The sequence below is a fragment of the Rhipicephalus microplus genome, chromosome 10 (genome assembly GCF_043290135.1).
Source record: "Rhipicephalus microplus isolate Deutch F79 chromosome 10, USDA_Rmic, whole genome shotgun sequence".
Taxonomy (NCBI): domain Eukaryota; kingdom Metazoa; phylum Arthropoda; class Arachnida; order Ixodida; family Ixodidae; genus Rhipicephalus; species Rhipicephalus microplus.
Window position 1 is genome coordinate 109,011,881 of NC_134709.1, and position 72,089 is coordinate 109,083,969.

At 46.0% G+C, this 72,089-nt stretch overlaps 1 protein-coding gene across 1 annotated transcript; it reads right to left on the reverse strand.

Moving 5' to 3' along the window:
- Positions 1-27,994: 27,994 nt before the first annotated feature.
- LOC142774503 (uncharacterized) lies at positions 27,995-49,190 on the reverse strand. The gene is made up of 6 exons (XM_075874833.1): positions 49,081-49,190; positions 44,415-44,569; positions 40,928-41,111; positions 37,877-38,061; positions 31,454-31,595; positions 27,995-28,521 (listed from the first exon to the last, which is right to left on the reverse strand). Exons 1-6 carry the CDS (start codon positions 49,179-49,181, stop codon positions 28,302-28,304), a joined length of 987 nt encoding a protein of 328 aa, XP_075730948.1. The 5' UTR covers positions 49,182-49,190; the 3' UTR covers positions 27,995-28,301.
- Between the last annotated feature and the right edge of the window lie 22,899 nt (positions 49,191-72,089).

Genomic DNA, 72,089 nt, shown 5'->3' on the forward strand with positions numbered 1-72,089 from the left:
AGAGAAAAAATCCCTTGTACAGAAATTGGTAGAGGCAAAAATTAAAGGTGAAAGTGAACGCTGGATGACAGAGATACACGAAAAAAAGGAGGCCGCGCCTAGGATTTTTTGGAGCCACATAAAGGCGCTAGGTAGGAAGTCTGTCACAACGCAACAACATATTCTAGATGAAGGAGGAAATCAATTGGAAGGGTACGAAGCGCTAGGTTACATCCAAAAGGTAACAGCCGACTCGTTTCAAAAGAGCGTCCAGGGGATCTCCCCGGTGAGTAAAAGTGTGGCGGAGAAAGCAACAGAGGAAGAGCTAGTACTTGATAATTTCAACTGGAAAAAGGCCGAAGGAAAAATTCCAAAGTGCACTGCCGCGGGTTTAGATGGGATTCCCGTTAGCCTCATTAACGAACTAGGACATAACACTAAAGAAGCATTGTTAAAAGCAGTAGAAAAAAGCTTAAAGGACGGACAAATACCGGACAGTTGGCGACAAAGTAGAATGAACTTAATCTATAAAGGCAAGGGAGAAAAGGACAAGATTCGCTCGTATAGACCACTAACCATTACATCGGTACTATACAGGTTGGCGATGCAAGCAGTAAAAATGAAAATAGAAACATGGGCCGAACATAACGATATTTTGGGAGAACTTCAGAACGAATTTCGAGTCGACAGGCGGTTAGACGATAACCTGTTTGTTCTCACTCAGTGTATAGAAATATCTAAAATAGAGAATAGGCCCTTGTACGTGGCTTTTCTAGACATCACTGGGGCATACGACAACGTTAATCAGGAAATTTTGTGGGATATATTGAAAGGAATGGGCATGGGCGACGACTGTATACAGCTTTTGAGGGAGATATACCGAGAAAATACAGTTTGCATAGAGTGGGAAGGAATGCGTAGCAAAGAGAACGTTGAGGTTAGCAAGGGTCTGAGACAGGGATGTCCTTTGTCCCCGCTGTTATTCATGCTGTACATGGTGAGTATGGAAAAAGCGCTAGAAGGTAGCAACATTAGTTTTAATCTGTCACACAAACAGGGCGGCATGATGATTGAGCAGAAGCTTCCAGGTTTATTTTATGCGGACGATATCGTCTTATTTGCGGACAGTCGAGATGATATACAGCAGCTGGCGAATATATGCGGAAGGGAAGGTGAAGCTCTTGGACTAGGATTCAGTGTAACGAAGTGTGGATTGATGGTATTCAATGATCCCTGTGATCAGACGGTGTCCATACAAGGCCAAGAAATACCGAGGGTAAGTGAATACAAGTACCTTGGAGTATGGGTAAATGAGAGTGATAGATACATGGAGGTACAGGAAAAAGCCTCGGCAGCAAAAGGAAAGAGGAATGCGGCAATAATGAAGCACAGAGCGTTGTGGGGATACAATAGGTATGAGGTGCTTCGAGGTCTGTGGAAGGGTGTAATGGTTCCAGGGCTTACTTTTGGGAACTCAGTGGTGTGCATGAGGGCAGAGGTGCAATCGGGAATGGATGTAAATCAAAGGACTGTGGGACGCCTCGCGTTGGGTGCTCACGGGAAGACGACAAACGAGGCTGTAAAGGGCGATATGGGGTGGGCAGGTTTTGAGGCGAGGGAAGCGCAGAGCAAAATAAGGTTCGAAGAAAGGCTAAGAAATATGAAGGAGAGGAGATGGGCAGAGAAGGTGTTCCGTTATTTGTATAGGAAGAGCGTGGACACACAGTGGAGAAAAAGAACTAGAAGACTCACTAGTAAATATACGGCTGGTATTGTAAGCCATATGTCAACAAAGAGCGTTAAGGGAAAAGTCAGGGAGGCGGAGAGGATTTACTGGATGGCAGCTATGGAGAAAAAACCGGCTTTGAGTAACTACCGAAAGGGCAAAAATGAAATAAGGAGGGAGGCATTTTACGATAATTCAAGGGGAAGCGCTTTACTGTTTGAAGCGAGATCGGGTTGCCTTAGAACGCGTAGTTATAAAGCAAGATTCAGTAAAGAAGAAGAACAATGCACATGCTGCGGGAAAGATAAGGAAACGGCGGAGCATGTTCTGATTGAATGTGGAGATATCCACCCAGGTGTACGTTTGGGCACGAGCCTACAGGAAGCCTTGGGTTTTAGGGACAACAATGGAAAGCTGAACACACCCGCGATTCAAGTAAGTAAGAGACGGTTAGAGTATTGGTGGCAGAAAATTAGAGAGAAAGGACAAAAATAAATATTGGAAAAATAAAATATGGACAGTGTGCCGTAAATGGCAGAGAACTTAAGCTGAAAATTTACCTTTTTTTCCATTAAGATAGAATTTATCGAAGTAGAGGCATTAGGCCAACATAAAAAAAAGAAAAAAAGGTTTTTTTTTTTGTCGAGCCTGGTGGCATACTTGTCACCACCCCGTTATAAAGGGGACGCTCATAGCATCCATCCATCCATCCTGAACATAATATCACTAGATGGCGTTAGTGGTTTTCGTATACAATTGCAAAGCATATCCACGGATTGAATGATGACGATTGGGAGAAAGCGTAAGTCTGTCCATCACAGACAGACAGACAGATGAACGGACGGATGAACAGACAGACAGACAGACAGACAGACAGACAGACAGACAGACAGACAGACAGACAGACAGACAGACAGACAGACAGACAGACAGACAGACAGATGGACGGACGGACGGACGGACGGACGGACGGACGGAGGGGCACATGAGCGGACACTTCACCCCACTCATCTTAATCCACTCAGTGGATATGTTGAGAATATATTTTTTGAGGCTGCATGGCTTGTCACGACATTTCAATACGTGTGTTCTTTCTATAACGTCTTCTAGCCCCCCCCCCCTTTTTTTTTGAAGCAGCCAATTTTCAAACTGGATTTCAAACAGGCGCCAAAATATTGCACCGATGTTAACGGCACTTCCAGTGAAAGCGGCGATTCATTTAGTCGTGCACAGAAACGTGCTCGATAGGAGCGAGCTTTACTTCCACAAGTACAAGGTTTGGGTGCGTGGTGTTTGTGATGACCGATGACGTTCCTAACCATCTTGTGCCTGAATGTTCACCTGCTTGTTTGCAATGTTTATCACTTTGGCATAACTTCACTCGTTGGATGAAACCCGCAATTTTCATTCTCTGCGACTCTTATCTCGAAAAAGACGCCAGACAACATAGCTTGTCAACATTGACTGGCTGGCACCCTTCGCTTAGAGGCTCCGAGCTGGGTCAAATGTCATTGTACCGAGTATTCAGAGGATGAATAAAACTCATATTTGGAAAACAACTCGATTAGTTCTATTCAAATTTCTCATTGCCGATCTCGCTTATGGGGCTTGACAGCTTTACGTTGACTACAACGGTACTGGGAGCACAACCTAAAAAAAAAAAAATGAAGTACAACCTATCATTTAAGTATTAGATCGGCTATAACACGCTCAGTGACCAGTATTTCGCCATTTTGTAGAATATTTCCCCATCTAACAATTCATAATGACCTCATACTACGACTTCTGTTCATCTATCATCGTAACAAGGTGGCACGACGTCATATGTCACATGAAGCCATTCCTTCGGTCGTTCATTCCCCATACATCTCAGGAATGAAAGCACATTTGTCTAAGTATCTCCTCCATCATTGACTTGAATATTTTGCCATAGAACATAGCATTGTCTAACCAAGCCATTCATTTGTTACCTCTAGTCGCAGCGCCTGTAGATTTTTTTCGTTCTTCAATAAACAGTACTAGAAGTAACAATTACGCGAAAACTGGCATTGATGGAGCATATCGATAATTTCTGCATGGAAGCCTATCAAAATGTATACATACTCAAGAAAAACCTGAAACATGCATCGCGTGACGTAAATATACTGCGTACAGTACTAAACTATTCAACCGTTGTTAGGAATCCCCATCGAGTGATGCCTTAGAAAAATCTGGAAAGAATACAAAAACTACCGGCGCGTTTTATTTGTTCAACGTACCGAAGTAACGAATCGGTCACGCTGATGTTGCGGAGTGGCACCTTGGGTTCTCTTGAAATATGTAGAAATGAATATAGGCTGAAGGTATGCTTTCAAATATTGCACGATCAATATGAAATCGATAAGCTCAAGTATATACATGCACCAGGAAATAATAATCCCCGAACTAACCCCGAGTTGATCATAAAACCACATCAAACAAATACTGACACGTTTCAATATTCTTTCTTCCCAGATGTAACTTAAACGTGGAATAAATAAACTATGAGGCGCTATTGTTTCTTTTTTTGCGTTACAGACTTGGAAAATGCTGTAGAGGCGCACTTAAGAGATTGTTTAACTTAACTTTTTTGTTTGTAAATTCATGTAAGCTACTTCATATCCATGGTAAATATTTAGAAAATTGGCAGTGAATATTGTGTTGTTTTTGAATTGTTATTCTAAATTGTTGTTCTGTAGCTGAATTCCTATTTAAAGGAATGCCTCTTTTTATTGAGAATTGCTAAATATTATGTGATTTAATGCAAGTAATTGTGCTTATATTTTATTATGTAGTTGTAAGTGTAGTTACATTGTATTATGTCATTGCATTGCCCTCTTTGTTATGACCCTCCATGAGGATTGCGAGCATTCCTAAATAAAAACAAAATGTATATTCTGAAGAAACGCTGGATTACATGAATTCATTGCATTTGTATATTCGATATGCTTCGTGTAACGTCACCACTTCACTCTTGAATGACATTCAACACTGACGACATTAATAGGTAAATAAATAATCAAATGACGCTGCAACGACCCCCACATCTGTTGTTGCTCGACCCCAGATGGAATGTTTAGAACCCGTACAATCCCAACGCACTCTAATGTGGTAATCACTTCCACAATTCCTTTGGTATGAACAGATCACGCACATCAATCTCTCCACATTTACAGTAGGGAGCACACAAACTTACGCGGCGTTTCATCGGCGGTTGTCACGACGTTCTGGGCGTAGGCGCCCAGCGTGACTGCCACAAGACCGAAGAGGGTCCTCTTCATAGCCGGATATATCATGCCCAAGGGCCAGTCCTGTAGCGCATTGAGTAAGTGATCGAAATGACTGAATTGCATAAGCCAAGTGTAGAGCATAAAGTTAAAGAGACGTGGCATGCAAACATGGGCACAAGAGGGAAGTGAAGGCACCAGAAACACGGACTAGCGACTGCATAGCCTCAAAAAAGAAAAAAACAAACAAAGAAGGCACAAAAACTTATCGGCGCATGTCCATGCTATACGCACCGCACAGTGTTGTTAAGCATTGTGACTGCACCGGCAGAACGCACAGCCTAGCGGATGAAAAAAAAAAAACAATATTGAGATGGCGCGAATGAGATGGCACGAATGTTTTAAGCGTGTGCTTTTGTCTTTTTTGAATCGACAATTGGTTGATAAGCTATGATACAAAAACTTGCAGGTATACGAGGGCTTCTCCAAATACAAGAATAATTATTTCATGATTATGACTTTGAGCTGACTGAACGCATAATCAAATTGCAAATTTCTGTCAAACTTATTGACATTCGATCGTGGGCTATAGTTAGAGCCCGTACTTAAGCGACGTTTTATATAGGAAAGCAGTATTACCGCACTTGGAAATGTAGTGTAACAACATGCGTGGATATATTTGTGAACATGCAGGAAGGGTGGATATTACCCGATTTGGTGGATGCAGTGATTACAAGGCTCGGCTGCTGACCTACAGGTCACGGGAGCTAATCTCGGCCGCGATGGTCGCATTTGCGATGGAGGCAATAACACTTGAGACCAGTGTGCTTAAACTTAGGTGCACTCTAATGACGTACAAGTATTATAAAATTTGGCAACCCTCTACTACAGCACGCGAAATAATCATATCGGGGTTTCGCTACCCGAAACCCCGGTAGTTATTATGAATGAATAGAGAGCATGCCTCGAATATCAATGCAAAGCAACGAGTAATTTGTGTAATAGTATTGGAGGGAAACAGCACGAAAGACAAGCGACCAGGCACAGAACGATACATACAAGAGCGACGCCTTAAAACAAAAGTTAATTCCATAAAATCTCCGTTCAAGTGAACAGGAGAAAAAAAGTGATAGTGAGATATAAATGAAATATCAATATCATCATTAAAAAGATGCTCATTGCACGTGGAGTCAACCTGATAAAACAACAACCTCCTTTTCAGAAGGGCAACATGATAATGTTGATTTTTCAATTATTTTAGACTGTCACTTTTGTGTGTTGTTTTCGTGCCAACTGCGCAGGTCTATAATGCGTGCTCATATAACGCGTGGGTAATGCAAGCAGAACTATACTGCTTCCTACGGTGACGCCTAGCCGCCTTGGGAGCGCGTCGGGGTGTACATCTTTCATCACGACGGAGCAAAATACTTTTTTCTCGTCTACTAGAAGTACCCCGAAGTGCTGTTCTTGCTCGACGACGTCTGCGGCGGTAATCTCTATCATCAAAAGTGTCTTGGCCAGCCACGGGATCCCCGATACACTCTTCAGCGACAACAGGCCACAATTTTAGTCGGCAGAGTTCCGCGCCTTCTCCCGCGCTTGCAGCAGTACCAGGTACCCTCAGTCCAACGGTGAAGTCGAGCACACAGTCAAGGAACTTTTCAAGATGTATCCAGACTGGCCCTGGGCCTTCATGTCGGACCGCGAAGCAGAGGGCATCACTGGCTAAAGCCTGGCTCAGCTCCTGATGGGACGCAGCCTCCAAGCTGATGGGACTTATCTTCCTGTGCCAACAGCTACAATGCTTCCCAAGTCTCCTTCCGCTGCCGACTTCAACAGGTGCGACATGGCCCAATGTCGCCGCGAGTGTAAATATTTCGACCGTCGGCACGATGCGAAGGACTTTCGGCTCCTGGAGAAGGGAGAGCGTAGATCCGTGACGCAGAGTGTGCGGGCACAGTGCTTATCTCCACGCAGCGTCTAAGCTCCTATGCGGTACAGACGGATGCAAGCACTCTCGTTCGCAACCAGAGACATCTGGTTCCCCAGCAGTCTCAGGCATCAGGCGATGGTGGACATGTGGTTCCACAGGAGACCACCTATCCTTGAGCGTCTGTCATGCACCTGTTTTTGTTTTTTCCAGTCCGTGTTTTCTACCACACTGTATACATCGATAATTTATCACCAGCTGGCCCACTCGTTCACTCCACAGCAGAGTCAGCCGTCGGTTGGTGGTGGCTACAGCAGCACCAGCGCATTGTCAGGAGTACCCCCACAACTGCCGACCACTGCAGACTCCCACTCACCCAATGCCTGGGTGTATCAGTCCTCCACCACCAGCTGATGTCATTACTCTGCCACCAGCTGCGTCGTCATACGTTGCCCCAGCTACTCTTTCGGCACCGCCAGCGTAGGGTGTGCGCGCCACGTGAGACCTTTGTGTTAGGCCACTTGTGCGGCTGAACTTGCGGTGTGTCGTGCAGACATCACTTTTAACTTTAATACCTAGTAGTTAGGTATTGTTTTTTAGTTTTTTTGTTTATCACAAAAGGAGAGATGTAGAGGGAACGTGATATACATCCCTCCTGCTGTGCTGGTTCGGCGCCCTCTAATGGAATGTCTAGAAAAATGATATTCTGCTAATAAACGGGGTCACTAGTGTTGGGAACGTGGAGTGTGGGTCTCGTCAGTGCGGCCCTTGGACTTCGGCCTGCGTCCCTGGCCACATCGGCTCAAACGTGCCCACAAGAACCACTCCGGCTGAAATCTCGGCGTCTCATTAGAGCTCGTGCGCTCTATCACTCCTGTAGATCTTGCTACTGCAACTTGGCGAAATAGCGCTAGCAAAAGCGTTGGTTTCGCTCTCACCTTAAGCTACTCACTCAGTTCGTGGTTCGGCAGGACCCAATCTCAGACGAACCACGAGGTAAGCCTACCAGGTGCAGCCATTTTCTTCAGTCAGCAAGATGCCACCCGTCGTCGTAGCCGCCAGACTCAGAGCGCCTACACGACGACAGCATATGTTCAGCTTGTTCTTGTTCACCTATTGTCCGTGGCGCATGCCCACTATGGGGGATTGACCAAGAATCGAGTGGTTTTAAAAGTTATTGTTCAGATTTAGAATAATGGAGATATAATAAAATGATTAACGATGACCTAGGAAAGTGTGGTGCTTGATAAAATGCATACAAGTCTTTAAATAAAGAAACGATTTTATTCTTTGAATAGAGCATTAATCTGATTTTCATACGTATATAATTTGTAGGGACGTTTTAATAATGAAACAAAATAGTTAGTCTACCTATTAGTTATATCAATATTGTCCCGGACGGCCGCGCATACAGTCGCATTAGAGAGCTTAGAAATGGAGGCTCCAAAAGATATATAGACAAGCACAGATAAGTCGATACCAATACCACGTAAAGGTATTTCTAAGAGGATTTTTCGTAACTTGTTAAACCACCTGCAGGTAGAAAAGAAATGATCTATTGTTTCAAGTTCAGCACAGAACGCGCACAGTGGCGAAGGTGCCTGAGCAGACCTGTGTTATAGAAATTTAGATTAGGCACCCGGAAACGCAGCCTTGTGATAGCTACTTCTTCTTTGCGAGTGTGGCAAAGGTGCCTTCACCAGGCATATAATAAATGGCGACGTCGAAGATTTACCTGCTTGCATCACACTACATGGCTTGTACCCACTACAGGGTACTTATGGGTTCTTGAAAGCACCTCAAGTATTCATCGGTTCAAAAAGAAGTTAGAGATCGGGGCCTGTGGCATAGAGTTTCTCACAAATTTACTGAGAAACTCCCTGCCCTGTGGTAAAGACAGAGCTGCAGCCTGACCGGAGGGTCTCGTGCTGCTGTCGTGTTCCTCGACCACTGTGCTGTTATTGGCTAAGTATTGAGTGGTCTTAGCTATAAGTTTTTGTTTTATAGCGTGCAGTTGATTATTTGTTTTTGAATTTACCCCAATATGTTGTGATTAGAGGTGCGGAATTCCCGGGAATTTCGAGGAATTGAAAAAAAAACAGTCTTTTACGTTCATTCAAGATTTCGGAAAAATAAAAAATAACAAATGTTCTTTGGCATATGGCAATAGTTCATTGCCACATGTTATCAGTTTAGTGCCAGGTGTCAAAACCAACAACTTTCAGTATGTAAATAATAGAAAGAAATGCTTTTTACTTCTTCAAAAACGAATACAGCATCTAACAGATAATTAGGAGGCCAAAAGCATCCCCTCGAACTCATTTAGCGCCCTGTGGATGGGTGCGGCTTTCAAGAATTGTTACGGCAGATAAAACTAAGAACTCAGAAATGTCTATTTTGTCTTCACTTCAACTATGGAAACAATAAGATGACGTTTAAGCTCTTAGTCCAAGCCAGTATCACTGGCTTCATCTGTAGCTTTTCTTCATCGTGTCGCATTAAGAAAAACCTGGCTGCTGGTACAGTGCTTACAGACAGTGAATCCCCGTCTCCCACCACTGGTGTCTTTGATCATGAAGCACATTCACACCAGACACTAGCCCGACCACGGCAGAATCTGCTTGCACACGGCTTTGTAAGCAGACGTCCGCCGCATGTCACAGAAGTGCATAAAGAAAACCTAAAACTGAACAATAACGGGCACCAAAACATCTTAAACGGCCCTCATGACCACACCCGAACGACGAAGCTACGTGAAGACAAGTTAAGCTAACCCTGAAGCTGACTTTAGGTGATGTCGATTGTGAGCAATCAGCCGTCGTTTGCTGGTTTGGTATTATTTGTAATGTTTGGTTTTACGTTCAACTCTGGGTGTTGCCTAAGCTTAATTTCTTTACGCTTTACCCCATCAAATTTTAGGCCAATTTTGGCCACTTCACGAAACACAAAACAAAAAAATCACGGCATATTCATGAAGTGAATGATGATGACGGTGGCACATACCCGCTCTAGAGCGGGTATGTGCCACCCCTGACAAGCGCGTATGTGCCACGTATGACAACAACGGAGGGAGGACCGACTCACACTCTAAGGAGCTTCGACCCTCGAAAACTGTTACATTCGGAATTTTCCCGTTTTTTTCACACTTTGCATCTCTAGTTGTGATGATGGCCATTTCTCCTGGCCAGGCGCGATCCTCCTGGTTGGCGTCATGGTCACCAAATGAATTGCCGTTAGAGTCATTCTTGTACATTTATTTTTAGGGGCGAAGCTCCTAAAATCATGAGTCTGTACATTCCTCACATGTACGTGACCGCCTATAGTTCTACTTTTGCGAACTGCCCACTACTTCATCCTCGCAAACATCCCACTACGCCCCATCACCGATCCACCACTTCGCCGACAATAAGCAAATACTGCTGAGAAGTAGCCAATGTAAAATGCAAGATGGTCGTGTACTTGTATTCATTTGCACGTCAAAGAACCATAGATTTTCCCACTGTGTCCATCCCTTCTTTGTACGTCACCACCTATAGTTACACCTTTTCAAACTGCCCACTACTTCGTCCTTGCAAATATCCCAGTACGCCCTATCACTGATCTACCACTTCACCGATTATAAAGCCATTTAATGAAGAGAAACGGAAGCGTCGCATAGCTAAAAATGATGCTGATGCTGATGACCTCAGATGGGTGGCGCTCACCCACAGAGGGGGATAAGCCAAGAACCAGATGGCAGGGACTTAAATGAAACTAAAATGAAGTTAAAGCCAATCTGAAAATTAGTTTAGAGATAAAACTGCCAATAAACGAAAATGGTTGCTGTGCAAGCGGTTGAACCATATCTTGTTTCTGACAGACATAGCTATGAATTATAAACTAAAGATCTGAAAAGGTTATATGGTTCACTAGCAAGGTAATCTTTTAGTTGCATTGATGTAGTCAAACACAGTGAAGCATATATTTCTGTGGCAGTAACCAAATGAAGTGCCGCCAAGTGATAAAAGTACTGGTGCATTTACTTATATTCCTAACTTCTGTAATGGGGCTTCTGAAAATTCTTTTTTCTCTGATAAAAGTAATGACTACAGAATGTTCCCCGATCGTTCACAGTTTAGCGATGAAGCCCTCTAGTGCTTCGCCCAACTCATCATGCACTCCGTGAATATGCTGCGATATTTTTATGCGTATCTCAAGCTCAAACGCTCTAAATAATATTGCATACCATAATGTAACTACTAACATTTTTTACGCATATTCACGCTTATTTTGCGCGATTCTGCTTTTGTTTTTTATTTTCTTTGTGTATTCCATCACAAGAGGTCGCTCCAGCTTCCATCGAGATACGTTCTTCCGCAGTGGGTTCAGCAACATTCCTGTTATACTGGTGCCTACAAATGGACGTTTAATCAGGCTCACGAACCTCCAAGCTGCCCGAAAAGAACTGAAAGCCACATCTAACCACTTTCAGACTAGCACTGACGTGCACTGATTCAGACGAGGTGGCATAGCACCTAACCAGACCTGTGTGCGGGATCCACTTAAGTGTACTCCGTTCGCGTCAACCCTGGTTAGTGCTTCCTGTCGGCCTCACATTGCATGTACTAAAAGCATCGTAAGAGGTAGCGATTCCAAAATAATTCCAGAAGAGGCCCAAGACAGGCTTTCCGCAGCAGGCACAATTTCCGTTTACCATTGCAGTCGTCTGATCAGTAAAGAGGGGATACCAATACAATCTGTCATCGCTACATTGGTGGGCACAACTTGCCCCGTCAGAAATAAGGCCATGGCCTCTGGTATATCGTGTCGAGCCCCTCGCTTCCCGTCCAGTATAATGTAAAAATTGCTGGAGATTCGTCCAAAGTGCGGGAGGATGCAAGTAAAAGCTTTGTTGCCGTGCCTGTGACGAAAGCCACTCCTTAAGTAAGCGAATACGCTGCAACACCAGGAGAGCGCTGCCTTTGCTAGGGAATCACTCCGCCGACGATTCGGAATGATCTGCTCCCTCCCAGGAAATGAATATCCTAGGGATTATAAACCGCCGCCGCTGTTTTCGCAGGAAAGCTCTTGAGATGGTTAAAGACTGGGGCTTCAGGTGTTTAGGTGCACCGGCACGACGCATTTCCAGTATAGACTCCATCCAGCACATGACAGGTCATTGAATCTAATGTTGAAAAGGCAATGACTTAGGCAATGAATAAATTAATATCTAACCTAAATGACTATATAACGCAAATCATTTCAACTTGGATGACGGAAGGAGTGCAAGCTCAGGCTCCCACAGTTCTCCAGCAATCATAAATCATCATTGACGCCACTTAACTAGGTAGTGTGGTGCTGTACGAACTATCTTCATGTGTAGATAAGGCTAAGCAGCATGTTTCACAGGTGCAGTCAAGACCGTTATATGCATCACCCAAGCACAAAGGATGCTGCAGATATGTGAATTGAGATCTGAGCTCATAAACGTATAAGATCGCCTATCTTTGCAGGCCTAAAGTATGATAATGATATATGGTGTTCTTGGCGCAAGGGCCATTTGATGGCCAAAGAGCGCCAGTTCATGGGACAAGGAATGTGGACGATGATTGTGATTAGCGGCTGTATAAGGGCCATAAAATTCCTCCCGGTAAGGCTGGTAAAAACATACAAGTAATAAAAACATGACATGCCGTGAAAGGTGTGTGTGATGCGCATAGATGAACAAAGTTGGTGATAATAAAAGACGATGGTGGATATGTATGGCATTAGCACAAGTGCCTCACTCGTTCATACCCTTGCGTCCAAGGGCCGTGAGGCAAGTGCTTTCTTGTGTAGCCACCGCAGCGAAAACCTCTCAGGAGAGGTCGTGCTATGGAATGCCCGGGTATATGATATGAAAACTATGAATTTCTTTTAAAAACGCTAGCAATGATTTATAACTAAAAATTGGGTCCCTACCGACGAACATTGCAGGGTGTAAAGGTATATGTTGTCGGTAGGGTAATGGAAAGTGTTGTTTTCTTATAGTGTCCAACTGTTTACATTGAATTAAAATGTGAAGAACTGTTAGTGCTTCACCACATCTGTCACACAATGGTGGGTCACCACCGGACAAAAGATATGAGTGTGTCGTGTACGTGTGTCCTATCCTGAGTCTCGTTTGTATTACCTCTGTATGACGCGATTTTGATACTGGCAGCCAATGACCAAGGTGTGACTTAATAATGTGTAGTTTGTTTTGTGTGTGTGTATCCCACTTGCTCTGCCAGTAGTCCCTGAGGTTTCGTTTGAGAGTCGGCTTAAGATCAAGGGCCGGGATTAATATGGGTGTAGGGGCAGTGCTTTTGTGGATGGATGCAGCGAGCTGATCCGCCCTCACGTTGCCTTCGATCTCACGGTGCCCTGGCACCCAGCACACTACAACATGTTGTTTGAGTGTGTAGAGTGTGCACAAAATGGAGTAGAGTGAGACAAGGACCGGTTTTTGTTTTGTTTTTTAAGACTGTGCATGCAGAGCCGTTACCACACTGAGGGAGTCTGTATAAATCACTGCTTTTGTATTTGTAATTGTTTGATGTGTTTAGCTGCCACAAGTATCGCGTAAGCTTCCGCTGTGAAGATACTTGTGCCTGGATGTAGAGGGCCAGCATCCGAAAAGGATGGGCCGACAGCAGCGTAGGACACAGAGGAGTTGGACTTGGAGGCAACTGTAAAGAACTCAGGACATGTGTATTTGTGTTGAAGTTCCAGGAAGTATGTTCGAACATGGGCAATAGGCGCATGTTTTGTAACTTCTAGAAAGGACACATCGCAGTCTATAGTCTGCCATTTCCACGGTGGCGGATATGCTACAGGAGCCATTAAACTGTGTTCAAGTGAGACTACAGTTTCCTCAGCTAGACTTTTCAGGCAAACTGAGAAGGGCTGCCTCATCGAAGGCCTGTTTTGAAACAGAATTGAGCTCGACAAATCATTAAGAGTAGAGTATGAGGGGTGGTTCTTATCCGCTTTCACCTTAAGGAAATAAACAAAGGACATGTAAGTTCTCTGCAGATGAAGCGACCACTCATTTGACTCAACATAAAGACTTTCTACGGGGCTGCTGCGAAAAGCACCCGTAGAAAGGCGGATGCCCAAATGGTGCACAGGGTCCAGCATCTTCAAAGCACTTTGAGTTGCAGACTGATAAACAAAGGCCCCATAATCTAAGCGGGTGCCAACGAGGCTTCGATACAGATTCATGAGGCATTGCCTGTCACTACCCCAAGTAGTACGTGACAACACTTTTATAACATTCATGGCTTTTAAACATTTTGTTTTTAAATACTTTATGTGTGGTACGAAGGTCAACTTGTTGTCCAAGATTAAGCCTAAGAATTTATGCTCGGCTTTGACGGACAGACGTTGCCCGTTCAGTCGAATGTCAGGTTCCGAGTGCATGCCTCTCTTTCGAGAGAACAGGACACACGTGCTTTTGTGTGGGTTAAGCCAAAAATCGTTTTCATCTGCCAATTTGGAGACCTTGTTTAAACCCAGCTGAACCTGCCGCTCACACAATGCCAAGTTGCATGACTTGAAGCCAAGCTGAACGTCGTCGACATATGTACAATAGAACATATTGCGGGGGATGGACAAGTGCAAGGAATTCATTTTGATAATAAAAAGTGTGCAACTAAGCACACCACCTTGTGGCACGCCTGTTTCCTGGACAAATGTTTGTGAGAGAACACTGCCCACACGGACACGGAATGTCCGGTTTGACAGGTAACTTTCGATTATGTGAAACATTCTTCCGCGCACACCAAGGTGGGACAGGTCTCTGAATTCCAAAACACCATGTTGTATCATAAGCCTTTTCTATATCGAGGAACACAGAGAGAAAATATTGTTTATGGACGAAGGCGTCTCTGATCTGTGCCTCGATACGCACAAGATGGTGTGTGGTGGATCTTCTTTCTCGAAACCCGCACTGAAATGAGTCGAGCAAATTGTTTGTCTCAAGGATATGTACAAGTCGGCAGTTTATCATTTTTTCGAAGACTTTGCACAAGCAGCTTGTAAGTGCAATAGGCCTATAACTTGAAGCTAAAGAAGGGTCCTTGCCCTCTTTCAAAATGGGAATAATAATAGCCTCTTTCCAGGAGGTAAGGATAGTGCCAGAAAACCAGATAGCATTGTACAAACAGAGTAAGGTTTTTCGTGTTTCTGCTGGTAGGTTCTTTAACATTTCATACACCACACGGTCAGAACTGGGGCAGAAGTGCTGCAGGAGCTTAGAGATGTGCGGAGCTCAGCTAGACTGAAAGCTTCGTTATATGCTTCGTATCTAGTGGATTTGTGTTCGAGTTTCTGCTTTTCTATTCTTGTTCTGTATTTTCGGAAAGCGTCAGTATAGTGGGATGAGCCGGATACCCGTTCAAAGTGTGCACCGAGGAAGTTTGCCTGATCTTCCAAGGTATCACCCTGAGTGTTTACGAGTGGGAGTGAGTGTACTTTTCTTCCTGCTACCCTACGAACCATGTTCCAGACTTTGGCCTCTTGTGTATACGAATTTATCCCCGATAAAAACTTGTGCCAACTTTCTCTTCTGGTCTGCCGACGCGTTCTCCTGCCTCGAGATTTTATTTTCTTAAAGCTCTCAAGGTTTTCCGCTGTCGGCGAGTTCCGCAGCAACCTCCATGCCCTGTTCTGTTCCTTTCGCGCATTACGACACTCTGTGTTCCACCATGGGACGTGTCGTTTGCCGGGCATTCCAAATGTTGGCGGTATGCACTTGGCTGCTGCGTCAGTTAGAAAAGCTGTGAAATACTGCACAGCTTCATCTATGTTTAACCTACATATGTCTGTCCAACTCAAACGTGTAGTGTTATGGAACTGTTCCTAGTCTGCTTTGTTTATCAGCCATTTGGGAACATGTAGAGGACCTTCATTTGTTTGTGAACTCTACACTACTAAAAAATAGTCACTGCCATAGAGATTATTTATGATTTTCCATTTGAGTATGGGCAGGAGTGAAGGTGATACGATGCTAAGATCGATAGACGAGTAAGTTTTGTTGGCAACGTTATAGTATGTTGGCTCTTTCCTATTCAACAAACAGGCACCGGAAGAAAAGAGAAATGGTTCAATGAGACGACCTCGTGCATCACAGCAAGAATCGCCCCACAGTCCACTATGTGCATTTAAGTCCCCAAGAAGCAAATAAGGTTCTGGCAGTTCGTCTATTAAAGACTGAAATTCACGTCTTTAAAGACGGTGGTGGGTAGGTACATACAAAGAGCAGATGGTGACGAGTTTGTTTAAAATTACCGCTCGAACAGCCACCGCCTCAAGAGATGTCTGGAGTGGTAAATGCGTACACGCTACTCCTTGGTTAATAATAATGGCTACGCCCCCGGATGACGCCACAGCATCATCTCGGTCCTTTCGGTATATGACGTAAGCACGTAAGAAATTTGTATTGGAGGATTTTAGGTGTGTTTCCTGTACACACAGCACTTGAGGTGAGTATTTGTATAAAAGCTCTTGTACGTCGTCGAGGTTCTTAAGCAGTCCTCTGACGTTCCAATGTTTAATTTGTGTGTCCATATTGGAAGTAAAGTAGTGCTGTGTGTACGTTAAGGGAGTGACTTGTTTAAGCTGAAAGGTCGAGCTCAAGTACCAGGGCCATTGTCAGGCCCTGTTATGAGCTTTTTAGTTCTCTTGGCGCGCTCCACAGAGCCGCGCCGTTCTTTTGGCACCAGGGGTGCCGCCGTATCGATTGCCTCCTCGGAGGCACTGGATGCCCGCTCATGCGAGCTGGTTTTTCGAAGCTTGGGCCTCGCCTGGCGAGGTGAGGCCTTGAGACCCGAGGACCCTGGAGTATCTGGTCTCTGTTCAATAGTAGGTGGAGTAGACTCAACTACTGCCGCCTTGGGGGCAGGCGCCACAGCCAATGGCTCGCTCTGCACAGGCCGAAGGAGTGGCGAGGGCTGGTGTGACACTGCCCCCTGGCGCGCCGCATCAGCATATGTGGGGCCATAAAATGGCGAGACTCTTTTTCTTGCTTCTTTAAATGTAATGTTTTCTTTTATCTTTAAAGTGATGATCTCTTTTTCTTTTTTCCAGAAAGAACATGAACGTGAGTACGCAGCATGATTTCCACCACAGTTCACACAGTGTGATGGTTCTTCGCAATTGTCAGAATTGTGGCCTGACACTCCACATTGTGCACAAGCTTGGTGACCACGACAGCTTTGTGAGCCGTTGCCATACTTCTGGCATTTAAAACAACGACGCGGGTTAGGTATGTATAGTCTGATCGACGTCTTTGTGTACCCTGTTTGAATACTTTCTGGCAGATTACTGGAAGCGAACGTCAGTATCAGGTGTTTCGTTGGTGTTACCTTGTTGTCTCTTCTAATGGTGATCCTGTGTACATTGGTCACATTCTGACTCTTCCACCCCTCCAGAAGTTCCTCTTCAGTCAAGCCGAGCAAATCAGCATCAGATACTACTCCACGGGTTGTGTTCATCGATCTGTGCGGCGTTACAGTGATGGAAGTGTCACCAAAAGTTGATAGATTCTGTAGCTTTTACAACTGTTCTTTTTCTCGAAATTCAAGGAGGAGGTCTCCGCTGGCCATTTTGGTAACTTTGTACCCGGCTCCAAGAGTTTCTGTGAGACATCTGGCTACTACAAAGGGGGATACAGTTCTGGCTTGCTTGCTGCTTATCTCACTATGTATAACATGGAAATTGGGGAAGTTTTCACTTGACCGGTGAAAAAGCTTAAGTCTTCGGTGCGTACACGCTTTAAGGTGGTACGATCACTTAATATAGGAAATGCTCTATGCATGCCAGTTTAATTTTCTTCAGAAGCGTTGGCGGCCACCCACCACGGAGCCCAACGAGGGGACGCTACAAGTTTGTGGATGCTAAAACCTGCAGACGCCAGCCGTACAACGCAACTATAACCCAATGCGCCTAGACCAAGGTAAACTATTTGCACCGGGTTAACCCTAGCCGCCAGGAAGTTTGGAAGTAAACGGAAGAGAGTAGAAGACAGGACAGATAAATAGTAAGAGATAAAGACGAAGATGAAGGAAGAGGGAGATAGGAAAAGGCGACTGCCGATTTTCCCTGGGTGGGTCAGCCCAGGGGTGCCGTCTACGTGAAGCAGGGGCCAAAGGGGTGTGTAGCCTCTGCCGGGGGGCCTTAAAGGTCCAATCACCCCGCGTCGGCTCAACCCCCAGGATCCCCTTTTCCCCGGACACGGCAAAGCCACGCACGGCTAGGCGTGGGAGGGAGTAGAAACTCCCCCGTTAGCTCGGGTCCGTGGTGTCGCTACACACCAAACGCCTACTCTCGCAGGCGCCCCTACGGGCCAGGCCTAAAGTAGAAAATTAAAAAGAACGATTCGATGCTTGCAAGAAAAGATACCAAGAAGGATGCGGCATGTGCTTCTGCGGTGCGCTCCGCTACACTGGTGAATTAAAAGTACTTCAGCGGAACTGTCGTTCTATATTCTACGCGTGTCAACCGATTGAAATTACCTTTTTAATCAACTTAACCGTGATATTATAATCTCCAAGAAAGTTTGCTCACACCTTATAAAAACATTCATTTTACCGTGAGCATTTCGTTGTTTTTTCGCACTGATGTACAAAATACGAATCACCTTAGCAGCACTTTGGCAGCCTCTATAAAAGAAATGATGATCACAGGTGACATTGATTCCCATCATTTGTTTTGTGAAAGAAAGACGGACATGTGGTAGACTGCTGTAAGGGTTGACCACTGACGAAAATTTCACGTGCATGAATAAAGGGCACGAAACATTTGTTCGATGTCAGACTCACAGGATGTTATATTTGACGTTTCGTAACAATGCGATTAATGTTTCATCATGGTCCGCGGCTGAGTGCAACTTACAGTGACCACCTTCCAGTAGTTTTTCGCACTGTATGTCCAATAACAACTCTAGAGCAGCAACCGCGTGTATATGTCAACCATCACAAATTTCAAAGTAGTCTGCGTTCTGCCATTGCGAAACTTTAGAATGACGCTGGTCGGGAAGTTGCGTCCAAGATAGATCAAAGTGCATATAAGATACAAACTAGAGAGATGTAGAAAAAATTCCCGATTTTGCTATTGCACCGAGTAAACGGCCCTCCTCTCGTTGGTGGTATACTGAATGCACACGCGATTGCAGAAGATGGGGTGGGGGAGGAGTGAAAGAAGAGAAAATTGAGCCCCGTAACTGTCTCTCTAGGGAAGGACACCTCAACAGTAGCTCACTTGGGGTGGGGTTAGAGAAGGAATTGATAGGATAGGATTAAAATGTAAAGAGATAGAGAGAGAAGAAGGAAAAAGTGAGGCGCAGGGACAGCGAACGACGGGTGAGGAGAATACAGGAAAGATGGACACGGTTGGAGGAGTCCGAGGACGGGGCACCACAGGCGAGAGCTCTTGTCAGCTTCAGGAGATGGCGTAGGGCAAGTCCAGTAGGTCAGAGCTACGCTGTCGTCAAAGATCGGCGTCAGGAGATGACGTAGGGCCAGCCCAGCCAGCCAGAGCTACGTTGACGTCGGAGATTGCGAGGGCACGACTGGTCGGCACGGAATAGAGTGAGCGAGTTCATTGCAGAAGATGGAAAGCCGCTTCAAAGAAGCTTCTCTATTATCCAGGCTCAACAAATTGAAAAGACTATCAGTATTTTGCCGGCATATTTAAGCGCAACGCGAATCGCGTGAAAGAAGATTATGACAGTGGTCATTTCGATTCAAACAATAAGCATGCTTTGTTTGTATATCTACGGTCAAAAAAGTACTGCCAACACTTTAAACATTCGAATAATGTTTCTTAGTGCCACAAGAAATGAACGCCTTAGTTGAAGAGACAGCCCAAGGCTTAGAACGTCGCTTTAGTGTAAATATTCCGGCTACTGGCAAAATGCAGGTATCTTCACAGGAATTTACAGAAGTTTCTTTGTCTGAATTGACTCAAACTGTACTATGTTTACCAGCGACAGCCCCTCGGCCAGACACAATTACGAATTCCATGGTAAAAGCCTTGCATCAAGAATCGCCAAACGTTCTTTCCGTTATTGTAAAATATTCGTTAAAGAACGTTGCGTAACTTACACCACTAGAATGTAAGCTTGGTAAATTTATACTGTTCTAGAAGAAACAAGATGCAGGGTACGTATTAGATAACATAAGGTCAATTGCCTTGACCTCAAATCTAGTGAAATCGATTGAGAGAGTTTTCAATACTCGAACAAATAAATTTATTGAGAGGCCCATTCTCAACCCCTGACAAATCAGGTTCAGGTACAGGTGCCCAATATGGAATGCTCATGTTGATTCAGAAAGTCATATACATGTAGCACGACCGCACAACAAATATGCGGCTGTACAGTTACATTGAATATCGCTAATGCATAGGACACCTCATGGCATGGTATGCTTATCGATTGGACTCCCCTTATTTTTTCCGCGTACATTGCATCGTAAATTCACAAATTCCTTATGGACCGAAAGTTTCACTGTATTGAAGGCGACTTTTCATCGATTATTCAAACACAAACGAGAGGAGCACCGCAAGACTCAGTGCTGTCTCCGGTGCTACTTAACATGCGGAGCCCGATTCCATGCAACCACGACATAACAACTTAATTTAATGCAGACGATATCACCTTTCTTGCAACAGCAGACACCATTCAAACCTTATAGAATAACGTCAGCAATGTTTGCACAGCGGTGAGGTAACGTGCCAAAAACGGCCGGTTGTTGAAGAATGCTTGCTCCATTAAGCACAAAAATATGTTTGTACAATGTGCCAATGAAGTTGTACAAAGCATACCCTTCCCGTGCGCATGCGTTTATACAAATTATACGGGTCAGTGTGTAAACTCGTGACTGAGAAACCACGGAAATTCCCTTTGGGATATTGTACCCTTCGCCATGCACTGCGGCCTTGCAGGTGCGCTGCAGATTTTTTGAGAACGAGGGTTCCTTTTTGCTACCGCGACCAGCTGACGAGACAAATATTCGAAGTCCATAAAATTCAAAAAGCAGGGCGAAACTGTATCAGTGAATCGTCACTGCCTCTCCATTATCACAATCTGCACACGCCTATGCTAACGATAAGAAACAGTAGTGGAATGCGGGACATTTTCACTCGAGCATTCAACGACATGGGCACGCTGGTTTCGTGTAGTGACTACATTGGCTGTATAAGTGCCCACAGATTACTCCACTGTGAACCAGTTCACGGTAGTGATGTGTAAATTGAATAAACCTGTAAACACAATCGAGAGAAAAAAAGTCACTTGACCTTTTTTTTTAGATTTTTTCGCTTGCCACGTGTATCACTGTTAAAAGAGGGGAAGAAGTATAAACATAACGGATCGTTTGTCTTGTTCGAGCCAATATTAGTAAGAACAGAAAAAGATGCCGAGTGAAGATGCGAAGGAAAGTTGCAGAAACTCTTAGACGAGGCTCGTCGACTGTCTTGACAGTCGTGAGATCCACGAAAGAGATAATAATAATCAGTGGGCACGGCGAGACGACAGCGACCATGTTGCTGACCACGAAGTTCTTTTTCGTTGTACAGGTTTCGCTGCTGACGGTCACAGGATTACCGAGCACGAATGACACGTGCGCGCTGCCGGTTGACACCATCTACCTTTCCGTGGCAGATCTGCATGTGCGGACGCCGATACTGACCTTCTCTATGGATGCTCCGACGCAGCGACAGTTGCGCATGTCCGTGACATCAGCGACCGAGGCTATAAAGCATCCACTGCAGCATTTCTTCGACCGTGGGCACAGCGAGACGACAGCGACCATGTTGCTGACCACGAAGTTCTTCTTCGTTGTACAGGTTTCGCTGCTGACGGTCACAGGATTACCGAGCACGAATGACACGTGCGCGCCGCCGGTTGACACCATCTACCTTTCCGTGGCAGATCTGCATGTGCGGACGCCGATACTGACCTTCTGTATGGACGCTCCGACGCAGCGACAGTTGCGCATGTTCGTGACATCAGCGACCGAGGCTCTAAAGCATCCACTGCAGCATTTCTTCGACAGTGGGCACAGCGAGACGACAGCGACCATGTTGCTGACCACGAAGTTCTTCTTCGTTGTACAGGTTTCGCTGCCGACGGTCACAGGATTACCGAGCACGAATGACACGTGCGTGCCGCCGGTTGACACCATCTACCTTTCCGTGGCAGATCTGCATGTGCGGACGCCGATACTGACCTTCTGTATGGACGCTCCGATGCAGTGACAGTTGCGCATGTCCATGACATCAGCGACCGAGGCTATAAAGCATCCACTGCAGCATTTCTTCGACCGTGGGCACAGCGAGACGACAGCGACCATATTGCTGACCACGAATTTCTTCTTCGTTGTACAGGTTTCGCTGCTGACGGTCACAGGATTACCGAGCACGAATGACACGTTCGCGCCGCCGGTTGACACCATCTACCTTTCCGTGGCAGATCTGCATGTGCAGACGCCGATACTGACCTTCTGTATGGACGCTCCGACGCAGCGACAGTTGCGCATGTCCGTGACATCAGCGACCGAGGCTATAAAGCATCCACTGCAGCACTTCTTCGACAGTGGGCACAGCGAGACGACAGCGACCATGTTGCTGACCACGGAATTCTTCTTCGATTTACAGGTTTCGCTGCTGACGGTCACAGGATTACCGAGCACGAATGACACGTGCGCGCCGCCGGTTGACACCATCTACCTTTCCGTGGCAGATCTGCATGTGCGGACGCCGATACTGACCTTCTGTATGGACGCTCCGACGCAGCGACAGTTGCGCATGTCCGTGACATCAGCGACCGAGGCTATAAAGCATCCACTGCAGCATTTCTTCGACAGTGGGCACAGCGAGACGACAGCGACCATGTTGCTGACCACAAAGTTCTTCTTCGTTGTACAGGTTTCGCTGCTGACGGTCACAGGAGAACCGAGCACGAATGACACGTGCGCGCCGCCGGTTGACATCATCTACCTTTCCGTGGCAGATCTGCATGTGCAGACGCCGATACTGACCTTCTGTATGGACGCTCCGACGCAGCGACAGTTGCGCATGTCCGTGACATCAGCGACCGAGGCTATAAAGCATCCACTGCAGCACTTCTTCGACAGTGGGCACAGCGAGACGACAGCGACCATGTTGCTGACCACGGAATTCTTCTTCGATTTACAGGTTTCGCTGCTGACGGTCACAGGATTACCGAGCACGAATGACACGTGCGCGCCGCCGGTTGACACCATCTACCTTTCCGTGGCAGATCTGCATGTGCGGACGCCGATACTGACCTTCTGTATGGACGCTCCGACGCAGCGACAGTTGCGCATGTCCGTGACATCAGCGACCGAGGCTATAAAGCATCCACTGCAGCATTTCTTCGACAGTGGGCACAGCGAGACGACAGCGACCATGTTGCTGACCACAAAGTTCTTCTTCGTTGTACAGGTTTCGCTGCTGACGGTCACAGGAGAACCGAGCACGAATGACACGTGCGCGCCGCCGGTTGACATCATCTACCTTTCCGTGGCAGATCTGCATGTGCAGACGCCGATACTGACCTTCTGTATGGACGCTCCGACGCAGCGACAGTTGCGCATGTCCGTGACATCAGCGACCGAGGCTATAAAGCATCCACTGCAGCATTTCTTCGACAGTGGGCACAGCGAGACGACAGCGACCATGTTGCTGACCACGAAGTTCTTCTTCGTTGTACAGGTTAGCTACTCTGCTTCCAACATAAAAACTAGTGATGAAGTCATGTTAGTAGTTGTGCCGTGCCCAAGAACCTGTTTAAGTATTGCATATGAGTGCTATTGTGCATGCAAAATGTTACTCTGTGGTGACGTTGAGACAAACCCAGGACCCACGAACGCTGATTTATTACGCAGTATTCTTCAGGGCCAAGCAGATATGAAGGCTGAAATACTGCTATTAAAATCGATGAACGAACAAATAATGTGCGACATGGACTTGCGATTTCGAGCAATTGAAGCCAAACTACAGGAATTTAAAGATAAATCAACGGAAGTTGCAGCTCTTGAATCCACTGCAACTTCCTTTAAAACTGTGCTGTCATGGCAGAGCTCCAAATTAACTGATCTCAAAGACCGAAGCCGTCGGGCAAACCGTATCATTCACGGTGTTCTCGAAAACACAAATGAAAATGACACCTGTCTTCGAACTGCTGTTGTAACTGATATATTCGAGAAAACATTGGGAGTGAAGTGCAAGTCCATAGCCCGCATTCACCGTCTTGGCCGCCAAGGTAGTCGTAGGCCTGTCATAGCTTACTTTCAAGATTATCTGGAGAAACAAGAAGTCTTAAAGAATTTAAATAAATTGAAGGGCTCCAATATTTATGTGCAAAATGATTATAGCCAGCGCACGCTGCGCAAGCGCCGCCTGCTTTGGGAAAGTGCAAAAGCTGAACGCGACAGGAGGAAACGGGTTACTCTTATTCACGACAAGATCAAAATTGATGGCAAACTATTTGGCTGGGATGAAGCCAAAAATGTGCGTGTAGCTCTTAATCCGCCAGCTACAGGTTCTGATTGACCCGCTCGACAGTGTGTGTCCAAAAGTTTGAGAGTGCTTAACGTAAACGCGCAAAGCCTGTCAAATAAAGTTGACAAGCTCGAGTACCTTCCACTCACCTACGACCCTCACACTACAATAATCACAGAAACCTGGCTGCGCGAAGGTGTAAATGATTCAGTACTAATTCCTCCGAGATATCAAATCTTCAGACTCAGACGTGACAGGCCAACAAGAGGTGGTGGTGTAGCAATAGTTCTCAAAGATTGTATTAGTGCTCGGCCCCTTCAACAAATTCATGAGCACGGAAGTTTATTCCTTAAGGTAAGCTGCTGGGGCCATTACTTCACTGTATGTGCCATCTACAGACCACCCTCTTCAACACACGAATATCTGTCTAGACTATATGACCACGTGTGCACGTTTAAAAATGATCGTCTGATTCTTGCAGGTGATTTTAACTTGCCCAATGTTGACTGGCGCGTTCCATGCTCTGGCTCTGATGTAACGATGTTAAATCCTCTCGCTGACATTGCCTTGATGTGCGATCTTGTGCAGATTGTTAATGAGTGCACCAGAGAGGCTGGAAACACCCGCTCTACACTCGACCTAGTCTTTTTAAATTCCGATGTATGCAAATACACGGTCTCTATTGGAGATGGCATTTCCGACCATAAAGCAGTATTTTTATCCTTCGGTATTGGTGAAAACAAAGCACACCGACAAGAGACCACACATGTTCTTAAGGATTACTCGAAGGCGGATGACCAGGCCATTTTGGATTATCTGTGATTTTTATGTGATAATCTTTCTGATGATGTGTCAATCGCCTGGAACGAAATAAAAACTGCGATACATTACTGCACTGATAAGTTTGTGCAAAGCAAACGGGTTAGGAAAAACCAAAATAACCCATGGATTACTAGCGATATCATACATTTGCACCGCAAGCTAAAACGAGCTAGAAAAAAGAAAAAAATACCCTGCAGACTTATCCCGTTGAAGGCCCAGCTTGCAACTCGGCTAAGCGAAGCTAAGGCAAGATACTTCTACCACTCGCTTCCTAACTTTTTCGAAACTAACCCGGATAGATTCTGGCGGTACTTGAGCGATGCGCACAAAACACCGACCGAGATATCAGTAAATGGCTGTATTGTTAACGATCCAGTCAAAATTGCAAACCAATTCAATCAGTATTTTCACTCAGTATTCACTCAGGGAGATCATGCTGACACAAAGATTTTTCTCTGTCTACCATATCTGCCGATTTCATGACTGTCGAAGGTGTCCTTTCACTGTTACTGAAAGTTAAGACTAAATCTTCCGATGGTCCCGACGGCATACCTAATGCATTTTTGCAACGTTACGCCGAACCTATCGCGCATGTCTTCACCCATATTTTTCGTCTTTCGTTTCATAATTCAATTCTTCCCGATGATTGGCGTACGACACGTGTTATTCCCGTGTTTAAAAAAGGGGATCGCCTAAATGTTGAAAACTACCGGCCAATATCATTAACTTCCGGTCCTTGTAAACTTCTTGAGCATATCATCACGCATTACATAATGTCATTTCTTGAAAAAAAAAACAATATTCTGACTCCTTCCCAGCATGGTTTTAGGAAGGGCCTCTCGACTACCACTCAACTTGTCACCACAATTCACGACTTCGCAATGGCACTTAATAAGGGCGACCAAATAGACGCCATCTTCTCAGATTTTAGAAAAGCTTTCGACTGTGTTTGCCATAGTAAATTACTCAGCAAACTTTCAAACATTGGCCTACCCATTACTGTAATTAATTGGATCCGCTCCTACCTTACCAGCCGCAAACAGTTTGTCCAGGTCGAGGGCTGCTGCTCTGGGGTTCTACCTGTAACCTCGGGAGTTCCACAAGGCAGTGTCCTTGGCCCTGTCTTGTTTCTCATCTTTATCAATGACGTAGTTTCATCTGTTGACCCCTCCGCCATAAGCCTAAAGCTTTTTGCAGATGACTGCACTCTTTACAAGCCAATTAAAAGTTAAAGGGACCAAGAGTGCTTGCAGAACAACCTAAATTCTCTCTCCAATTGGTGCCATACCTGGTCGATGGAGTTAAACATTAGTAAATCGGTCTATATGCGTATCTCAAATAAAATTACCCCTTTTGCATCACGCTACACCTTAAATAATTCGTTGATCGAAGTGAGCAATTTTAAATACTTGGGAGTCAATATTACCAATCGACTGTCGTCGAGTAACCACATTGACGACGCTTGTTCCTCCGCCTCTAGAAAGCTAGGGTTTCTTAGGCACAAACTAAAAAACGCGCCAACTCAGATCAAACTTCTTTCATATAATACATTTATTGGACCCCGTCTATAGTACGCATGCGTAGCCTGGGACCCGTATTTTAAAAAAGATGTTTATAAACTTGAAATGGTCCAGAAGAGAGCGCTAAGATTCATCTGTAATGCCTATCACAATCTTGATTCACCATCATCACTTATGGCTATCAACAACATTCCGCTCTTGAAACAGCGTAGAACTATCGCCAGACTCAAGTTTCTTTTCCTGCTTCGTAATCATCAGTTTAATATCGATCCCAGTAAATACATCTCTCCCTCTTCTTCCAGGAAAACCAGGCATGCTCACAATCATGATCTGACACCTTACTTTGCACGTACTAACCTTTTCAAACATTCTTTCTTTCCGAGAACCATTAGCGAATGGAATGCACTGCCTTGAAATGTTTTTCCTGAGCGTGGCATTCCCGACTTTGAAAACTACATGCATCTTTTGTGTAATCAACACTGTTGATATTTCAATGCTAGATTACCTCATCTTATTATTTCAACTGTGTAGCTTTACTTTTTTGTGCTTGAAACTGTTTCTAGAAGTTTGTTCGCTTTTTTTCTAGATATGTATAACTAAGCATCCTATTTAGTATGACTTGTTTTTCAGTAGCCTTGTGTATTCTAACTTGCTGTATAACTTGTTCGTTTTTTTTTTTCGCTCTGCTCCCTTTTTGTGCCCCTCCTGCTTGGTCTACGGACTGCAGTATGTAAAAAATAAATAAAAATAAATAAATATGTCCTTTCAGAGTCATATAAGTGGAAAGTCGGGACTATACGAAAAGAGTCACATATACTCTTTTTTTCTTCTTAGAGCGCAGTATATCTGATGTTGAGACGATAAGAGAGAAAGTGGCTGCGTCATTGGAATATTTATTGAGCTGTACCAGCTTTTTGGAATTTGGCACTGGCCATTTCAGCTATACAGAAAGAGCTTGAGAGTGGTTGTTTGTGTTTCACCACCTGCTCGGGGGTTCGGTGGGGGAAGGCGGTGATGCAGGCTACGACGTCGCGAACACAAACTGGTTCGCATTCAAACGCGTGGTTCAGGATCTCGCTACACATCTATATTGAAGCAACGTCGATTGAACATTATATTGAGATCGGGGACCATCATAGAACCACGATTCGCGCGTCGTATTCAGACCACGTTTTAGCCATGAATCTAGCAATGTAAAGCATACGGATTACCTTTGCGGTCCCAAACAGCAGCCTAAAAAAAGAAATTTACAAACTCTAACTACACTCTACTCAAACTTGCAAATAAATGGTATTTATAACAATTGATAAAGTATACTCTGTTGAAACTTGGGAATCAATGGGTAATCATAGCAATACAGCGAAAGCTGTTAAAAAAGCTACAATCAGTGTTTTTCGTGGATGCTGGAGGTCATCTGGAAAACATTGGGCCAAGTTGTTACTTAGCATCTAACTAAGCCAACAATTTTATAACGGGTCCCTCAGTTTTCCTCGATGTCACGTATCGTAGGTACCGCGCATTTTTTATTTGTAACAGCCGGTCTGTCTACCCTACTGCCAGGGTGCCGGATGGAGGGCTACGGCATGCGCTGCACCAGCGAGCGCCAACAGAGTCCAGCTGCTTCCCAACAGTGGGGAGGAGGAACATGTCAAGAACCCAAGCCGCCGGAACCATTCTTCGTTGCCGGTGTTCGGGTGGCCCGGAGCGAGAGCCGGACAGTGGTGCCTGCCGGCCGAATCGCGCAGGCACTGCAGGTAGCCGGAAATGTCGCTGAAAAAGAGGGCCATTAAACTTTAAAATGGCTCCCGCGTGGGAGTGGCTTGTAGGGTTCGCATTAGGACTACTGGTATTTCGCATAATACGTGAAACAGGAAAGGACACAGTGATGATGATGATGACTGATGACGATTGTTGTTGCCCTGCTGTTTGCAACGGGCAATCTAACGGGAAATCTGGATCTGCCACAGACGATGGTATAGACAGACAAAGTAGCCTGTCGTTTTTATGAAAAGGGGATTTGGGCTTTATTTTTTGCCGAGTTGCTTGTAGAATTTTTTATAAGATTTCTTAATTTGTATGCTTGCTTTATTTTTCTTGGCATATATTGTTTAGGTTAAGTTAGGTTAGGTCAGTCAGTCAGTTAGTCTGTCAGCCTTGAAGGCAAATAATTGTGGGGGAATCGACTAGTAACGTTCATAACACACTGGCAAACGTACGTTCTACCAAGTCAAGATTACGCGGCAGAGACTGTTACAAAAAATTTATGGCATCTTCATGTCAGAAAGGTCAAGCTTTATGAAATCAGGAGCAGGGTTGGGTAACCTTCTACGTTTCCTTTTAGTTATGTGACACTTTCCTCGTCTGTTTCTTTTTGTATTTTTACGTCTGTTTTCCTGTCTTCTTTCTCTCCTTACTGCTATTCCTTTCTTCATTCCATATTGCATACTCGTTTCTCTCTTTTTTGCCCTTTCTATTTTTCTACCTATTTTTCGCTTTCTATACAACAACTTAAGGCTGTCAAGAAGGCGCACAATGTCGTGGTGAGGCTAGGCCTCTCCGTTCTTACGTGGCAGTGTCCCGCGATCCTACCCCTATAAAACGGGGATCGAATTCTTCACGACCCCAATTAGGTTTTCATCATTCTAGTTTTCGCGCTTGGTTCCTCTTTCCTTGGTAGTTTTCACATCGTTATGCATTCTTTATTCCAGGCGACGACAGCATAAGATCGTAGCAGACGGCAGTGCTCCGCACGTGATCCACTTCAAGTATGCATTCATTCATAGTCGCACATATTTTCTTTGTACAAAATTTTTTAGATGGTTTTTTCAACCTCATTTCGTAATTGGCTGCCACTTTTTTTACTATACGCAAAACAAATATTTTCTAGAATGAAATCATATACTAAGAATGAAATCATATACTAGAATGAAATCATATACTAAATCATATACTAAAAGAGCTGCGGGCTTTTGCAAAGCCCGCAGCTCTTTTGGGGACCTCTTTTGTGATGGTTATTTGCTTGTCGGTTCAGTAAGATCTAAGCACTCTTCACATAGCACGTATTTAACTATTACTGCGAATAACATTAATCGTCTCTGTGATAGTTTATATTTTCTATTATTTTGTCATCTTTCCCCTACCAGAGCAGCTGGGCGCCATCTGATTAAAGCGGACAAAAAGTAAAATATGCAGTCATATAGCCGCAATAGTACAAGTACAATCCCTCCTTCAAGACCTTCCTGTCTTTTTCAGTTAAATAAAGTGGTGGCACCGATCTGCGTGACTCTTGAAATTTTTATCTTTGGGCATTCATCAGCTCGCCAGTTGTAAGGGGCGGGGTGGTGTAGTGGTTTCTCTTTTCTCTTCATGACTGCTCACACTGCCCCGAGAAGTGTAGAAAAAACGAGTTGAAAAAGAAGACACACACAGGGTCCTTTCGTCCCACACTTGTCATTTCGTTAGTTTTCGGCAGCGCGAACAGTTATGAAGTCTCGCCAATTACAGGCCCTCCTAGCAACTTTACTCCGCTTCCCTCCCCTCCCCGTGAAATGCTAATTTGGGCCCGTCGCTGCATGTATATAAGTAACGAAGATACAACACGAAGATACAGCACGAAACGAAAGCTCTCAGTCCATCTGTGACCTTTTGTCCTGCGCTTCGCACTGTTTTTTTAACCTTCTAATTATATCTAACTTGTACTTCAATTGGACATTGTTGAAATTATTCGAAAGGGCAGCGTTTGATTATTCATGTTTTTGACGACAATGATCAGTGATGTTACATACGAATAACTATATTTACTTGCCACATTTGCCCACTGAAAGCTGGGGTCGATATCAGGCCATTGTGGGAAGCGCATCAACGCTTCATCTTCAGCTCTACATCCATCGCGAAGGTTCGTCTTTTTTCTGCCACAACCAATAAGGTCGGAGAGAGCTTCGGCGAGACTTCGCTCCCCCTAATGAAGAACTCATTGCACGTCTAAGGCCATACGAATAAACAAGCACTCGGCACTATGAACCTTTTTTCTGAAGGCTCCCTGGACGCCGCCATAGTCCTCTGTGGGCTGTTCTTAATATGCGTAGTCCTGGAATAACGCACTGCATGGCTTCGGATTTTGTGCTTCCGTGCAATAGCCCAGAAAGTAGGGTATCCTTCTCCCCGTTAAAAATATATATATATATGCGTGCGAACGGAAAAGGGGTAGTGGGCAGCGGTGACGGCCGCTCCTTCTAGTCACTTCAGATGCGGGGGGGGAGGGGGATGATGTAAAGTATGACACATACATGGAATTAATAAAGAGGGGGGTGCTGCAACGAACCTTTGCATGCATCCCCCCCCCCCCCCCCCCCTTGAAGAAGGAGTATGGACATGCTCGGCATCGATACATCTCTTTCACGAGGAACGTTTTGTGATAGTGTGACGCTTTGGTGACCGCAATACAGGAGAAGTTCTTCTCAACAATATTTTAAGTGTACCAGATAAAGTGATGACCTAAAACGTCAAGTATAGTCACAAATAAAACTGCTGGCACCTCATGCTGCGAGTGAAGAAGGGCTTGCTAAAGAAGGGCTCGGGAAACGGCTTCGGCACTATTGAAAAGTAGATCAAATTCGCCCGCATGTCGTCGGGTGAAAAAGACAGCGTTGATAAATCCTCAAATAACCCACTCTGTCTACGCGTAAAACTTCTAGTAGGTCACCTGCAAAACCTTTCTCGCTGACGGTCGGGAGCGGTAGCCTCGTCCTGTAGACCTGTACCATTCCGATACTTGAGGTGCACTTCGTGAGCTCTGTCCGCATCGCACGTCTCCCATTCCTGCGTGAACTCCTTGAGCTCGCAGCCTGCGGGTTTGTAGAATAACAACACTTGGCTTTCTCTTAAAGAATTACTGAGTGACGAATGGGGATTAACATTGCAACTTCAAGGAATGCAGCCTTCGGTTAAATTTCTTAACCACATATGTTTAAAAGACATCAGTTTAAGAAATACATACACAACGCCTCTTGTTCATATACCTTATTGTTAGTTAAAGTAGAGGCGTCGTCAATGCACTTTCATAACCTAGCTTAAGGATCACTTGATTGACAAATAACTCGTCATTACTTCCACGGCAGCCACTAAGAAAAACGTTGCTGTTCACTCTGTTTCACACTTAGGGGAAATCTCATTGCGCCTGGCCTCGCGATGCGGCCATGCTGCCGCCAGCGCACACCAGCAGCAGCTTGCCTATTTGCTTGAGGAGGGCATTGTGCTGAACGGTTGAACGACGTCGTCGGCTACGGCGGAGCACGCTGGCCGCATTGTCGAGGAGCCGACGAATTTCATCGTTGCTGCGGGTGCTGGGCCGATATTGCTTATCGCGTCGCAGTGCGCCTTACTGCCGTTCAAAATGAACGTCGTCATCGCTGCCCCTGGGGACATGACGGTGTATTAAGTGAAATTAGAAGCTTCACGCAAGGGGGCATTTCGGCGCCGGCTAGTGAGTGCTGTCTCAAGTAATGAAATGCCATCGAGAAGAGCAAGACGTTCAGGTCAGTATCTTAAACTGCTGCACACTAATTAACTCGTTTTTGTTTGTTTTGTTGCGTCGAACCCTCATAGCTGCACGGTAGTCGCTGTGAAGCTCTTCGTGTTTTTTTTCTTTAGCGCGAAATGAATACCCCGCAGAGTAAGCGCTGATTACGGCATTCCTCGTCGCAGCGCACTGTGGTTCACACATAAAGAAAAGAAATGTACGTGAACTCACTCAGTACCATGGCGTTTCGAAAGAGCAAACAACGTATGCTCTCAAATGCTGTTTCTAGAACCCCAATATCGCCAATGAAGGCTCAGAGGTTGGCATTGCACAACCTTTGGTACAGAATATAATTCCCGCAGCAACGATAAAATCAGCAGGCTGCCCGACAATGTGGCTAGCACGCACAGCCGTTGAAGACGATGCCGTTCAGTAACACGTTCCTCAAGCATCTGCGCATGCGCAAACTACTGCCAGTGCGCGACTGCTGCGCTGGCCGCATCGTGATGCCATGCGCTCCGAGATTCCCCGTAAGTGTGAAACAGACTGAATCTATAACTTGATGAAGGTCGCGAATAGTATGACGAAAGATATGCGTAAACAAAATGTGACGTCTTAATTCTACAACACTACTCGCGATGCTATGAAAAACTACCGACCTTCCCAAGATTATTCACAGGATGGGTCTGTTTCTCAGCCTATTAATCAGCGAGCTACCTCACTGCTTAAAATTACTTTCATAGTGTCTAGTTGGTGCATATATTGGCAATGTTATTAATTGCAAGAGAACTAAGGTTCTTTCAGCCCCCTCTCTCTCCGTAACGTGATCCAATTCTCAAAAATATCAACCTGCTTATGGGCTTGCATCCTAATACCGTGAGCACCAAGAACGGCCGAAACTTTACGGGGACAGACGAGCTCCAGAACTGACAATAACAGTAGTGTCTAATGGTCGTGCCAGGTGCCAAACCAGAAGGCGGTGTGTCTGAGGTGAAACTCTTTATTTGGCCGAACTAGTTGCCGCGAAAGGAAAACACAAGCTACAGCACGAAGCATTGTTCAATGTTAGCAGCGAACAGAGCGTCAGCCGTCGATAATCAGGTCATTGTCAAGGTGTACTGTCTTTAATACACAATGCGTTGATTCATATGTGGGCTTCAACGTTCCAAACCACCATATGATTATGGGAGATGCCGTAGTGGAGGGCTCCGGAAATTTCAACCACCTGTGATTCTTTAACCTGCACCAAAATCTGAGCAGCACACGGGCCTACAACATTTCCGCCTTCATCGGAAATGCAGCCGCCGCAGCCGAGATTCGACCCCACGACCTGCGGGTCAGCAGCCGCGTACCTTAGCCACTAGACCACCGCGGCAGGGCAACAGAATGCGTTGAGCTTATCAGCTCTATCACTGCTTACTAAAGCCCTGGAATAATCTTAAGTGTTCGCGTTCTTTGCGCGTTGCCCTGCCGTGGTGGTCTAGTGGCTAAGGTACTCGGCTGCTGACACGCAGGTTACGGGATCGAATCCCGGCTGCGGCGGCTGCATTTTCGCGATGGAGGTGGAAATGATGTAGGCCCATGTGCTCAGATTTGAGCGCACGTTAAAGAACCCCAGGTAGTCGAAATTTCCGGAGCCCTTCATTACGGTGTCTTTCATATTCATATGGTAATTTTGGAACGTTAAACCCCACACATATATATATATCTGTGCGCAATCTAAAGAAAATGATCTACTGCAAACGTGAAGCTTCTCGAACAGTGAGGCGCGACCTGAGCCGAATATTGCTCACAGTCTTGGCGGGTTTCAACCCAGCACACAAAAATAACACGCGTGGATATTGTATGGCTAATGTCACAAATGCAATGTAAAAAAGATTTGTCATAGGTAGAACAGCAGTAACCGCAGATTAGCAGGTCCGTAAACGCGCAGGCACGCATTCTCGCAGCGCGTGCAACACTGAAGCTAGCGTAAAATCAGCAATGGCCAGTCCCAAACACGAAGTGAATTCCCACGGCTAATGATGGCGAGCAGTAAAGCAAGAGGGAATAATTAGTTGTCCTTTTTATCGTTTACCGTAACTGACTCTCGCTTGAGCAATAAACATGCGCTTCGTCATTAGTGACTGGTGCCGAGCGTGAACCAAGTGCAGAGCTGGGCAGCGTTCTTTGTTCGGTTTTATCTACCCTTGCTCCCCTTTGTCTTTCTTGTTTTTTTTTCAGTTATCTATGGTTTTTTAAATTTCTATTTGTTTGTAGTTCCCTGCCTATTTATTTTCTTTATTGTTCTATTTCTCACTTGCTACTTGTTTCACTTTTTATGCGTGGTTCTCCTTGTGACGTCTCCCTAGCCTTATAGCAGTAATCTCCGCAATTGATATGATCATCATGGCGCCCGATAACAAGAGGAAGGAAACTTGGCTTCGATGCGAGCGCGTTCTCAGTATGTCACAGAAGGCTATGTTATGCGTTGTTTTTCCTGCGTAACGCCAAGTAATCACGACAACATGTGACCACCCGGCCCCCTAAAGTGCTAGCAATGATTGTGATAGCAACAAATCCTACTATTATCCGATGTAAGGCTAGCGGTTGTAAAGGCTTCACGGAATGAATAAGGCGCAAACTAGTCGAACACAAGAAGAGACATAAACGAACGCCTTTCTTTCATTCATGTCTCTTTTTGTGTTCGCTTCATTTGCACCTTATTACTTCCGTAAAACATGCATCAACTTGCCCACCTAGAAGTTCTCTCAATAAACGTGTTTTGGTTCGATCTTGCGTAACTCGACTAAACGCTGGTGTAAAAGAATACGGTCCCTCCTGGTAGAGCTGTAGTTTTCATAGTTTCTTCGCTTTGAAAGAAGAGCATGCAGACGGGCACACGAGGCGTCGGCTGATCTTGCCCTCAAAGCACGCGCCAGCGACGGCGACCGCTCCCTATCAGTCGAAGTTCATAGCTGCTACTCGAGCGACTCCACCACGCCCCACGCGTTTTCTCATGCTCTTACAGGGCGGGCGGGCCGTTTCCTCAATAACGGCAGCTTTCGCAAATAACGAGTTGTATTCTACGCCATATTTCGCAGGTGAGGTGAAGATGTCGCAAGCGCCTTCCTTATTACGAAGAATTGGTCGGTTCGTTTCATGATTGTTGCAGCCTCGCTCGTCGCCCCCTCTCGTGTGCTTTTTCCCTTCGGTAGAACATATGATGCAGCGGTGTGATCGGTTTAGACTTCGTACAAAACACGACAGCGACGATGACGGCGATCTAACCTCCCCAGCCGTTGGTCTGAGTACTATAGCATAAACAAGGAATATAACGACGCTGTTAGCAACGCAAAAACAACATTTTTTAATTCCACACTGCCTGCTCTTCTTCAGACTAATCTCCGCAAATTTTGGAGCATAATGAGAGGTGAATCTCGATCTAATATTCAATTAACATGTTCTGACCTTGTTGTACCACCTGACCAATGCTGCACGGTTCTAAATAATGCCTTTTCTTCAGTGTTTCAAACAACAGCCCCTTCATTATATCCCCATGTACCCCATGCTGATATTCCGCCCATTAAACCTATTTTTGTTGACTGGGTGGGCTCAACTAGGCTAATTCAGGGTTTGAAAATGTCTGCTTCTGCAGGCCCCGATGAAATTTGCTCTAAAATGTTGAAATTAACAGAAGTGTATTCATCCATTGTCCTTGCAAAGCTTTTTCATCAGTCATTACAGTGTTCATCGCTACCCGCTGATTGGAATTCCGGAAACGTGGTGCCCGTCTATAAGTCAGGTAACCCGCATCTTCCAGAAAACTATCGACCAATATCTCTCACAAGCATTTCCTGTAAGTTACTCGAACATATTATTTTCTCTCATTTAATGGACTTCCTTGAAACAAATTCCTTTTTTCATCCCTCCCAACACGGCTTCAGGAGAACATTTTCATGCGAAACCCAACTAGTGTCTTTCACTAACGATCTCTTTGCCAATTCTGACGAAGGTTACGACACTAATTGCATTTTTCTTGATTTTCATAAGGCGTTCGATACCGTTTCTCATGAACTTCTCCTCGTTAAAATAAATCATTTGAACCTAGACCCTAATGTGCTTGGCTGGATTAGGTTCTTTCTCTCTAACAGGTCGCAATATGTCATTGCTAACAACTATTCTTCCGATAACTCTGCCGTAACATCAGGTGTGCCGCAGGGCTCTGTGTTAGGTCCATTGTTATTTTTGATTTATATAAACGACCTTCCTAACTGTGTTAAGTTTTCAACCATTAAATTATTTGCTGATGATTGTGTGCTGTATTCCAAAATCACTAACCCAACTGATTCTATCAGACTTCAGAATGACCTAGATAACGTGTCTCTTTGGTGTCGTGACTGGCGGATGAAACTTAATTCAACCAAATGTAAAAGCATGCGTGTATCTCGAAATACTTCAGCTTTTAACAATCGCATGTATCTTCTTAATGATGCTCCCTTATCCTCAGTGCGCTCGTATAAATATCTTGGGCTTAACATTACTAACAATCTATCCTGGCAGAAACACGTCGAATACGTCACTAATAATGCTAACCGCATGCTCGGATATTTGTGACGAATTTTTTCTTCCGTACCCATGTCAGTGAAACTAAACCTTTACAAAACGTTAGTACGCTCTAAACTGGAATACGCATGCGCCATCTGGGATCCCGGTCAAGTAACCCTAACTCTCACTCTAGAAGCCGTTCAAAACCGTGCAGCCCGTTTCATTTTGTGCAATTATTGCCGTCATGCCAGCGTCACAGCTATGAAAAAAAACTCTGAGCCTAACCGACTTATTGTTCCGTCGAAAATGCTCTCGCCTTTCACTTTTTCATAAAATTTATCATTACAATCCATCTTTAAAAGAGAGCCTTCTCTCTTCCCCCTCTTACATTTCTCCTCGTTTCGATCATTGCTTTAAAGTAGGTGTGCCATTTTGCCGAACAAACCACTGCAGGGATTCCTTCATTCCCAGAACAAGCAAAGACTGGAACTGCCTTTCCGCTGCCACCGCATCCCTCATAGACCCTGCAAACTTCAAGTTCTCCATTTTGCAGCAATTGTAACATTTCGCTTACTTTTTGTTGTATAACCCCCACTCCTTTCTGTAAAACCTTCGGGCATGGAAAGTATTCAAATAAATAAATAAATAAAACTTGCCGAGGGTGTATTGCCATCACAATAAAGGTAGCGGTGACAATATATCTGACGAATATATTTACAATTTAACGTCTGTATGTCAATGGTAGCATTGCGACCGGAGACGAAACCTGGAAGAGCTTCCACCCTACGGCACGCTCAGACAAGTGCTCTCGCAGAGATTTCAGCCTCAGTACGCAAAGTTCACGTGTTACAAAGTGTTGAACCCTGTGACGTAAAGGTGACATCATAGGGCGACATGATCAGGGTGACATGATCAAGGTGACAATATCAATGCCGCCCGTGATGATTTTTTACTTCCCTTGATGTTGACGCGGATGACTGTCGCTTTTCGCATATGATGAAGCATCTAAGGCTGTCGCCTTAATGAACTGTAACCGAACACTAACACTGAAATATGCATGCTTAGTTTAGCTTGGAATACCTTGACGATCTTTTGCAGAACCACCGCTGTTGCCACCAGGAGAAAGCGTGTCATCGCAGTCGCCTTCGAACTCCGCGAGGAGTCGCCTACTGAGCAGGGAAACCTCCGTGTTGAAGAACAGTGACTCCGAGCATCCAGCATCCTTGACAGCCGAGTATATGCAGAACTTCATCTCCTTCAATAACCTAGAAGTATCCGAATACAACACAGGCATTATTAATATGATGGTTAGTGCCAGGCTTATGGATTTCGCAATATAGAAGATTTACCCTTCTGACGTTTTTAGCTGCACGAAGGGACAACCCTCAATATATTCTTCACCCGCATATAAGCATTCGTAGAAGGCGACTTCGCAATTCAGGAAGTGTTTATGTCCAATTCAGTGACATCTTAATGTCACTTCCCGTGTCTAACATTACCGTGTACCTGTGTCAGTCATGGAACAGCATGTGTCATTACCATGGGTCACTTAAGACTCAGATCAAGCTGTGAGTCTGAGTCTGACTTGGTCCAGGTGGGTAATATTTTGGAGATTTTAAGTCTGAGTGAGTCAGGTTAAAAAAAAATGTTGGTGAGTCCGAGTCCGAGTGAGTCCAAAGCATGAGATATAGTGAGTCTGAGTCAGTTTGCCGATCTAAAGTCATATCAACTCATCTTCAAGGTTACTAGCACCGTCACCTAAGTTCCCATTTATACGCACGTCTACTCACACGTGTTGCAAGGCGGTGCCTTTTGTACATCATTTCAATAATTATTGATTGGAAGTGTGATTTATGCAGGAGAAGGCCTTGACTTCCCTCCCCACCTCTAACTTCTCCGAGGAAGTAATGATATATATATATATATATATATATATATATATATATATATATATATATATATATATATATTATGTTTCATCTCATTCAAGAAAATGGCCTCATTAGTTTTGGAGCACTCATAACTCGCATTCGCAGGTACTATATCAAAAGACACCAAGAAGAACACCAATTATGCGGGATATCGGTGTTATAAAGCATTCATACCAAGGTCGGGAAACCTAATTCTAGAGTAACATACTCTTGAGCCGACTCACTGGGACTCACACAGACTCAGATCGAGCCATGAGTCTCAATCTGAGTGAGTCCGATGAGAAACGTTTTGGATTCTCATCGCAAAAAAAATTCTTGGGTGTGTCTGAGTATGCTCCACAAGTTGTGACGACAAATGATCATAACTTTATTTGTATGCTAAAATAAGATATTAGGTAGTGATACATTTGTCTCGGTGCAACTACGAGAAATATACAGGCCAAGATAACCTTGATATATATTTTTTAATTTGTTCAATCAACGCCACAAAAGGGTCTGAATAACGACACGCTGAAGCTTCAGCATCATGCGTTTTATAGCATGCAAAACCTGCAACTGGCAATTGCATTTCCAAGTTTTTTTAAACGTTTCTGCAAAAGAAGCGCAGAGCAGAATTAAGCACATCGAAACGAGCTTCCATTTGTCGCCATTCTGCCTTGTCACCTCCCGAGTCGTACACCTCCGTGAAAAACAGCTTATACATTGCCTCGTAAAGTAGTTATTAAAGCACTTTTCGAAGCTGCTCCTACGCATTTATTTATTTCTTTCTGATGCCTTAAGACTGATGTATCAAACGTATTGGAGCTATAATAAGTGACAAACTTTGAATGAAATTTGAAGTTCCACCCACAGCCACTCTTATACCACCAAAAAATAATTTTTATAACGTTTCATCCAATCACGTATAACTATTTCCGTGATTGAGGTACCACACAATAGCCCGAACAAGGAAAACACAGATCAGAGAAAAGAAGTATAACGCAGCCGTGGTACCTTTTTTATCTTATCCTTGTTTTTCAAGTTCGCGATGCTATATGTGTACCCCATTGACGTTAACCAACTCACTCAACAAGGACCCTTACTCGACCTTGTCGGGCCGATGGGCCCTTATCTGCAACACGCACGGTGGAAGGAGGGCGAGGAGAGCACATGCGCATTGCACATGCGCGGGACGAGCGTGGGCATCCAAAAAATCCACAGGGTGCGGGAAAACGGCAGGCGGATAAAGGGGCTTTTTGGTGGCATGCAGGGGAGCGATGGGATACTGTGCCGGTCGCGCTAGGCGCGATGGGTTTTTCCTCCATGCGTGCTACAGAGCTGAGGCCGCGCGGGTGTTAAGGCGAGTCGATGGCTCGCATTCTATTAAGTGATACGTGTGTGTTTGCTTTCCTGCTGCTATGTTTCGCACTGGCTTTCCTGTCGTTATGTCCCGTGCCGTATGTTTCCTTAACCGCCTGTCTGCGGGGTTTGTTCGTTCCGGGTTTTCGTGTCCTCCTGCGTATGCTACTGCTGAGTTGTGCCGGTCCGGAAGGCTGGTTGTGATTATTTAGAGCGGCGAAACAAAAGCGGTTCTTGTTCTCAGCGTCGCTGGCTGGTGTCCTGCGAATTTTTTGCTGACTGGCCCTCCTGAGCGAAGACAGGGCCTTTGACTTTATTTTTATAACGTCCGCCACTTTTCAAATGTATGAGATAGTTGGTGTTCCCATACGGACATGGTGGTGGCACTGATTCAAGTCGAGTCCTAATCAATTTTATCAGAAGTTCTGGAATCAGGTTAGTGAGAAAGGCGAAGCACTGTTTAATATTAGTGCAGACAATGTACAGTTCCTAAGAAAGCAACATTGTTTTTATATAGTATAACGACTGGTATGCGTAATAGCTGGAGGTTACTACGTTACGTCGGAACGAATCTGCTTTTTAAAGGTTACGTTGGTTCCGATCTATGCATTCGAGTTGAAATTATGCCGCTATAACCCAAGTGACGGTGGAAACGAAAGTGTGTGTTTTACTTAGGGCTCAGCTTTCCCGTTTTGATCCGTGCGCATTGTAAGTATATTTACGTTTTGGAACGAAAACTGCGGGTGCGAAATTATTTCACAGGCAAATGACAAGCGTGCGCAGTTCGATGGACAGGGCTTGTATTTATTCTAAGGTTTTAACCAACTATAAGTGCGAGGCCAAGAATCACTGAGGCACTTACGAGCACAGCGCATCCGTTGACGAGTTGTTCACTTCGACCAAGGCCGACGAAACGTTCCGAGCTGGCACGGGAGCTGGAAGCAGCCGATCGAAAGCGACACCGCAGAGAAGCAGCCTCTTCACGGCTGCGAACTCGTCGCAGGAGCTCTGGAGCGCGGACACGGGTCCACGCTGCCTCTGCATATCTGCAGGGTGTATGTGTATGTCAAACACCATTGTAAGACACAGTTGGGTCCGGCGTGTATCAATATTGATAACTGGTCTCCCGCCCTCACTTTTTTTCACAGCAGAGCTGTTAGGGTCGAGGTCTGTCATGTGTCGGCGATTAAAACAAACATTTTAATTGTGCACGTGCACGTGCTCCATCCCCGCCCGAGAACTCGTCGGAGATCGTTCAAAGGAGAGGCTGCATCGTGCAGCCCCTCATTGGTGTTGGCCGCTCTCGTGTTGCCTTGTTAACTTTCGTTAGACCAGTGCAGGGATTACCGGAGGTTTGCCCGATAACTGGGGCACATGTGAGATATACGTAACGTGCAAGTACGTCACACCGCGAAGCTCTGCGATACAATCTCGGGATATGAGGCGCCATCACCCAGCACATGCCAAAGGACTCGCTCGGAGTGTTTCGTAATGAACTGTTGTGTCGTCCGTGATCTCCGTAGCATCTCCTGTTGCCATGCAGCTCTCACCGATCATTCAGCTCTCGCATATCCCATCAACACTACGTCGCAACGCCATTTGTGAGATACTTGACTGTCACACGAGGAGCGTAAACGAGATAAAAAAAAAAGGACCACAGGCGGGAAGTTACTGTTTGCGAAAGGTGATCACAAACCAGCGTTACCGCACACAAGAGCTCTCCGACAAACACAGGACATGGCTCATGGGCGCATAACTACAAAGGACATCAAGGCTTAACAACTTGCGTGTGTACGCACGTCCTCTCATAACAGGCAAGTTATGCTTCGAAATGTCTTGCGAAGATTTTCCCCCATTGCGTGCGAGACCCTGAGCTCGGACACTGCAGTGCAGACAGAAAGGATCCGAGTTCCTCAGTCAACACTGCTTCGCCGATAGCTGCATAATTTCCTTAACGCGCTTTTCTTTCGTCATGCGCTAAAGGCAAACGACACGTGCTCTACGTCAACACGTGCTCTACGTCAAACGTCAAACACGTGGTCTACGTCAGAAGATCCACCGCATGAACGTAAACACGGTGAAGTCACTGAGACGTATGTGCTCGGTAATGGCAGAGAGAAGACCGGAACTCACGTCAGTTGCGAGTTATGTATAGGAACTTTATACATCAGAACTGTTAGGAGTAGAGGTTTACCTATAGGCCTAGTGAGAAATAAATAGTAATTCACAGGCAAAGAAAAATGTGAAGGGCAAACGTAGCCATATATCTAATAGCACAGCAAGTCGTGTGAGAGATGCAGGTGAGAAGGCAGAAGCCTAACCATGTCAGGACGAGCTAGGTGCCCACCAGCTCTGTTCTGGCTGCGTCCCACGAGACGCACTGCTAGCTGTGCTAATACTTTCTTTTCTCCAGGGAGGAGTGGCTCGAAGAGAACACGTTTATTTACTTGACAGCATATGGTAACAAAGAATTTATCCCAATTTCTTCACATTTGATGGCCTCCATGACAACACAGATCCCCAGTCGATACTAGCATTCTCCGCCATCCTCTCGTACAGTCGTGCAAGTAATACTACCCGGCTGAGGGGACGCGTTTTTAAATCAGCACTCATTTCGTAAGAGCCTCAGGTATAATTTTAGTTTGTTAACTACCTTGCTTTAGTGCTATTCCGGAAGCCATCGCCCAACATGATAGGCTGGATGAATTGTGACATCTGGTGGGCCCAAGATTAGCCAGGCAAGCAAATAACTGTTGTAGCAGAAACGCAGTGCATATTTTTCTGTTAGTTTATATTCCCTGCAGTGTCCTGATGCCCAATGAGCTGCAGTTGTAAATATGTTTTCCTCGAGGGAACTAGTTGAAAGCAAAGAGTGACCGCAATTGAAATTGCAGCAAACGTCACAATACTGTAGCGAAACGTCGGGGTTGTTCAAAGTTAGGCGCATCGGACGACCAGGGAGACGAATAAGTGTGGGTGAAACTCCGCGGAGGCAATCGATGAGAAGTCAACACGATGATTTCGGGGAGCACTCATTGGGGGTTTATTTAGCTAACACAACTTCAATTTACAAAATGCACTAGGTCACAAAGACAAAACATAGAAAATGGTGGCATACCCCTCGGCCTGCATGGCCTGGTCTCCGGTGGTGAGATCCGCTGTTTACCCCGACTCCGCTCCCTTTTCAAATTCAAGCATCCTCTTTTTAACCCTTGGTCGAACAAAGAGTCTTCACAAAAACCAATCAAATGTTGGGACTCGCATCATCACAACCAATCACAGAAACACTTTCATAAAAGACACTACATTTGTAAAAACCTCCTTACGAAATGAAACACGCAAAGGGATAGGTTCTCCGCACGTGACACTCTCTCCCATGCCAGGCCGTGCTGCCCAACATTACTCGTGCTGCCTCCATCGGCCGAGTTCAGTCGGCGGCCGTTCTCACGCTCGAGCCCCGTCAGTTCTTTCGTTAATTGTTGCTTCCTAGATGCGTCCTTAAGAGCGATGGGTACACCATTGGGCTCCGTGCGCTTACCAGGTGTACATGCGACAGCGAGGCGCCCCGACATCATAACAACAGCGGGGGAGAATATGGTCGTTTACCTGCCGCCACTATGTCTCGGTCAGGCTAAGTGGTCGCGTCCCCATGTCATTCTCAATGACACGCGTGCCTGCCAACAATGGCTTAAACTCAGACGGTGGCGCCGGACCTGCCTCTTGCTAGACGCTTTTCCGAGTAAGCTTTCCCCTTCTAATGCCGAACGGAGGCGACCTTGACTGCTCCGCTTGTGAGCCGTAAAAGAACAAGGTTTTCCGCGAAACATTGCTCTCGCGACAATACGTCGCTTTTATAGTCCAGTACCCGGTATTCCATAAACTTCTTTGCGCGTACCGCAATACTGAACAAGCTGAAAACCTCTATTCTTGATCCACTCCTGGCAAGTGACTATAGCCGGAAGTTACAGCTCAACAACGCCAACCTGCCATGCTTAAACCCTAACAACACGTACTTGTTACACGCGTCAGCGTGTGGTGTCCCGTCTCCTTCAATAGAGACGCGATGTGACGCCGAGTGTACGCGCTATAAGCTGTCGAGTGGTAACGCTTAAGTGTGATCAGGGCTTTACGCTGACCACACTTGATGTTTCCCCGCGATCTTACTGAATTCCTTTTCACACTCTTCCGCACTCACCTTTACCTTACTGTGTACCTGCTTTCACGAGTCAATGAACGACGCTCTTCTGACACCCTCTTCCTGTCGAGGCATATACATTTGTTCCCTCTGCGGAACGGCAACCATGACGAAAAAAAGCTTTTTGCCAAACCTTCCTCGCATGACATCTTACCTGCCGGTATAGAGCACGACACCTGATGCCTCTGATTGAACAGCTTGGCGATGTAGTCACGCACGTCCCTGATGTTGCTGAAGAGTGCTTTGAGCGATCCGCAAGAGTTCTTCAGCACTTTTTCGTAGGTGCACCTTCCGTAATCTTCCAAGAGTCTGCAATGCGAAACGAAAAAAAAAAAAACTTTTCAGAGCACTTTCTTTACACCAAGTACATAAGACATTGAAGCCAACTGCTGTGCGTTATGCGGTAGAAGATTTTTCGTGTCCATTTGCAATTCTGCGCGCGTTGGATCTGGATGAGTTCCCGCGATCACGTTCGCTTCGTAGAGAGTCCAAATTGCAACTGCTGACAAAAGTCCTAGCACAACCTCAGGGTCACGGGGCAAAGAGGCACAGTGACTGACCAGAAACACTGATAGTTAGACAAGTTGGCGTGGGTTCATGATTAAAAACGGCGCAAGAACGCGAGACACAAATGAACACTAGAGGAAGATGGGCGCCATGTATTTTTCGTTTGTGTCTCGCGTTCTTACACCTCGTGTATTCTTCGTTTGTGTGTCATGTTCTTGCGCTATTTTTAATCATGAGTGTCCAGAAGTGCCATCGCCGATTATTGCTACACTTGTGAAAGAGCCATAGGCGGTGACAAGATGGCGACACGAGCCGGAATTTTTCTACAAAGCACTTCATCCACTTTTCAGAATGTTCCTTCATCCACGTACGCGATGCGCCAGCACATAGGCATATGTCATGGTCGTGATCCAATACAACAATCAACCGCTCTCGGACGCCGACAGCACTCTCCGAACAAGAGCACCGCGAGATGAAAATGGTAAATATAAACGGCCCGGTTGTGCCCCTGCCCAGTTTGGGGCCGTTGCGCGATGAATAGCGTGCCCGGCATCTGTTGTCACCGACCGAGAGGGCGCGGGTTCAACGCCCGCTGCCAGAACATCTTTTCTTTGAGATTTGACCATGCGCATTCTCGCAACGACATTTCCGTGACGGAAATACGTCATTGAAACCTTGGTGGCCCCTGGCATAGGACACTTTTGTGTTAAAACAAAAAAAAGCACATGCCACTCCACAAGTGCGAAGTTCACAGTACGAACGGGAATCGTAGCGCAACATTAAAGGCTATGCAGCCATCCCAGCTGATAGAATTCCAACTGCTAAATTTACCCTACCGAAGATTGCGTCAATGTTTCAGGTGAGCATGTAGGATTTCGGTGCAACGAGCGGATTTCAAACGCATTGCGTTCCATATTTTAGCTCCAGTTCACTGGTGCTAAAATACGCAACCCAATTTCACTTGAAAATTAACTTGGACGTAACTTTAATTTGATCTTCAAAATGCATTTTGTAAATCAATAGTGTTCCTAACTAAAGCTCACGACCATACTCTTAGTACAACTTGCCTTGCGTATATGTTTTTTTTCTTCTTTTGAAAATTATGTTTTGGTTATTCAACGCAGTCTTGTCCACGAATTGTGCACATAATTTTTTTCTTGTGTTCCTATGTCCTGTATTCATACAATTCATGCCTTTTCTTTCTTAATGCTTCCCTACCAAAATTATATAGGTAATTTTGTATTTATTGTACAGTGCAGCTAAATAGATATAATATACTTTGAAGCTATTCTGTCATTGAATTAGTATGAAGATTCAAAGTGATATTAACTGCATGTCTGCTTCTTACATGATATATAATACTAATGTAATGGATCGGACCAGTAACTAGCCGCACAGGCTAATGGTCCAAATACTTATGTAACCATTTTTCTATTAACTTGATCAACTAAGCATTGATCGATTGATAACGTACAGTTCCGCAAGTTCTACAACTCGGGGTGCGACAAGCGCACTATATACTCGTTGGTGCACTTTGTTCATGCGCTTTATCGACCTCTGGTTGTTGTAGAAGCTGAGACACTTGTCCTCGGCAGCAAGGTTCGTCAGCTTCTCGGCCCCTTCAGATGGAGTGATCGGCAAAGTGCAGCTTGGAGAGATATTGCCGCGAGGAGTCCAGACGCTACGGCGACTGTATCTCGGATGGTGAACGCGCCTTGCGTTCCAGTGGGTCATTCTGTTCCTCGACGGCCGTCGAACGCGCTGTTCGCCTCCCGCTAAGCCGGTGTGTCTGTTTTCCTTTAGTGGGCGCAAGTCCGCCAAATAAACGGATCTCCTTCTATTTCTACTAACCTCCCGGTCTCCTGTCTTCGGGCTACTCTCACTCTTACGTGACAATATAGTTTTGGCGCGGCAGTGGCGCGATTTCTTGGCTAGGCCCCAGGATCAGGCGCATGTTTTCGAAGCGTTTTTAGCAATGTTAAGAATCGCTATTATTTGCAATTTCTCCCAACTACATGATTGTATAGACATGGTCAATTCCATTCAAATCAATTTGCGGCATTTCTAGCCTTGTTATGGTCCGTGTTGAGCGTTTTACTGTAAGCGTGATTACGTCACGTGAGATGTACATATGAACAATGAGCTGGGCCCTTAAAGTGCTTCACTCATAAACAAAAGAGAACACATCAGGCGATATCTTACCCTGAGTGGCGCGCTTAGCGGTGTAGTATAATTCCGCTTACCCTAAGCACCATGGCCACCCCAGCAACCATCGTACTCAATTGACGAAAGCGCAAGCATATTTCCTTTAACGCGAGAGCCTCAGATGCCTAATTAAACACGAAATTTTCCCGACAGCGTCCCGCGCATGCGGCGTCCCGCGTCTCTCGGACTCGGGGACGAGTAATAGAAGAACACGACATATCCACGAAGGGAAGGATAGTGAGTGAATGAAGCAGTCGGATTTTACGATGTTACCGTCAATCACCCGTGGCATTTACCACTCATGCATGAAAGTGGGTGTCGACGTGGTGTAAAATAATGTACAATGTTTATTGACCCTAAATGGTGTGTTGTGTTTAGTTGTGAATTTTATTTTGCCTTCGTTATTACTGATTTGTGGGGTCGTCCTAGCCTCAAGTTGGGAGAGACGAGTCGACTGCACGTTCCCCTAGTGGTTGTTGGTTGTTTCCAGTCATATACAAAATGCATCGTAGAGCATATCGAAACGTCGTATACTGCCCAAGCCAGTCGTTGGCCGGGATCATCATCGACGTCATCTTCTTCTTCATCGGGGCTTTGACGCCCGCCAACGCCGCCAACGAACAAGCCTTGACATTAAGGAGCTTCACCCCTAAAAATCATCATCGTGACATGACCTCCCAGATAGCAAAAATTTGTGAAGTCATTATGACGTCATAATGCCGTCCCAGTGACGTAACGTGATGTACGACACCTGATGTCGTCCCCGTAACATAGCTCGGTCGAAGGTCATGACGTGTAGGTGGTTTCGAGGGGTACGCGGCAGCATCACTGCATTGGTTGAGATGAAAAGAAGATAGTTTGCAACTTCCAATCATCTTAAGTAAATTGCGTAAGGGTTGCACGAGTTTTATCAGTATGAAATGAACACCGATTGACAAGCGCCATGAGATGGAGCCCGCAAGAAAATTGCATTACGAGAGCCCATTTTCACATCCATTAAAAATAACGGCAATCTCAGATAATCCAGAAAACAACTGTAATGTTCAATGTGATAGTCATAATTATCTGGGAGATGCCTTGAATGTTTTTAGTCATCATAATCATCACCTTGACCGCGCCCACCACAGGGCAAAGGCCTCCTCCTTGTTCATCCAGTTAATGCGGTCCTGTGCTTGCTGCTGCCACTTCATACCCGCAAGCTTCTTAATCTCATCTGCCAAGTTAACTTTCTGTCTCCCCCTTAAACTTCGGCATGTTCCCTGGCCCACTCTGCCCTCTCCTTGTATTCTAAGGTTACACATGTTATTTTACTTTTGATAGCTTGCTGCGTCGTTTAGCTGAACTGTCTTTGTAAGCCTCCAGGTTTTTTCTCCGTAGGTAAGTACTGGCACGATGCAGCTGTCATATACCTTCCTCTTGAAGGATAGTGGCAATCTACCAGTCATAATTTGACAATGCTTGCCGAATATGTTTCACCTCATTCTTACTTTTATATTTACTTAAATTTAGTGGTTCGGCTCCGCGGCTACTACCTGTGCTAAGTAGACGTACTTCTTTACCACTTCAAGTGCACTGCTACCTATCTCAAAGCACTCTTCCTTTCCGAGATTGTGGTGCATTACTTTTGTTTTCTGCAGATTAATTCAGGACTTACCTTTCTGCTCTCCTTGTATAATTCAATGATAATGAATTTCAAATTGCACCTTGAGTTACTCAGCAACGGAAAGTAGTCGGCGAAGCGCAAATTACTAAGGTACTCTTCGTTAACCTAGCCCTAACCCTTCCCATTCTAGGCCTCTGAATGTTCCTTAGTACCGGTTAGTAAGTGCTTGCCTGCGTATAGTTCGAACGTTCTACCATCACATTTTTCGTGGACAACAACAAAGCTGAAATGTTATTGTATACGGTTGTACTTATCTTTTGAAATCGATGAATACAGCGCGGCCTAATCGTCCTGATACTAAGAATTCGTCATGCAAGGCTCGAATCCACTCGGACATAGTGTTATCTTTTAAAGTAGAGAAAAAATTCAATGAAAGCTTGTGATCACATAGTTGAAGCCATTCGATTTTTTGTCAATTTCTTATTGTAAATAAAGGTATACGTACTTGCAGCTGTGTTGCTTGGTTAGCAGGTACGAGTGACCAAACTCATCGTACGACTGGTAGTAGGTCAGGCTACAAGAGAAGTAGTCCTTTAGCAGGATCATCTTCTCGCAGAAGCCTATAGAAGGAGGCATAAAGAACCAATTTTTGAAGCCACACGCACAAAAAGAAAAAGACACTTTGAGCATGATTCATTAGCGCTGAATCGTGGCAGTGCGTTTATATTCGGATTTTTCAAATTGTGTATTTCTCCATTCGAGTGAACCTTTGAATCGAATTGCCACGCGAGATAAAGCAAAAAAAAAAACAATAGAAAGAAGCATGCCTAAACAGAGAGAACACACTACTACTACTACTACTACTACTACTACTACTACTACTACTACTACTACTACTACTACTACTACCACTACCACTACCACTACTACTGCTACTACTACTACTACTACTACCACTATTGCTACTACTACTACTCTCACTACTACTACTTCTACTAATAATAATAATACAATAGCAACGATAGTATTAATATTAATTGGGGTTTAACGTCCCAAAATCCCGATACGATTGAGAGACGTCGTAGTGAAGGGCTTAGGAAATTACAGCCATCCGGTATTCGTTAACCTGCACAGATTTCGCACGCTACACGGGCCCCTATGTTATTGCCTACACCGAAATTTGCAAAAGAGTGGCTGTACTTGGGCTGGTGGGTATTGCATTTTTGAAAGAAACATATTTTCTGAGTGCGCAGAGAACGTTTGAGAAAAAAGATGGATAGGACAGTGCGCTCAATTCCTCCGTCTTCTTTCTGAAACGTTCCCTGCTGCGCACTAAAAAAAGTATATTTTTTTCGAAAACAGAACTGCGACCACCGCAGGCGAAATCAAACCCACGACCCAAATGTCACCGGTTTGCAAATTAAATATCGACCAGCCGCCAGGGTCTTAGTTGCTATAAAAAAATTCATGGTATTCTAGCACAGGTCGCGGGTTCTAATGTAGGCCACATTTTTTTACGTAAGCGATAATTCTTGAGGTCCGTGTGCTTACATTAGGTATCGGCTAAAGGACCCCACATGATCGAATATTACGCGGTCCGCCACTGTGGCATTTTTTATAATAGAAATGCTACATTAATTGAAAAAACTTGCCACAACTTCATTTTCTAGCAGCGTTTTTTTCGAGATTTACCATGTAAATTTCAAGCCGGCCAAGAGCCAGACGTCAGTTGGATTGGCGCGAATGTTTAAATACGTTTTGATACGACATCAACGGTTTGATAAACTTGATAAGCACCAAATTTAGGTGTTTAGCATTACGATGCAACAAAAATCGAACAAAATTTTCATACAGACATGCAAGTGTATATTCGAAAACACAAAACTCTTTCTACGCACTCCTTTTAGAAAGTCGGCGCGCCTGTTTGAGTCCCCTTTCTCTCAGGAGGCAGCCGACATCGCAGAAATAAAAGAAGAAATACAGGGCTGATTCTAGAGGCGGCGTCAATAAATGGAGTTGAATTATCGAGACATCACCATTCGAGGATGCGTGGATTGTGCACATGAGTCACGGGGTTACAGTTTCTACACCTCGTTGATTGGACGAGCGCACACTTTATTCTAATGCGTGAAGGATCGCTAGAGAAAATGAGGTTTTTAGAGCATTTGCTCATCCGCTGTTCCGAAATTCCACAACGTGTTTTTGGCTACGACTTTTTCAGGGCGTTTAGACGTTAAAGTATACTGAAGTGAGACAATGAATCGGTTTAGATTGATATATTTGCAGCGCAAATTAATGAGGTGCACAAAAGGAGACAAACAAACGCGTCCCGTTTCCTTCGACGTCGTGTCAGTTTGTGATGTCAATATTTCAGTATGAATGTATACCGACTCGCCCAATTTTTGACCCTTATCAGATTATGGAACGTTGAAACATATATTGTCTTCAATTTCAATACCATGACTTTATTATAGAGGAGGAAATCGTAGTCGAAATCACATTTTTTTTTTTGAATTCCGCACCGAAAGTCGCCGCACGTGACATCACGAGTTTCAAAGTGTGTTTTTGCTATTTTGGCAATGTTGGCTCAGAGAAATCATTCAATACTTGGTATGCTCATTCTGTATCTCCCTCGGAAGATAATGCGCTTCATTTTCACAAATTAGGAATTTTGTAGGGGCTTAGCAGACAACGTCTAAATCTCTCAGGTCACGGCGACTGGGGCCGGTGGCGTCGCCATGAGCCTCTTATTCTCGCTCGCTCTATATCGCTTACGAAGCGTTTTCTCGTGGCAAGCGTAGTGTTCGCGGTATTGCGAGAGAGTAAATTACTTATACGGGACAAATCTCATTTTTTTCTTTGTTTGTGTCCATTCCACCGCTGAACGAAAGCTGCACGTCTCACATGCTGAAGCGTTGCCTTGCGCCTGCGCAGTACAGGGACGATGGAAAGAAATGCGATATTTCAAATTTGATATTTTCAAGCGGTTGTACCCTGCAAGCTGATCAAAAGCTACTAGAGTCTTCCACAATACAATAAAAAGAAACCCATTCTAGCATCTTTTCGTTGCCGCCGAGATGACAAAATGAACAAAACAGCTTATCACGCCGTTCGCGTTTCTTCATATAGAACCCCCCTGCGCATCGAGTTTGCATGTTGTGCAACTCACCACTGATGTTTTTATTCTTGCACGGCTCGTTGTATCCTTCGGTGAGCACCGCCGAGAAGGAGTTCAACTGAACCGTGATATCGCTGCCCGTTCGGCATGGTATCAGGCTGGCGACGCATTTCTTAAACTCCGAGAGCAACCTGCACGGCAAGAAGTGTCGCAAAATGCGTGTGAGAACGGCCACTCCTCAAGATGACCATGCAAAAGCTCTGTAGCATTTACGGTCGGTTCTCTGTTACCTTCAATGTACCCACACGAAAAATCGCAAGTTGACCTACACTGACAGACTACTCTGCTACAAATAAAAAAATACACTCCATGAAATTGTGCGGGCTTTGTGATCAAGCAAAAACTGAAAAAAAAGCAAAAAAAGAAACTGGCCGAAGCTGCGTCGAACGCTCTCATGCAATTGGTGGGTGGTGAGGGACTGTGTTTCATTATTAATGATAGCGACGATTCCTTTGTGGTCACTGTGGTCGACGGCGATTGGTCCCGCTACCTTATTCAGCAAGACTTACTTGCATTCGTACAGCATTGTACTCACGCTGTTCTTTTTGTTGTCATTTAATTTTCGCGGTCCTCCCATAGCAGTCTCAGCGTGAAGTGAACAAGTTGCTAGAAGAGTGAAGTTTCATATAAACACACTTGAGGGAACTCTGGAACAGTGCTGCCAAATGAGCACCTCCATTCCGTTCCATTTCCATTCTGGGGAATAAATCTTGGCACAGTTCCCTTTTTTTAATTCCTAGAAATCAAAAGTTGGCAGATCCCACACACATTGGTAATAAATTATGTGCGAAGCATGAATAAGGAAGGTTGATATAGCACTTTAAAATAAGCACAACGTTACGAGGTGGGCGTAAATTATCCCGTACATGAATTCAATGTCATGATTTTCATGTTTTGACGTGTAATCATGTTTTCGTCGTCTCTTCACGACACGCGATAATATGTGTAGCTTGCGAAACGGCCGTGAGCACGCTATGAGCGTAGCATGTGGTCATGTTTTACATGAAACGCATGTCATGATTATCGTGTGTGGACATGTCATTTACCTTCGTCGTACATTCGCATCACGTAATACCAAATTTGGTATATGTAAAGCCAGCGAAATGGCCGCGAGCACTTTTGTATGTTTTCATGTTCTTACATAACACTATTATCATGTTTTCACCAATCATATACCCTTCGTCATCCATTCACGTCACGGAATACCAAATTTGGTGTATATAAAGCCAGCGAAACGGCCGCGAAGCAGTATGAGCGTGACGTGTAGTCATGCTTTATATGACAAGCATGTCATGATTATCATGTTTGGACGTGTCATATACCTCAGTCATCAATTCACATCACGTAACAACAAATTTGGTATATGTGAAGCTAGTGAAACGACCGCGAGCACACTATGAACGTACGATGTAGTCATGTTTTATATTGTTACGGATGTGATGGGTTTATTTACACTGAAAAAAAAGTGTCAGCGCTCTACCGTCACTGCCGAATCACCATCCCTCGAGAGCGTCCGATATCTTCTTCTTCCTTGCTCTTTCAGTCCGCGTTACATTTCCCTCCGGGCCAGACGAAGCTCACCGAGCGAGTAGAAGCGATCGGTTGTTGTGGGGCTTCAAACGGGCAATGTGCACAATTTGCGTCTTGCGCGAACGCCGGTTCTGAGCTGTCACTTTCGCAACAGCGTAAGTGATGTCACTTAGGCAGTGAGTAATGACGAATGGTCCAGAGTACTTAGAAAGAAACTTCTGGCAAAGTCCATTCTTTCGAACGGCCGTCTACAGCCAGACAAAATCACCTGTAGCGAAAGTCACGGGCGGGTGTTTTGTGTCGTAACGGTCTTTCACGCGAGCATGGGCGGAAAGAGTTCGGAGCTGAGCAAGTCGACGGGCTTCTTCGTCGCGACACTGGCGTTTTCGTTCGTCGAAAAGGAAGTATGGCGTCGAGGAAACTTTGTGGATGACGGGAATAAAAAAAAAGGCGTATAACCCGTGACTTCGTGTTTCATGGTATTAAAGGCGTATGTAACAAAAGGTAATACGGCATCCCAGCTCTTGTGATCCGCTGCGACGTACATTGAAAGCATGTTGATGATGGTACGATTGGTGCGCTCAGTGAGGCCGTTGGTCTGAGGGTGGTATGGCGTGGAATGGCGATACTGACACCCACAAAGCCGTAGCAACTCTTCGACAACGTCAGCGGTAAACTGTCGGCCGCGGTCACTTATCACCACACGAGGGGCCCCGTGACGAAGTATGATCGAGTGTAGAAGAAACCATGACACATCAGATGATGTGGCTGAAGCAACCGCCATCGTTTCAGTATACCGCGTCAGGTAATCTACGCACACAATAATCCAGCGGTGGCCGGTGGTAGACTTGAGGAAAGGGCCCAGTAAATCTATGCCGACTTTTTCGAATGGTGATGTCGGTGGCTTAACCGGCCGCAGTGGGCCGGCCAATGGTGTGGTAGGCTATTTGTGGCGTTGGCAGACATCACAACTTGCGACGTAGTGCTTGGTGGTCTTCCAGAGTCGAGACCAGTAAAAACGTTGTCGGATACGGTGAAGCGTTCGGGCAAATCCAAGGTGCCCAGACGTGATGTCATCGTGCATGGCTTGAAATACCGCAAGACGCAGGCATTCTTGCACGACGAGGAGTAGTGTGGAACTATGGCTGGAGTAATTTTTGCGATATAATTGGGCGTCATGAATCACAAATTGCGTGGCGCGTTTAGAGCTACGAGCCACATCAATCATTGATTTCAGCGAAGGGTCACGCTGTTGCTCGTGACGGAAGACGTCCAAGTTTGGGAAGTTGGATGAGACTGCGGCCAGGTATTTGTCGAAATCATCATCATCAGCATCCACAGTCGGAGATGGAAGACGAGATAAGCAGTCGGCATCTGCGTGACATCCACCGCTCTTGTAGGTCACAGAATAATTATATTCTTGAAGCCGTAACGCCCAGCGAGCCAACCGACCAGCTGGGTCACATAGTCCAAGAAGCCAACAAAGCGAATGATCATCTGTGACGATCTTGAACTGCCGGCCGTACAAGTAAGGTCTGAACATTTGGACGGCGAAAACAACTGCAAGACATTCGAGTTCGGTGACCGTATAATTCCTCTCCGCCTTAGTCAAAGTACGACTTGCCTACGCCATGACGTCCTGGCGGCTGTCGTGATATTGAACTAGGACGGCACCAACACCGATACCACTAGCATCTGTATGCAGTTCCATGAGTGCCTCCGGGTCGAAATGGCGCAAGAGGGGCCCGGAAGTAAGCCAATACTTCAGCTGCTCGAAAGCAGCCCCACACTCAACGGTCCATCGGAATGGGGCATTTTTGCGGAGCAACTCTGTCAGGGGATGAGCAAGCTGGGCGAAGTCTTTGATAAACCGACGAAACTAAGAACACAGGCCCACGAAGCTACGGAGATCCTTCACAGACGTCAATTGCTTAAAGTCTCGGACAGCACTGATTTTGTGCGGGTCTGGTCGTATACCGTCCCTGTCGACTAGATATCCAAGCACATGGGCTTGACGCTCACCAAAATGACACTTCTTTGCGTTTAAAACGAGACCAGCTTGTTTGACGCAATCTAGAACAACGCTAAGTCGATGGTTGAGCTCGTGGAATGTCTTGCCAAAAATAATTACACCATCGAGATAACACATACACATCTCCCATTTGAGACCGCGAAGGATGGAGTCCATGAATCGCTCGAAGGTAGCTGGGGCATTGCGTAAGCCGAACGGCATAACGTTCAATTCAAATAACCCATCAGGCGTGACAAAAGCAGTCTTCTCTTTGTCAGACGGATGCATTGGTATTTGCCAGTATCCAGACCTTAGGTCGACGGACAAAAAGTATGCGGCCGAGTGCAGACAATCAACAGCATCGTCGATGCGTGGTAGTGGATAGATGTCTTTCTTTGTGACGGCATTGAGACGGTGGTAGTCTACACAAAATCGCCAAGAGTTGTCTTTCTTTTTTACCAATATAACAGGGGCTGCCCAGGGACTGCTTGACTGTTGAATAACGCCTTTCTGCAGCATGTCGTTGACCTGATCGGCGATGACTTGCCTCTCTGACGGGGATACGCGATAGGGTTTCTGGCGTATCGGTGTAGCATCTTCTGTGTTGATGCGGTGGTGCATACGGGATTCGGGCAAATGGAACAACGCTTGGTTTGAGCGAAATCAAAGACTCCCGCGTAGCGTGTAAGTACCTCCTCAAGGACACTCTGGTCGGAAGAAGGCAACGACTTATTGATCGTACGTTTATTCTCGGCTGAGTATTTGGGCGCAGTCTGACTGATGGCTGGACACTCGGAGACCATTCTGACGTCAATTGTGGCCTGCTCCTCGAACGTTCCCAGTTTGAATCCGGCTGGTAGAACAACAGGCTCTGAGGCTGCGTTGAGTGCTCACAAGCAAGCATGTCCATCGATGGCTGTAAGGACAGACCGTGGGACCAGCACATTCTTCTTGATGGCGTTTGCATGATCAGGCTCCACAAGTCCAGTGCAGGGTCCTGAGTGGACATGAGAAGAGCATACGGGTACAAACACTGCTGTCCGACCAGGAATCGCCACATCTTCAGACAACAAAAGAGCATCGATGGGCAGAGTCGGAAAATCGTCAATTATTTCAGCGGGCAACGTACTTTGTAGAAGAATCTCTCCAGTTCCACAGTCAAGCGTAGCGCCGCATTCATGAAGGAGGTCTATCCCTAAAATGACGTCATGAGTTGCGCGAGCCAGTACAGTGAATTCAACTCCGAAATTTTGTCCACCAATTGTGAGTACAACTGAACAAAAACCAACGGGGCATAACGCTTCGCCTCCCACTCTACGAAAAGTTTCTTTACGATTCCACGCGAACATAACTTTGTGACCCAAGAAATGATGTTTGAAACGAAGGCTCATAACCAAAACAGCAGCACCAATGTCTACAAAAGCAAGAGTATCTACACCGTCTATACACACACGCACTTTATTCATCAACATCAAAACAGAAGGAGGAATTGGCGAAACTGACCGTTCCGCGACCACACCTACATCGGTCGCACCAGTTAGTTTCCCAGATGATGCGGGGAAGGTGACCGATGACGCGGAGACGGCGACCGGCGGGTCCGTGTTGGAGGCGGCGTCAGGCTTTGCTCGGAGGCGGGGGACTCGCTGCGAAATTCGTTAGGCCATTGCTGTCGGGGACGGTGGTCGGCCGGGTGAGAGGTCCAGGTTTCGTGCATACGAGGCAGGTGCGTCGAAAAACATGGCGGCACAGGCTTTTCGTACATACGAGCCGGATACATCGAAAAACGTGGTGGTGCAGGCGGCCGTCTGGGACAGAAGCGCGAAGTATGCCCTGGGAGACCACATGTGTAGCAAACGGGGACTTATCGGCTTACATTAGCTGGAGCAGAGGTGGCAGAAGTACGCGGAGACGGGTCGTGCTCCACAGGAACATTTTGTGATGATGCATAGTACTCTTCTGGTAGAGGCCTGGTTGACGACGGTCCCTCACCATCCCATTCCTCACCATCCCTCGAGAGCGTCCGATCTCTTCTTCTTCCTCGCTCTTTCAGTCCGGGTTACAATATGAGACACATGCGATAATTTCCACGTTAGGGTCTGTCACATATGTTCACAATACAGGCACGTCATACCATACCAGTTTTGCACTACGTCACGTGAATGAAACCACCGCAAGAGCAGCAAGATCATGTAATGTAAACCATCACATTCATGACGTACATGCCATGATTTTCATTTTATGACTAATTACTTATGCTCGCCATACACTCATGTTACGCCATACTAATTTTGGTATCGTAACAATTATCCAAACGGCCAGGAGAGCTAAAAGTCGTAGGCGGATAGATAGATAGATAGATAGATAGATAGATAGACAGACAGATAGATAGATAGATAGATAGATAGATAGATAGATAGACAGATAGATAGATAGATAGAGAGATAGATAGATACGCTCAAATTCCGCGAAGTTCGCCAAGAAATGCCCCGCAATTTAAAGAAGCTTGGTAATGTATGGTACACTGCACTGTGCAGTGTGAGAAGGTCGTTTTCAGCCGTTTACCTGATTCAAATAAATTGTGAACTGAGCGCAGAATTCTCCCACTCATTCCATTGCCGCCTAGATACGTTATATCATCGTCTTCGACTAAACCTGTCATACAAGAACAGTTACATAAACAAAATAGGGCGTACCACAAGTTCTTGCTGGGATGACTGCGGCAGCATGAAGACAGCGCAGCACATACTACTACAATGCCCTATGTACCACGGTGAGAGGCAACTGTCAAACAAGAAAGGGACATGATCTGCCACAAACAATTTGCGTTGCGCAACATACTACGACTTTTAGCTCTCCTGGCCATTTCGATAATGGTATTGATACCAAACTTGGCATAGAAGAGCATATTTGACATGTCATAACATGAAAGTCATGATACGTATGTCATGAATATCATGATTTACATTTCATGGTCTTACAGCTCTTGCGGTGTTTTCGTTCACATAGCATGTTGCAAAACCTGTATGGTATGACATGATTGCATGGCAAAAACAAGCGACAGACCTCAACATGAAAATCATGACATGCATGTCATGTAACAATATGACTACATGCCACGCTCATGATGCGCTCGTGGCCGTTTCGCTACTTCACTTAAACCAAATTTCGTATTACAAGACGTGAATGTAGGACGAGTGTATGGTACTGGTGAAAACATGATAAAGACGAGATGCGTGAAATGTAACAACATGACTACGTGCTACCCTCATAATGCACTCGCAGCTGTTTCGCTAGTTACATATAGAGCAAAGTCGATATTACGCGGCGCGAACGGACGACATAGGTAAATGACACATCTACACATGATAATCTCGACATGCGTGTCTTGTAACAACATGACTACATGCCACACTCATTATGCGCTCGCGGCCGTTTCGCTAGCTTCACATATGCCGAATTTGGTGTTACGTGACGTCAATAGATGACGAAGATACGTGACTGATGCAAACATGATAATCATGTGATGCGTGTCATATGAGAACATCACTAGATGTCAGTCAAGGCGCCAATAAATTTCGACGTGACGCGGGGCATGTGCTCTCCGGCATTCATTTCGTTGCGTCACGCTGGCGGTGCCACGCCAGGTGCCGGTCCTGCCATATACTCGCAGGCACTCGCCGCACTTCGTTGCTTTGACGCATGCGCGTTTCAGCGCGTCCGGCGTCCCCCCATCATGAAATAAGGGAGACACAGTGTTGTCTGGGTAACGCATCCGCATGAAATGCAGCATGTCGCATTTCGCGCCGGTTGCCGTGGGGCCGTGAAGACGGACGCTGGTCGCGCCTGTCGTTAGACTGTAGAGTTATCGCGTTTTGCTAGCGTGGCCTCGCTGCGCCCAGCCTGCGCCTGCGTCAACGTTGCGTCAGAATATATTGGACCCTTCATGATGTCCTCGCGGCCGTTTCGCTTGCTCCTCATATGTCAAATTCGGTGTTACATGACGTCAATGAATGACGAAATATATGACTGGTGCAAACATGATAATCCTACATGCGTGTCATGTAAGAACATGACAACATACCACGCGCATAAAGTACTCGCGGGCGTTTCGCTAGCTCCACACATAGTAAATTTGGTATCACGTGACGTGAATAAATGACAAAGGTAAACGACAAATCCAAACATGATAATCATGACACAGAAGTCATGTACGGCATAATTTACTTGCACCTCGTAACGTTGTGCTGATTTTAAAGTGACATATCAACCTTTCTCATTCGTGCTTCGCATATAATCGATTCCCACTATACGCGGGATTTACCAATTTTTTGTGTAAAAAAGTCGTTAACAATCTAGAGTACTTGGTACTCAACTATGGGACAGGAAGAAGCCATCCCGTAGGCAACACATTTGCATAAGGCCGTAGTCCTGGTTTGTATGTTTAGAAAAAATGGGTAACAATTAGGTTTACTAGCTACTCTAATACGGATGGGCTTAAAGCCGTCCCGAAGCCTCGCCCTTAAAATAGTGAAGCGCTCTTGATCGCTGAGTTCATAGACACCACTTTTCAGCCACCTTCCAAAAGCCTCCACACTTTCTCTTCCCAGATGACACATTTCTCACTTTGTCCTGAAGTTAAACTACAAGTAGAGACGGATTAATATGCAGAAAGTACATTCGTTTTAGCGCGCTACACAACCTTTAAGTAAAAAAAAATTAAAAAAAATGTTGCTATGAACTTTGTTTCTTTAGGACTTTTCAAAAAAAGATTGCAGCATATTCACAGAGTGAATGATGATGAGCGGGGCGAAGCTTCGGATTGTTTTATCCGCAAACCATGAATCATCCACTGGCGGCGTCTGTCTGTCTGTCTGTCTGTCTGTCTGTCTGTCTGTCTGTCTGTCTGTCCATCCGTCTGTCCATCCATCTGTCCGTCGGTGCGACCGTCCGTCTTTCGTCCGTCTGTATATTGTTACGAATAAATTTAACACCTGGTACTATATAAACTCTTTATTTAGGGCGAACTTGTGCCCGTAAACTCAAATATAAAAATGGTCAGCCAAAATGCCTCTTGCTCGCTGACTCGAACTTCGTCGGCCTCTTCATCTGCCTCTCGAGTCTCGTGCCAGTCCTGTGGTGTAGCGTCGTGGCGCGTGCTGGACGGCGTTCCATGGCACGGCTTTCTTGCTACTTGTGTGGCGGCTTTTACCAACGCGAATTGTGGCACGCGTCTTCTGCGATGGTCGAGCTGTGGCATTAGTCCCCCTCCTAGCACGCATCGCCCCAATGCGTAGAGCCGGCTGACAGTTTCTAAACAATAGGACTTGTCCTTGAGTTAGACGACGTGAGTCAGTTCACGTGTTCAGTTCCTGTCGTAGTACGGTTTCATCCGTACTACATGTACAACTTCCGGGAGATTCCGGCGTCGTGTTGTGCATACTTGACCTTCAGGGATCACTTCGTAGTTTTATGGGCCTAGCTGACGAAGAACCCTGTAAGGGTCAAAATAGCGCCGCATAACCTTTTTTGATAGGCCACGTGCACGTACAGGCGTCCAGACCCACACTTGGTCTCTAGGGGAGTACTGAACGTCCCTTCGCCTTAGATTGTAACGGTACGCGTCGACGTCCTTCTGTTGAATGATGCGGTTCTGTGCTAGTTGTCGCACCTCTTCTGTCCTTTCTACATATTCGATTATGTCAGAGTCCTCTTCATTCGTGTTGTTACAGACAGCATCGCGTCTAATGTCGTTATTACTGTCCGACCATAAACAACTTGAAATGGCGTGAAGTGGGTTGTCTCTTGTACTGCGGTATTGTATGCAAATGTAGCATACGGTAATATGGTGCCCGATTCTCGACGTCCACATACATCGCGATCATGTCAGCAAGCGTCCTGTTCAGCCTTTCAGTTTACCCGTTAGTTTGCGGATGATACGCTGTATTTACTCTGTGGTCGGTGTGCGTTAGTTTCATGACAGACTTTACTAGCCTGGCAGTGAACGCAGTCCCTTTGTCAGTTATAAGGACTTCAGGTGCGCCAAGTCGCAGCACTATCTGGGTCACAAAAAACTGAGCCACTTCATTTACCGTTCCTTTTGTGAGAGATGACGTCTCGGCATTCCGGGTCATGTAGTCGGTTGCTACAATTATTCAGCGCTTCCCGAACGATGACATAGGAAATGGTCCTAGCAAATCCATTCCGACCTGCTCAAACGGGACTTCCGGTGGCTCTATCGGTTTCAAAAGGCGTGCTGGCTTTAGGGGTGGTACTTTGCATCTTTGGCATTCTCGGCATGATCTTACATAATGCTGTACTGAATCCATTAATTTTGGCCAGTACTATCTCTGGGGGATTCTTGCCAAAGTCCTACTAATGCCCAAGTGACCTGCCGATGGGTCACCATGACATGCTTCTAAAATTTCCGCTCGCAGCGATGATGGTATCAGCAATAGAAACGTTTCACCAGTGTGTTGAAAGTTTCTCTTGTAGAGAACGTTGTTGCAAAGGACGTAGGAACGTAGTCCACGGACGAAAACTTGTGGTACGTCGGCTTGCTGCCCCTCTAAGTATTGAATGAGCAGAAGTAATTCTAGGTCCATTCGCTGATCATGAGCCATCTCCAACACATTCACAGCTCCAACAAATGTGGAGTCTTGTTCATGCTCAGGAGACGAGGTCTGGACTGGTGCTCGTGACAAGCAATCCGCGTCATTGTGCTTGTGGCCAGACTTGTAGACTACGCTGATGTCATATTCTTGTAGACGCAGGCTCCATCTAGCAAGTCTTCCGGGAGGATCCTTAAGGTTCGCAAGCCAGCACAATGAATGATGGTCACTGATGGCTCGGAATGGTCTACCCTATAAATATGGACGGATTTTACTGATGGCCAATATAACTGCCAGACATTCCTTTTCCGTAGCTGAAAACTTATACTCAGCTTTCGACAGAGTGCGGCTTGCATAAGCAATAACTTTTCCCCGTTCTGCCCCTGAAAGAGAATAGCACCGAGGCTAACGTTGCTGGCGTCCGTATGAATGTCTGTTTTGGCATCTTCATCAAAATGAGTAAGTATGGGAGGTGACTGGAAACGCCATTGTAACTCGGAGAAGGCGTCTTCTTGCTCTGGGTGCCAGATGAATGGCACACCTTCCTTCGTAAGCCGTGTCAGTGGTTCCGCAATCGTGGAGAAGTTTTCAACGAAGCGCCTATAGTAGGCACAAAGACCCAGGAAACGTCGCATAGCTTTTTTGTCTCTTGGCCTCGGGAAATTTTCAACTGCAGTGATCTTATCCGGGTGAGAACTGACAATGTGCCCAAGGAATCGAAGCTCCCGGAATCCAAAGTGGCACTTTTCGGTTTGATCGTCAGTGCAGCCATGCAAATAGCGTCCAGTACCGTTCTAAATCTCTGCACGTGCTGCTCGAACGTAGCGGAAAAAATTACTACGTAATCAAGATAGCCAAGGCATGACTGCCATTTGATTGTGGAGAGCACAGTGTCAATAACTTCCGTTGTATCAATAACAGACCCTTTGTTATTCAAGACTGCAATTTCTCAGCAATGCTTGTAACTATACGCAGTTTCCATTATCTATCTTTGTCTTGTATGTGCTTGAATTCTTATACATTTTTAGTTGACTTATGTTACTTTTTGCACTTTTTGCAGTGCATCGCTAAGTGTGAGTAAGACGCCCCCTTAGTGGACTCTCATGTTGACGAAGGCGCACATTCAGGCAACGACCCATCTGACCGACGTATTCCTTTCCACATGTGAAAGGAGTTCCGTATAAAACATATTTTTTTTTTGCATTCAACGTACCTCCTGCCATGTTTTATGCTACATCTGTCTGATTCACCCTTTCTTTCCTTGTCTGTCTGATTCTCCCTTTCTTTCCTTGTTGGCTATCCTTTCTACTTCTGGGCAAATCTGCGATAGTTTGTTTTCAGCTGAAAAGACAACCCCCACGCCATACCTTAATGCAACTTTGTTCAACCGATGTGAAATATTGCGCAGATACCGGATGACCACTGTCCGCTCTTTTTCACCCTCAATCTGTCTCCCCTCTTCACGTGTGCCGACTATTGTATTTTTCACTTCCCGACGATTCTTTTCACAGGCCGATAGGATACAATAATCTCGGTAACCAGATCACCTCTAGCACTCTATCTGAGCGGAAACGCTCTCATTCATTGAGTGTACGCATGATTTCATGAGGGCAGCTTTGGTGCAAAAAGTTGCGATCCACTTTTTTACTATCTTAGAATGTACCAAATGATAGCTAAGCAATGGTTTGTTTTTCAATCTAGGGTGATACATCCAACATGTTCGAAAAGGAGACAACTTAAATATTAGGTCCAGAAACTGTATGCATCATTCCTTTGGCACCTCAAAGGTGAGCTGTAAACCGCACCCGTTTTTCCTAAAAGTTTTCAAAATAGTCACTAACGTGCTCATACCCGGATCGTTTTTACTAAAACAAGAAAGTCATCCACGTATCTGAACAGCTGCAGATCTATACCATCTAGCTGGTTGCCTACTACTGTGTCGAGTTTGCAAAAAAAAAAAAAAAGATTGCGCAAGATCGGGGCGACCCTAGACCCAATGCAAATCTCATCCTACCGGGCGTACGATTGTTCATTTCACCCCACTAGCATGAAAGAACTCATATAAATAGCCAAAATTACCATAATACACCTTCTACAGACACACCACTGGCGGTACAAAAATCCATTCATCCTTCTGTCTGTGATGGACTCTTTCACGCTTTGTAGTAGCGGACCATGCAGCACAGAATAGTACAGATTGACAATATTAATACTTAAGGAATCGGTGACTCTTACACCATCTTCCTTTTAAATAGTCTACTACTTCCATGTAGTTGAAAACGAAAAATGGGTAAAAAACCGGAGCGCCTTCAAATGCTTTTGTAAAAACTCGGAAACAAGGCGTAGCCAGGTACCCCTTTTTGAGACAATGGATTGCAACGGAAGGTTTTGCTTGCGTGATTTCACCGTAAAGAACGCTTCCTGTGACAAACCATTTCGCCATTTACCGCAGAAGGCAACCTGCTCAGGTTCAAGTCAGCTAGCTTCCTGACGACCCGACGTTTTACAAGGCTGACTTTCTCATCAACTTTCCGGAAATTATTTTATATAGCGACATGTGCCTTCTCCAAATATAGCTTTTCCGGCAAATACACAAAGTAACCCTCCTTATCCGAAACCGCGATACGACTACCGCTATCAGACAGGAACTTAATCACAGGTCCAGTTTTCGTTGCTATGTGTGGTATTACATTGCTAGACGAACACACATTCACGCAATTAGTACTGCACTTGAGTTTTTCCTCGTCCTTCACACGGCTTACCAAAGACCTGGCCACTTCCACCTTCTCAGCAGGGGAGAGTACCGGTTCCACGCAGAACTGATGTCCGTGTTGAAGAAGCTTTTTATGATGATTGGGCAATGTCAGATCTCCTAGGATCATGACTTTTCCTTCCGTACATGTGTGTCTTTCCTTCTTGGGTAAACCTTGACGTGCCTGGTTCCACAAGGCTCCTCTGGCACTCTCCGACAGCAGAAGCCGCTCTCGGTAGTGACGGTATCCATTTCCACTCAGACTGCGACCGGCCACTCGCAAGCAGTTTTTGAAGTACCGAACCCAATGGCTCCAAATTGACGACAGTTTTTTGCGTAAACATATGCTGTTTCCACGAGTAGAAGTCAGTAACCCGCACAAAAGTTGCATATCCGGGAGGCAAAGCGACGCGTGGTTGTACCATGAGGATATGCGAATCTTGCGAATGTAAAGAGCGGTCAACGAGGTGATGGTGGCAGGGTGTTAAAAGAAAGAAGATGGTGTTAAAACATTGAACAGTGCCCTTTCTACAAGAAATTACATTTGGGATGACTGCCAGTTGGGCGTGTCAGTAAGGGTTTATGATGAAACAAGCGCTAAAAATTACACACACTCAGATGGGACACAGACGAGCGCTTACTAGCAATTGAAAATTTTGTTTCGAAGTGAACAGTAATTGATTCATAACACGCACGTACGTCATTCCGGATCTCCCCTTCTCATGATCAAGCGTGATATACCAAAATAATCACTCCTATAATCGATGGTACACAACCGGTAAACAAACACGCGTCAAGAACTAAAAAAGAAAACGCAAAAAAAAGAAAAAAGAGAAAGAAAGAGGGAAGAAGACGAGATGAAGAAGAAGAAGAAAAAATGAAAAAAAAAGCGAAAAAGGCAGATCCCACGTACAGTGGGAATTGATGGTATGCGAAGCATGAATGAGAAAGTTTGATATGTGAATTTAAAATCATCACAACGTTACAAGGTGGAAATAAATGATGCCGTACATGAATTCCGTGTCATAATTATCATGTTTGGAAGGGTCGTTTACCTTCGCCATCTATTCCCGTCACGTGATACCAATTATAGTATACCTGGAGCTAGCGAAATGACCACGAGCGTCTATGAGCGTGGTATGTTGTCATGTGCTTACATGACATGCATCAGAGTTATGTTGGATCCAGTCACATACTTTCGTCATTTATTGACGTCCCTTAACACTAAATTTGGTATATGTAGAGCTTGAAAAACGGCCGCGAGCGCATCATGATGGGCCCAATATATATACTCCAATATAGCCTTGACGCGCGCCCACGCTGGGCATAGCGACGCTACGTTAGCAAAACGCCAGCACTCAATAGTCTGACGCCAGGCGCGACCGACGCGACCAGCGTCCGTCGGCGCGGCCCGACATCAACCGGCGCGAAATGCGACATGCTGCATTTCGCACCCACGCGTTACCCAGATAACACTGCGTCTCTCTCTTTTCGTGACGGAAGAACGCCGGACGCACCGAAACGCGCATGCGTCAAAGCAACGCAGCGTGGTGCGCGCCGGCGAGTATATGGCATGACCGGCGCCTAGCGTCGCAACGCCGAAGTGTATCATCGAAATGAACGCCGGCAAGCACGCGCACCATGTCACGTCAAAATACATTGGCGCCTTGACTGTGGCATGATGTGATGTTCTCACATGACACGCATCTCACAATTATCATGTTTGCTCCAGTATCATACCTTCGTCATCCATCCACGTCCCGTAATACCACATTTGGCATAAGTGAAGCTAGCAGAACGGCCGCCAGCGCATCATGAGCGTGGAATGTTGTCATGTTTTGCTACATGACACGTATGCAATGATGCTCATGTTACGACCTGTCGATTGTGTTCGCATTGTAATCATGTCATACCATACCAGTTTTGCAATATGCCATGTGAACGAAACCACCGCAATACCTGCAGGGAATGAAATGTGAATCATGACATTCATGACATCCATGTGATGATTTTCATGCTATGACTAGCCAAATATGTTCTTCATGCAGTCATGCTACGGTATGCTAAGTTTGATATCGATACCATAATCGTAATGGCCATGATAGCTAAAAGTCATAGGCGGCTAGATAGATAGATAGATAGATAGATAGATAGATAGATAGATAGATAGATAGATAGATAGATACGCTCAAAGTAGCCAAAGTTCGCTAAGAAATCCTTTGCATGTGAAAAAAAAAGAAGATGCGCTGGGTTACGTAAAGTCCAAGGAAACAAATTTCGCATCTGCTTTACTAATATTCTTTCTCCTTTTTCGGTTTAACGAAAAAGGAGGTAACGATTAAGAGTACTAAGTACTCTACTACGGGAGAGCAAAAAGCCGTCCCTTGGCCTCACGTTTGACGGCCCATGCCACAGTGGTCCAGGTTAATTTTACATAGTTTCTTCGAGTTGCACTATTACGGACACCAGTTTTCAGCCATCTTCCAAAAGCCTCCATGCTTTCTCTTGGCGGATGGTTTATTTCCAACATTGTCCTGAAATTACATGACAAGACGCAACTTGACTGATATGCAAAAAATACATTGGTTTCAGTGCACTACAGAACCTTTAGGAAAAACATCATAAAAAATGTTGCTATGAGGTTTTGTTTCTCAAACACTCTTCAAAAAACATCGCAGCATATTCACGGAGTGAACAATGATGAGCGGTGCGAAGCTTCGAATGGTTTTATCGGCAAACCATGAAATCATGCGCTGGCGTCTGTCTGTCTGTCTGTCTGTCTGTCTGTCTGTCTGTCTGTCTGTCTGTCTGTCTGTCTGTCTGTCTGTCTGTTGGCCTGTCGATCCGTCCGTCCACCCGTCCGTCCGTCAGTTTGACCGTCCGTTCGTTCGTCCGTCTGCCTGTTTTCTGACTGTTCATACGTCCACCCATCTGTCTGTCTGTCTGTCCGTCTGTCTGTCTGTCTGTCTGTCTGTCTGTCTGTCTGTCTGTCTGTCTGTCCGTCTGTCTATTCGTCTGTCTGTCTGTCTGTATGTTTGTCTGTCTGCCCGTCCGTTTGTCTGTCTGTCTGTCTGTCTGTCTGTCTGTCTGTCTGTCTGTCTGTCCACAAGTCTGTCTAGCTGTACGTCCGGCCTTCCGTCCGTTCTTTTAGTGAACAATCGAAGTACCGTCATCTCACATGCTTTCATCATATATTTATTATATACAAGTACCGCTATCCAGCCGACATTCCAAGTTGCGTAACGGGAGGTGGCGACCTATAATAATGTTGACTATTACATACTGGGGACGCACAACCCAAGCCTTAAGAAGTTTCGCCCCTCAAACATCGCCCATTGCCACCGCGGGAATAGCGGGGCAGGTTTATTCCATAGTTGTAATTCCGCAAAGAAGGCAAGGCATCAGACAGTTGTATCGAGCTAAGAACGTCCTATAAAGCTGGTTTCATCAGATGCAGTAAGCACAGCCAAAATACGCAAAACATGTTACCAAGGTCGAGAGTTAGTGCCCAGGTGACCTATTTAGAGCACTTCAAAAAGGCGCCCATGTTTTTAGACATGGGGGGGGGGGCAGTATCGCAAGGAGGCGGGGGATAAGAAGTGAGACGGTGCGTGAGCTTGCATACAAAAGTTGCCAGTATACTAGGAAGCCTTCATGTGCACACCACCTCCGTTTTTCAAGGTGGTGTCGGCCTGTGACCCACCACTTGCCGTAGCCCGCTAAAACAAAATGTCTTCAGTCCGTGTTCGCGGCAACAATCACCATTTTCGTTCTCACGGCAAGTCGTTCCTGCTCCGCCATACTGCGCCAGCTGCGTGTTGGCGCTGGTGGGCAAGCTGCAGCATGAGCTGCGTTTGACTACACCATAGACCCATACTCGGCGATAATGTTTCTAGGCACTGAAAGGAAAGCTACGGAGGGGAAGCTTCCGCACATGTAGCAGCACTACGCGAAGTAGTCCGTTTTGGCGCACGACTCGTAACGCTTTGGAAAGTGACGGGAACACACCATCGGCGTTTCACGTCGACGCAGACGCCGCTTAGCGTTTCAGGTGCAGTTTAAAAGGCGAGACTTTCTTGCACATTTGAATGCGCGAAGTCACAACGCATCAATTAATCTAATTGCGGCTTTCTCAATGGTGGGAGCTGTGTCCTGTTTCAAATAGCTGCAGGTTGAAAATAAGGAGGAATCTTCCATATTTCACGCTGAAAATACAGGCACTGTTGCGGAACTGCATTTACTGACAGTAGCATGCCCGCGATTAGGCTCTCTAGCCTTCGCTCCATTGCCAAAAAAAAGGCAGCATATCCACGGAGTGAATGATGGAGAGTGGGGCGAAGCATCCGTCCGTTCATTCGTTCTTGCTGCCGTCTGTCAATGCGTAGCTCTGTGTGACCATCCGTGCATCCATCCACCCATCTGCACGTGCTTCTGTTTGTGCGTCCACGCGTCCATTGTGCGTACATCCCTGCGTTCGTCCATGCATCCACCCCTGCATCCGTCCATGCGTTCATCCGTCCAGTCAGCCATCCATGCGTCCGTCCATGCATCTGTCTGTGTGTCCGTTCATCCATCTAGTCAACACTCCAAGTACCACGATCTCGCATCTTTTCATCATATATTCCGCATATAGAAGCACCGCCACCCAACGGACATTTCAGGAACTAAACGAGAGGTGGCACCCGCACACTTTCTTAGGGCTTGCGCTTCGTGTCTACTTCCCACTTTTAACCATTATGGGCAGTACCGGCATACAAACTGTGGGAATCGAGAGCGCCCTCCTACCTGGCGCCTCGTTCCCCAGCTGCCGCGCTGGCGCCGACAGCGTAGCCCGGGCGCGCATAAGCCGCCGGCATCCGCCAAGATGGCTGTCAGGGCGCCTCTTGGTCTGGGCCAGTCAAGCGTCAGCTGCTTCCCGCGCTGGCATGTCCGGGCATGCTACGCTGGTGCGCTGCGCGGGCCTATGTCACAACGCAGCGCCATTTCCCTTTGGGCCGCGCGTGACATCCTCCTCTCCTACAAGGTATGTTGCGCCCGACGATTCACTCGTCGCGACAGATGCTCTCAGGTCTCCACGAGAGGTTGACGCGCTGCTTAGCAGGCGGCTTCTCGTTCGTGTGTTCGACTTCGGACCTTATGCGGTAGTCGTCGCGCCCTAGGTAAGCGTACTTGCTCGGTCTTGCGGAGTTCCCTATACGGCCTGCAAGCCCGTGAGTGTCGCACTGTGCTGCATCTTGGGTTAATAAACCCGTTATTGTTGTTATTCTGCCTCGTGTGTGGTTTCTGCGCCGTGCCGGAGAAAGCGACGAACCCGGCCACAGCGTCTTCGCACGCAGCGGCTGTAAAGGACGTCGCATCCCTACACGGTTGCGCTTAGTAAGTAAGCCTTGTGCAAACCTATCTCCACATAACTGGCGCCCAACTTGGTTTCGGCATGGCTTCAGAGCAGCACCCCTTCGAGGCGCTCGTTTCTGTTCGATCCTGTGGCGACGGACTTGATCTCGTTCGAGGCGGACTGCTGCAACAGCACGGGGTACGGCTCTCTCGGTGACCCTCTGCTTTCATTCACCGGGAGAGATCCCTTTTTCGGGGCCCCCTACGGTGATGCAAGTCGCTTGAACGAGGACCACAGTCCTAGCCAAGCCAGTAACGGGCTGTATCAGCTGTTCGAGACTCACGCGCTTACGGGACCGTCCCCGGCGCAGTCTCCGCTCGCTGGCCTTTCCCTGTCAGCAACACGGTTGACAGCGCAAATCGCCGCACCCAGTCCTTCCTACCAGGGGCACTCAGGTGTTGGCGGGAACGCGCTTACTGACCCGTCGTGGTCGCGAGCGCAAAGGGTTGATGATGCCGTTCGCGAGCCTGCTCACTTAACCGACAACGTCGCCGCGTTCACCGACGCTCGCTGGCCTGAGACTCGCGTGGGCGACGCTTTCGACAGACGTGAGCCACCGTGCTCCGCTGACGACCCGTTTGCCAGTCGCGTGAGGCCTCAAGCACCAGTTGGAGCGCAAACCCTACCCTCCTCCATGCCGTGTACTGGCTCTTTTCGGTCGGACGCGCATGTTCGGGAACAGGCGCGCGCGCCTGTTACGGCCACGGCCGCCTCGGAGCAATCACCCCTGCACGCAACTGCGGCGCAGTTCCTAAATGTTCTGTTGGAAGCGGTGCGCTCGCAGCCTTGTGCTTTAAAGGGAGACCCCGAGTCCCCTCAGCCAAGCGTTACGAGTAGCTTCCCACCTTCCCACCTTTTTACCTTTACTTTTACATCTACTTCCCACCTTTCAACCCTCGAGTTCACGGTATATGCTAGTTCACTGTATTCATGGCACTGCAGCCCCATGTACATGCCAATGGTTGCTAATGGGGAATGAGAGACAGGAGAATTCGGCTTTTAGTTATCGCGTACGCTGCGAATATTTTATTGTTCAACAACGCACAGGAGAAATCTCCCACAGGCACCACCTTGGATGTCAAAACGTAAGACTGGTTACACACTACTACGACTACGACTACTACAAGGGACGAACGGGTGCCACTTTAAGGAGCTTTGCCCCTAATAAATAACAAGGCTACAGTAGCAATTTATGGCTTGAGTTCTGGCACCTCTTCAGTTTACCCAAAGGCAAAACTGACACGCTGCATTAGCGGGCGGCTTCTCGTACACGCACTGGCTGCCGCCCTCTGTGTGATAGCCCTAGCACCTGCCAGCAAGCGTGCACTTGGTCGGCCTTGGGGAGTTCCCTGCTGGCCCAGGATTGTCGCACTGTGCGGTATCTTGTGTAAGTAAACCCGTGTTTTTGACGACCTGCCTCGAGTGCCATCTCTGCGCCTTGTCGGTGAGTCGACGACCCCGGTGTGAGCAACAACATTGGAGATTGTCGCGTCCCTTCACGGTCGCCTCGTGGGGTATGCCTTTAGCAAACCTTTTTACATAGCTCCAAGACGAAGTTCAGCAAAAGCTTTGCAGTTACGCCTGCTATCTTGACCTATTAGGCTCAGTGATTTGAGTTAGCTCATGAACGGTCCATCTTTTTATTTGAAACAACATTTCTCCCCGGTGCTGCAGCCACACCATAAAGCTCAAGTGCACGTTGCGGCTGCTTTGCACTTCACACAAGTGCTTCGATTGGCGTCAAATAACCATTCACTCTCCTACAAGGCGGGGAGAAGGAATGGAAGTGCCACCCAGAGAAGTGGCAAGTGGCACATTGTTGCACAAACTATGAGAAACAAATGGTCTGTTACCAGCTACCATTACTGTTAAACCAGTTGCAGAAAACAAATGGCGTCGGAACTGAAAAGCTGTCAATGAAAGAACTCCGCTATATATGTGTGTAAATAGGTCAAAATGTTGTTCATATTGTCGCGAGAGGAAACGAGAGACAGGAACTTCAAGTGGACGACTGTTTACTAAGCCACAGCAGCCATTAAG

Coding starts and splice junctions, on each gene's coding strand:
- LOC142774503 (XM_075874833.1), bottom strand. CDS start 49,181: ATGATCCTGCTAAAGGACTACTTCTCTTGTAGCCTGACCTACTACCAG. Junction 44,570..49,080: donor ACCAAGCAACACAGCTGCAA/GTACGTATACCT, acceptor TTCGCATTGCAG/ACTCTTGGAAGATTACGGAA. Junction 38,062..40,927: donor TCAACGGATGCGCTGTGCTC/GTAAGTGCCTCA, acceptor GGATACTTCTAG/GTTATTGAAGGAGATGAAGT.